The sequence below is a fragment of the Phaseolus vulgaris genome, chromosome 3, assembly GCF_000499845.2.
Source record: "Phaseolus vulgaris cultivar G19833 chromosome 3, P. vulgaris v2.0, whole genome shotgun sequence".
NCBI lineage: Eukaryota > Viridiplantae > Streptophyta > Magnoliopsida > Fabales > Fabaceae > Phaseolus > Phaseolus vulgaris.
In genome coordinates, this window is record NC_023757.2 from 5319207 (window position 1) to 5391295 (window position 72089).

The following is a 72089-nucleotide window of genomic DNA, read 5'->3' on the forward strand; positions in this document are numbered from 1 at the left end:
CCAATGTGAATTGAGATATTAAAATATTTCATATTGACTCATAACTGACATTGATATTATAATACTATAATATAATTCACACACAAAATGAAAATTTATTTGTTATGTCAAAAGAAGAACTAGTAAATACTCATTCTAATAAAATGAAAATTTATTTGTTATGTCAAAAGAAGAACTAGTAAATACTCATTCTAATAGTTTACTTACTACAAGTACTAAAGATATCTAAAGTTTAAACAATAATCAAAAACTAATTTCACTACACGGATGAAAAACATATTTAACACGATATAAATAGATTAACAAAAACAATTTTAAACAATTATGCTAAAAATCCAAATTTTTAAATAGTTGTACAAATTTAAAATAAAACACAATTTTAATGAATTATAATAAATTTCTTTTATTAATGATATTAAAAAAGAATTATAAAAATACATACATATACATTAGTTTTTATATATTTAAATAGTTTTTTTAACTCAAATCTAACTCTCTTTTTTATTAAATAGATCCAACCAAATATCAATAATGTATACTACTGTTTAACTTGGTTAGTTTCACGTTTCATTCATAATTTATTGCAAGTTCTAGATACCTAAGCTTACTAGTGTCCCTATTCATATATCACGCCCATGAAAAGAACAAATCTCCCTCTGCAACTCAAAGAAACAAAGAACTTCTTGTATTTTGGCCTTCTATAGTTGTAAATGGCATTGGGAAGGAGTGGATTCTTTGATCTTGAAAACCATTTTGCCTTCTATGGAGCATACCACACAAACCCAGTTAACACAGCAATCCATGTCTTGTTTGTTTGGCCAATTTTCTTCTCAGCCCTTCTCATTCTCCACTTCTCCCCTTCCATCTTCAGCCTTCCAAGCTTGGAGTTTTCGCTTTGGTCTAACCATGTCATCTTAGTTTGGAATGTTGGTTTCCTTGTTGCTTTGCTCTACTCACTGTTCTATGTTGCTTTGGATCTCAAAGCTGGTTCCCTAGCTGCACTGCTTTGTGCCCTTTGTTGGGTGGGAAGTAGCTTTGTTGCAACTCAACTTCGGTTGTCTCTAGCTTGGAAGGTAAACCAGGTTAATCGGTTATACTGATATGAAAATGGTAGCAGTTTCTCCTGTCTCTTTGGATTTTCTTATGTGTATGGAGCATGTTTGTTTTTTCATTTATCAGTGGTTAATTATTAGAAGAAATATTATAATTAGATATTAATAATATTTTTATTTTTTTTATAAAAAAAATTCATGTTAGGCATCACTGTGTTACTTGACATCCAGCTAGGATGACCTCAAGTAATAACAATCATTTATAATCTTATGAAAAAAAATATATTAAAAATATTAAATATAATCAATTATTTTTCTTTCTTTTACTCTTTAGTTTGTTGGAATGTTTGTTATTATATATTATTTTCTTTTATCTATAAAGGATATATTTAATTTAATTATTTTTTTTCTTGATATATATGATATTAATAGGGATTTTTTGCATTCATCTCCTTAATGTGCTGGTTTTTTTTCTTATGGATGACATGGATAAAATTCTAATGTCTTACAAGTGGATTATTTCTAGTAGTATAATTACATATACTCTAGAGGTTAATTTTTTTTCAATGATTTAGTTTTTTTTTTATATCAATTCTTTTGTTTAAAGTAGTTGGATCATTAGGTGTCATTAATTACTTATTAGTTAATTCCTTATTTTGTTTTCAATTTTATAGATATTTTACTAATATAAAACGTTTTTGTTATTCAATCAATTTGTTTTTTATTGGTGTAGTATAAACTTTTTCTTATATTGTTGTTTCATAATATTTTTTTATGTACCTTAAATCAATTTTAATTTGTTGCTTGTTAGTCTTTCATTGACTTATATTAATTTGTTATCACCTTTTTTTTTAAATATTTTCTTTTATCTAATAGATGTTTCACTTTGGAAGATTGTTTGTGTAATCTTATTGAAGGATTGTATTTGTTCTATCTTTAACTTGTTCACCAAATAACTATAATTTTGTCTCCTTTACTACTAGCACAAATCCTATCTGGCATTCTAGATTTAGATATATCTCTATCAAAATTCTTCGACTTTTGAGTAATGAAATTATTTGTGATATTTCATATATTTATTCTACTTTCAATTGCTAAATTTGTTCTTTTGCGAAGTTTAGAAAGTTATCCTTCACTTCACTCAACAAAGTGTGTCAATCATTAGTTGATATATTACATTGTGATATTTAGAGTCCTATAGTAAGCCTACTTATGATGACAAACATTTTCTTTTTAACCTTAGTTGATGATTATAGTCATTTTGTGTAGATATTTTTTTCTCACACAAATATGAAATTGCTAATGTTATAAAACATTCTTTCAAATGGTTAAAACATAGTCTAAGACCAACATTAAGTGTTTCAGATTTGACAATGCAAAAAACTTGCTCTTACGGATTTTCTAGTAACATAAGACACTCTACATCAATTTTTACGTGTGTAGAGACCTCAACAAAACTCAATAGTTCATCTATTGAATATAACTCGAACTTTATTATTTTAATACATGTTGCCCGTCCAATTTTAGGCTAGTGTGTTTCTTGGTACCTTTTTAATCAGTGAGATTCTCCCTCTAGTACTATAACAAACATCATTTTTTCAAGTTTTATATGGATCCAAACCTAATTATCAATCATTAAAAGTAGTTGGACTTTTGGCTTTGGCAACAACTTTGTCCTTCTCCACAAACAAAATTATGCTTTTTCATCATTCTATCAAATTTTGTTGGTTAATCTAGAGGTTACAAATGATACAAATTGTAAAATCTAGAGACAAAAGAAAAATATTTCAAGGGATGTTCTTTTTCATGAAACATTTTTTCCTTTCAAGGAAGTGACTTCTTTTAGAGATTTTTCCTCCTTTATTGATGATATGGTAATCCTTTGCTTATCACTCATCATTTTCCCTTAGATACTTCTATTGCTCATCAATATATGAGCCCCACGATTTTACATCTAAAACATCAATGTTTAGTACTGATAGACTTGAAGCCTCTATTCAGAGATAATCTAGAGTGTCTAGAAACTCTTTTATTTATTTGACTATGTGTGCTTTAGCACATCGTAGGTTGTTTACAATTGGTCTTTAATTTTGTTACCTGAAAGCAAACATTATTTGTTTGTTTACATGGATGGCATCATCCTAGCATACCTTAATTATTTATGTGTTAAACAACCTACGTATTGACACTAAATTTCTCATTCAAACTAATGATCATTGCTTCTCGTACTTCTTAGGCTTGAAAATTTCCATGTCCAACTCCTTGAGTAAGATCAAATATATCTTATATTTTCTTGATGCATTACTTTCTTAGGTAGCACAATAGTTACACTATCTATGGATCCCATTTTAAAACTTAGCTCCAATGATGGTTATCCTATTGAGGATGCCTTTGTATATAGAAGATTAATTGGAAGAATTATGTACTTGACCATTTCCATCTAGTTAGTTTGTATGGAATTTTTAGCACTAGATCGTCTAGTCCATTTGTTTATACTAGATCATCTAGTTTGTTTGTTTATACTAGACCATCTAGTTCATTTGTTTATAATAGACCGTCTACTCTGCTAACAAACTGTATAGTATGCTAACAAACCGTCTAGACAATCTTGTTTAACACTAGACTATCTAGTCCATTTATTTACACTAGACAGTTTAATCTACTGAAAAATGTTTACACTAGATAGTCTAATCTACTAATAGATCATCTTGTTTGTTATTTTTTTTTTCTTTTGTTTTGTTGTATATACATTTTCTTTTCTTGACTTTGGCATTCCGCAATTAATAGGTTTCTTTGCTTTGTTTTCTCTAATTTTTTTCTCTCTCATTCTTCTTTGTGTTGTTCTTTTGATGTCATAGAGAATTCCATGAGTTCAACAAACCAATTCTTGAGAGGATGTACTCCATATCATATTGTTAATTATCATATGATTTGTACTAATGTGAAAATTAACTTATTTATTTTCTTTAATGTTTTCATTTTATATCTAAGGTCTCCTCTATAACACACCTTGGTTGCTTCTCTTCTTCTTTTTCGTAGGTTTTGTTTTTGTACTCTTGTAAGTTCTTTGGTATTAACATATCATCTGGCTCCCTATCATAATATGACACACTTATGCGATATACCCAAATAACCCTCTCCTCGGAAAATAAATTGTCTCATTAGCCATTTATGCTATACTCTTGTATTCCATATACTCCAGTTCCACAATCCCGACAGGGATATTTAAAAGTTAGAACCTTGTATCTTTCGGTTGTTGTTGTCTAACTTAGATATTTGGTTTTCTTGAAGATAGGGATTTACTTTTTGTCTCTTTGTTGAAATTATTTGATGATTGTGTACTTAATTTTCTATATCTACATATGTATTTCAATTATATAATTGTGATGTCTGTGTGGAATAAAAGTCTCTTATCTAATTTGTTTCCTAGTCTTTAAATTTTATTAGATTGTTGTCATGTTTTTAGATGTTTGTTAAATTTTTTAATAATGCCATGGTTATAGCTTTTTCCATTACTGTATTGCTCATTTAAAGGCTTATTTATCATGAATAAAATGTAGATTTTTCCTTTCCATTCTCTGTTGTTTTATACGTTAATAATGGTTTTTTTTTTATCAGCACTTTAAAGAAAAAGAAAATATGGAAAGAGGAAAATAAGTGTGAGCAGTAGCTCTTAAGTGATGGCCAGCGAAATTTTTTGTACAACCTTCAATTCTTCGCTTTGATGATCATTGAATAATGTTAATGGGAAAAAAAATTAAGTCCAAAGAATATTTGCATGTTATTTCCAATGGCTACTAGAGAAAATAATTGGCATAATAATGACAAATGTTGAAAGGGAAAAAATTGAAGCAATGAAGCTGAAGGATCTCAAAGTAAAGAACTATCTTTTTCAGGTGTCATCTTAAAAATGATACTCTGCAAGGATACTGCAAAAAAATGTATGTAGCAAAGGACGAAGAACATGAAGAAAAGTTATCTCTGTTGATGGTTTGTCATGCAAAGGAGGAAACCAACAAGAACTTGTGGTATCTAGATATTGACTGCATCAATCATATGAGTGGGAACAAGCCAGTGTTTCCCACTCTCGATGGATCTTTCAAAGATATTGTGAAGCTTGTTCACAATTCTAAAATTTCAGTTATGGAAAAATAACAAGTAAAAATAGAAACCATTGGAGATTCTACTCAAATAATCTCTAATGTTCTCTTTTGTTCCTTATTTCAAGAGCAATCTAAAGAGCATTGGTCAGCTGTAAGAAAAAGGTTATGAGATAACCATTAAAGATAGAATTTGTAGAATTCAATATGCTAATCCAAGATTGATTGCTTCTGTGAAGATGATAGAAAACATAATATGTTAGAATACAAGTGTGAATTTCACATTCAGTAATTCGGTAAAAATGAGAAATTGAACAAAACCTACAAAGTTATTGTCTTAAAATGATTGTGAAGAGACTTTTATACATGCTGAAGTTTTGGGTATAAAGTTATGAACAATTGGGTTGGGCTGACTAGACACCATGTTTAGTGAATGAGCTTAATCATTAAGTTCCTTTATAATTTTTATTTAAAGATATTATTGTACTTGTAATTGGGGCGCAAAAGGACAGAAAACCAAACAGTTGTCCGTGTGGATGTAGGTTGCAGTTGGCGACCAAACCATGTTAAATCTTGTGTGGTTTATTTTCTGCAGTTGATTCATAATTATGTGTCCGCGTGCATTTTTTCCATTAGAAAGTCCAATCTCTAGGCCACAACCAAATCAAAGAACAATAGGTGTGAAGTGATATAAAAAACAAAGTTTTGCATGACATGATACAATCAGATTAGTTATTAGCTGCTCAAAATTTATGGGTCATCTTTTAGTTGGATGTAAAGTCAACTTTTCTTCATGGAGACTTGGAAGAACATGTATATATCAATCAACCTTCTGGCTATACTAAAATTAGGCATTAGCGTAAAGTGTATAGATTAAAGAGTGCATTATATGAGCTAAAACTAACTTTAAGAGTTTGGTATAGTCACATAGATTCTTAGTTTCAAAGGTGGGTTTTCAAAAATGTCCTTATGAACACTCTCTTTACTGAAGTTAGTCATGGAGGAGGAATCCTCATTGTTTCTATGTATGTGGATAACTTGATTTTTGTCGAAAATGATGTTTCATAATGATTATGTTCGATATGACTAACTTTGGATTGATGCACTATTTTCTCGGGATTGAAGTGAAGTAATTAGATGGTGGAATCTTTGTTTATGTGTAAGAGCTATTAGACAGGTTTCAAATGAAAAATTGTAATCTTTACACTACACCAGTAGAGAGAAGAACTCTCAGTTTATGAAAGGTATAGAAGGAGATAATGTTGATGGCACATTCTTCAAGCAAATAGTGGGAAGCTTGATGTATTTTACCGCAACTTGGCCTGATATAATGCATGTTGCAACTTGCAAGCCATGTCAGCAGGTACATGGCGAGTCATAAAGAGAAACATCTCTTGGCTGGAAAACGCGTTATTAGATAGCTGCAAGGTGTAAAAATTAATTAGTTTCACAGACAATGACTATGTTGGGGATCATACTGATAGAAAGAGCATATTTGGTTATGTTTTTATGTTGGGAGCTTGAGCAATTTCGTGAAGCGACGCATTGTAACTCTATCACAGAAGCTGAATTTGTGGCAGCAACTAGTTGTGTCTGTCATGTTGTATGGTTGCGCAGAAATCTTGATTTTGTTGGTTTTAAGCAAGAAGGAGTTACTTTGATTTTCTGTGGCAATACTTCAATAATAAAATTGTCTAAGAACCCTGTCATTCTCAGAAGAAGAAGAAGAAAGCATATTAATGTCAAATATTTGTATCTTAAGCGATCTTGCAGCAGCAAGAGTTATTGAGCTTGCAGAAGCGAGGAGCAGGTTACTGATATCTTCCTGAAAGGTCTGAAATTGGATTCATTTAATAAACTCAAAATGTTATTAGTATTGGAGATCTTACATTGTCAGAGATAAGGATGATATAAGTGGATGTCAACCTTATCTTATAAACCGATTTTATAAGGTTGAGTTTGACATAAAGTATACTTCTTAACATGGTATCAAAGTCATTTAGAGTTTATCTTAACGAGAGTTTGTTGGTCTTATCAGGTCACCATAAATATAAAGCTATCTGTTACCTAGTATTTTAAGTATTTAAGTCTTATCATGTTTTTAGGAGTCTATTATGTTTGAATAATGCCATGATTATAGTGTTTTTTTATTGTATTGCTCATTTAAAGGCTCATTTATCATTAATAAAATGTAGATTTTTCCTTTCTATTTTCTTCTGTTTTATAAGTTATGAGTCTGTTTGGTCCTCGATCATGTTTTCTGCTCCTTTTATTCTTCCTTTCTTTTTAGGGTGCTTAATTGTTCTTGCATTCCTCGTTCTAGGAAGATTCTAGCAGTGGTTCTGGTTGCAATTTCATTGTTTTCCCCTTTTTCTTCTGTTTAGGCTGAAGATAGCGGAATATCTTCATTCTTCCGCAGTCCTCACAAGTAATCAGATATTATATAGCTTTGGTAGATTGTGTTATGCTTATGTTTCTTTTGTGACAAACAATATCATGCATGTTTAGTAGTGTTTTTTTTGTTGCAATTGTTCCTACCTTTCTCAATCCTACTCCAAAAAGTGTAGCTATGCTTCTTATTTTTGTTGGCTAGATATTACCATGTTGTCCCATGCAAATAGTAAAAACATTCTCTTCCTGCATACATAAACATTATCAACATAACATGCCTCACTTTTTGCTCTTTGATCATGTCTAGGTTGTTCTGGTGGTTCAACTAGTATGTTGGACACATCTGTTTATTGGTCACGGAGTATTTGAGGTTAGCTTTTGGTATAATAACTCAATCTCTGACTTAAACATTTCTTATATTAACATGCCTAAGATATTTTATTTACAGAAAAGAGCACCTGCTCTATTGGATAACCTCATTCAGGCCTTTGTAACGGGTCCTTTCTTTGTATTGCTAGAGGTATTGTACTTACAATTTCATATTCTAAATTCCTAATACTAGTTCCCTCTTGCATGGTTCTCTACCTTTCCTTAGCATTAGTTTATTGCTTGAATATATTCATTTATATATGTATGGCTCTAAGGCTACTTGTTTTATGCAGGTTCTCCATACTTTATTTGGTTATGAGCCATACCCTGGATTTCATTCAAAAGTGCAAGCAAAAGTTGAAGCTAACATCAATGAATGGCAAGAAAGTAAGCAGAAACTATCTTAGGTTGGTGTATCTGTAAAAGTTAAATAATCTCCCACAAACAGTGGCAGAATAGAAGCTTAAAATGAATAAATGTTCATACATGAATGCATTGTAATGATACAGTTCATCATGTTAACTTTATCATTATGTCACAAGTGCTAATGGATTTACAAGTCCAAATAAATGCTTCATCTCATCAATTTGGTGTCCCAGACCAAACATCCTAAGAAGGCTCACAAATTCACAACCAACCAAATTAAATATATATGAAGATGAAGTTAGAGACATGTAACACGCATACACGACTCATTCAAATGATTGGTTTTGTTTAACTTGTACTACTTTATATTAACTAACAACTTCCTGACGAAACAAACACAAGAATTTGTAGTTTTATAAAAGGTGTGACCCTGAGCCACATGTTATTCTTATATTATATATATAGCGCATGCACATGCCAACCTTCTCAACACGTCATATCCAATTCTATCAACAACGCCGTTATCAATTTGGATAAGCAACACAGGGTGCCACCAATCACGAATTCAATTAACAACTCATTTGAAAACTCCTTTCTGTTTCAATTATTGACTCACAGTACATAGTTTTCCAATGCCCAATTGTATCTATCCTTTGTCATGAGAATAAATAATCATTGTGATGATTTATTCGAGCGGTGGAAGCGGGTGGCTCAACTGTATTTGCCTTCAAATGCTACCTAAGCATGATCTAAGCATCAGCTTTGATCTGAATCAGAGTATTGAATGTAATTCCATTAACATCAAGTTAAAAGTTTTCAATAATGGGGTTATTTTATCATTGTAAGTCCCAAAAAATAACCTTGATCACACTTAATTAGTGGGGGATTAGTATGTAATGTCACTTAATAATATAAAAAGTGTTGAAAGAAGTGTTAATGGTATTTCATACAAAGAGTATATATATACAATTTCTGTGGGAACTATGATCTGATTGGATATCACTGAAAATTCATTGGGTGATATAATATATATGGATTTCTACAAAGAATCTTCAGGATTATTTAACTGGTATGTTCCAAATAATCCAATTTCATTTTTTTTTTCTTTCATTTTTGGTATTATCCTCTTTGATCATAGACATGGTTCACAAATATGGTGGGGTTGATGGTGCTGTTCTGTTTCACTTGGTACTTCCCTGAGTCTGCTGCATAAAGGTTATTAGGAATTTCAAGTGGCTGTGGTTTTATGAACGGGTCTATCCACCATTGACAGTGTTAAGTTGAAAATCAAAGGTTGAAGTGTATGATGCATCAGATAGTATGTGTGATATTGGACCCAAGTAATCCATATCCAAAAGATGAGTAAGGGAACTTGTCCTTGGAAATTTCACCACTTCTTGTTCAGTGCCATTGTTTGGTGGTGTAAGATTGATTTGTGCTATTGGGTAGTCCTCTTTTGCCTCCAATGATTTTCCCACGTTCTTCTTCTTGTAGATCCTACACAAGACCCAGTCATCTAGCTGATGACATATCCAAGTACAAAGGTAAGGTCAAAAAAAATAAAATAGCAGTCTATAGAGTAATTTCAAGTAAAATATTCAATATTTGTATACCTATAATTTCATACAAAAAACTTATGGTAATGAATAAGGCAAAGTCTTACCCTCATGGATCCCATTTGTCTATTGGTTTGTCTTCTTGATCCTATTAATCTGTACTCATGCATGATCCAATCTGTCTTGAGACCCTTTGGTGGCTTACCCTTGTAAAAAACCAAAGCTTTCTTCACCCCAATATGCTTAGAGCCACTATAGATTGCTTTGTCAGTACCAGTGGCCTTCCAATACCCAGACACAGTTGCTCTATTAGGCCTCACCCCATTTGGGTACTTCCTCTCTCTTGGGCTAAAGAAGTACCATTCATTTTCTCCAAAGTCTGTTTTCTCTGTATTTCATGAGAATTTGACATGTTAGAACAAGAGAAACATGCACATGCACAATCACAATATGGTCAAAACATAGGCAATTAGATATTTTTGAAGGGATATTTTAGTATATGTCAACACAAGTACCAGGTAATTCCCATGGATCAAACTTGTAGATATCCACTTCTGGAATGATTGATGCAGGGCATGGTTTTGATGTGGCTTGGTTACAAAGGTAGTAGACGATTAGTTCCTCATCAGTGGGGTGAAACCTGAAGCCAGGTGGGAGCACAGAGCTTGTTCTGCCCTCCATTGAGTAGAGTGAAAAGCAAGATTGAATGGGAAACTATGGAAAATAGTTCTTTGCTAATTACGGGACAAAAGAGAAGGGAAAGAAGAAAACTGAAAGCAAGGGTTAAAGAGAAATCAAGGTGTTTGAAATGTTTGCAATGAAGTGGATGCCCCTTTTATCCTTGCTTTCTTGTCGTTTCTGTGGTGGCGCTGCATGGCTTTGATTGGTTCTTATGGCGACTTTTCTACACCTTAGTGCATGCGTCACCTTACCCACCAGATTCCTTATTTATTTAATTATATATCATAAAGTTTGTCAAATTTCTACGGTCACATTCTTTATTATTAAAAGTACTCACACTATACTATTTTGGAAATCTCATATTACTAATATTAGAAATAAAGATATTTTATAATATATTAATATTAGAAATAAAGATATTTTATAATATATTAATTACATTTATAAATTTTGATTTTATAAAACTAAATTATGATTAAAATTTATTTTTTAATATAATATTAAAATCAGTTAAAACTTATTTTAACGAGAGTTTGTTTAATTTAACAAGTAATCCACCATCTTATGAGTTAGCTTATGTCACCTTCTTATGAGTTAGCTTATGTGAAAAGTTTATATTAACATGATATATTTCTTTCAATTTTATGAAATCAAAATTTACATGTTTCATTAGAATTAAAATATTTTTTTTTTAGAATAATTTATGTATTGTCGGGCATTGAGTACCGGAAATGCATCAACACGTGAGTCCAACAACTTCTCTAGTACTTTTCAGATATCTGATCTGAATAGAATTCTATTTGGTTTTTCGATAAGGCAAACAAATTCGTTAATCGGGGATCAAAATGTTATAACTAATCGACCTCTCGACATAGTAAGTTAATCTCGAGAAATTAATTAAAGATAAAACATTATTAAGACCTAATAGTACAATTAGACACATATTAGACCTGAATGGACATGAGACAATCTTTATCCAAAGAAAGAGGCTCATGGCCAAGCTATAAATAGGAAAAGCACATAAGGAGAAATGTAATAAAAGTTTTAACCCTTAACTTTGAGTATAGTTACGTCTCACTTGATGGTCGGAGTGTCTTTACAGGTACATTTATCCCTACTTATAAGGAGAAAAAACAAGATACTAAATAAAAAAATGAGTTCAAGAACCTACTAAAACTAAAGAAACTGATAGAAATATTCAACCATATAAAAACAATTTTGATACAGTATACCAACACAATTTGACACCATACACCATTGAGAAACCAGAACTCCTTTACCTTTGTGTTCACTAACTTTTTAATTTTCTTTTAGATATAGCACTCCTTTATCTACATTGGTTGCATTTCATTCTCTGAACGGATATGATTGGAATATATGGCATAAAACACAATAGTGATGTCAGGATGCAGAGTTCTGAATTCATGGATTATTAACATGTCACTATTTGATATGGAATGAATGATGTTCATTCAAACAAGCAAATAAGAGTGCGAAAATGACGAAACTTTATTTTTCTTTTTAAATGCTCTCTTTTGCTTCTTATTTGCTTTTGGGTCGAACTACGATGAACGTAAAACTTTATTTTTTTTCCTTTTAAAAGATTTGTTCTCGTTTCTTTATAGAGAGATATTTCCTTGTTGCATGGAAAAATGGTTTGCATGTAACTGCATTTTGTACAAGTTTTATTTACAACGCAACAATGATAAAGAAATGCTATTTATCTAGCACGTTTCTTGAAGAAATTTTGCTATTTTTTTTTCTTTTAGCATACTTCAAGTTTCTGTGTGTGTGACACTCAAACTAGAATACCCTATTTTCTCGGAAACTATGGTTCTATCATACAAATTTTGTTACTCAAATTCATGGACGAAAACTGTAAGTAAAAGCTGAACTTAAATTTGATCAAAACTTTTTTTATATGTATCTTCTATTTTATTTTTGTCCATTATAATAAAAACACATGATTTCGTGCATTATTCGTACTGAAAATCATCGTACTAATTAGGCAGTACTCTTCATACTAGTTACAAAATCTAAAACACACCTAGTTGGGACTTTTTGTCTATAGTATAGTTGTATATTTTGAGAAATTTTTCCATGAGTTTGAATTCTTCTAAAAAAAATTGGTTTGGCATTTGTCATTTTGTTGTAGTTTCTTCAAAATATATTTATTCTGGCTTAATAATCACTTTCAATAATTACACATCTTATTAAGAATAAGTTTAAGAACAATTTTTTTCTTTAATTTATGTGTTTTAAGCACAAAATCATGAAACTCCATAGACAAACCCTAAACCCTATTTAATCACATTCTTTTTTTTAGTTTTATAAAATTAAGAAATTAGAGTTAACAATTAATGGATAATTTCATTACTAACATATTTAATTATGTAGAATATGAATAGCATAATTTAATTGCAAAACTTTCCACTTTTAATATTGTTTTGTCAGTCATCGAATGAAAAATTCATCTTATAAGTCAGTTTTGTAAGATTATGTTAAGTTTAAAATCAACTTTTTAACATGGTATCAGTGTCATTTAGATTCTAGCTTAACGAGAATTTAGACTTATTAGATCATCCGTCGAATCCATTATCGAACTACCTATAAATACGTAATCTCACACACAAGTTATTAGTATCGGCGTGAGGTAAATGTATTGGAGATCTCACGTCAACTAAAAATTAAGACATTTTGTAGTATATAAGTGGATATAAACCTCGTTTTAAACTGGTTTTATAAAATTGAGTTAATTTAAAGTTCACTTTTTAATAATTATCAAAAGTTTAACTCAAAAAACTAAATGTGTAATTGAACTTTTGTAAAGAATAAAACTTTGTATTCATGAAATTACAAGATTTAAAAAACATATGATAGCAACTTGCATTGCAAATGAAATTGGGAAAATGAACAATTACAAAAAATTGTTTTGAAAAGATGGATATGGTATAAGATTGAGATTGAGATATGTGCTTCATACGTGTTCACTATCCAAAGAAAACAACAAATAATTCAGAAAGAAAAAGAAAGAGAAAGACCAATAACTTGGTTCACTCAATGCTATAATTTTCTTTACGTTGGTTTGGCACATAATAAAGTACATGGAGTATTCCAATGGAGCTTTTCCAAAACCATAATCACAAAATTATACACAAAGCAAAAAAAATCATTCTTTTCTTTCTCTTTTTTAAGATAAACTTAGTAGAACTTATATTCGTTGCGTTGCGTGTTCCAATGGAATTTTTTATTATTCCTCTGGGTTTGAAATTTTCGTTTTAGAAGTTAGACCATGCTATCTTTGAATGCAATAAATAATTATTCAAGAACAAAGTCAAATTTTTATACTTTCATTTCTTTACATTATTAATCGCACCATTTCTTTTAACATGCCATTCTAAATTTCACCTAAAATATATCACTTGTTATTGACGGTATAATTTTAATCATCAAAATATATATATATATATATATATATATATATATATATTTTGACTGATTTTTTAGAACTGCCATAAAAAAGTAGATTTTTTATGACAGTTAAACAATAGTTATAGAAAATTTTGATTTTCTATATCTTTTGTATGTTGGTTCTAAAATTAATATAGAAAATTTATTTTAATCAGCTATATATAAAAATTATGTTTTCTATTAATGTTATTTCAATACCTTAAAAATATGTAATGCAACAAAATTCTAATAGAAATATGTTTTCTTTCTTTGATGATATAGGGTGGAGGCAAAATTTGCTTTGGGATGCATAGATTTTTTCTTTCTATTTCATTCATCTTTTAATTCTATACACGAGTATAGGCTGTATAAGGAATTTTTTTTATTATTATAAAATAATGTTAGCATTATAGAGTAAAATTATTTTAAAAAATCATTTTTTTTTCATTTGTGACATGTACAATCTTTAAAATAAATAAAAATAATAATCTGCTCACTAATTGATAAATCAATTAATTTCACTGATATTAATTGAATTTTTTTTAAGATGGAAACTTGACGTCAATTATTAAAATAATGGTTGAAAATAAAATAATATTATATTTATTACTAGATTAAAAGTTTTTATCTAGCTGATCAACTTAAAATTTAGTATTAAGGTCATAAGTTGCTTCAATTATTCCGTAAAAAATATGAGATAGACTAAATAATAATGATTAATACACTAAGGAAATTATATTTTAATATAAATTATAACTTTTAACCTACAAAGTTGTGTTTTGATATAAATTTGACCTAAAACTAAGTGTTTGATGTGAACATTATTGAAAGAAAGATGGTTACATTTCCAATAATATTTTGTATAAAAAAATTATTTATCTTTAATTAATGTTTTGGAAATGGTTTTTTTTTTATTGGGGATTAGATTTAAAATAGGAATATATTATTTGTGTGGCAAGAGTTCAAAACTTTTGGTGAAGTAGTCAACAAAGGTAACTATCAATGTTACTTGCCAAAGTGACGCGTGTCCTTCCAAAAAGGGTAGGTTTGAACTTGGAAAAACGAGAAGATAAGCACTAACTTATAAAATACACAATAATCTTCATCCTCCTGTTGTGGTTATTACAAGGACAAGTCATCACCTACACCCAACAACACAATATCCTATTATCACCATACCTACCTAGCTTCAATATTTTATTCTACAAAATCTAATTTTAATTATTTAATATATAAAATGCATCATTTCATTATAAGTTTCACTAAAAAAAAATCAATAAATAAAATTTATTTTTAAAGATAAAAAATAATTAATTATCAGTCTCTCTATATTTTATTTTTTAATAATATCATTTTCATTTTGATAATTGTGAATTTATATATCAATTATGTCTAACATAACAGTTTTTTATAAAAAAAAATACATATCATTTTATGAACTAAAAAATTATTAATATTTAAAATAATTTTTATTATTTTAATATAAAATTATAAATTAGTTTATAAATTGATATTTAACATTAATTACCGAACTTTAATTAGTAACTACTTAACTACTTTAAATTAATCTATTTTAAATTTAAACTAATTTAAAATAGTCCGTCTACTAATTTAAACTATTTAGACTCTAATTACTCTAAATTAGTCTACAATTATAGAATCCGATGTAATTAATACTTAAAATTTTGGTGATTAATATTAGATTAAAAAATAATTTTTAAATTGCTATTAATAATAAAAATTATTTTAAATATTAATATTTTTTTAATTTATAAAATAATATTTAATTTAATTAATATAGAAATATTTTTCCTCTGAAATTATTTTTTCTTTTATAATTTTCTTATAGTGTTTATAAAACAATGTTATGGCATCTTCATATTTTTCATCTTAATTTTATAATGTATACATAAAGGATTGCATAAATAACATTTTAGTTGTATGAATTACATGCAGACATGAATTTATTTGGATTTTATGGATAAAGATAAGATGCATTTGGATAAGAATTTTAAGAGTTGTTAATGAGTTCTTAGAATTTAGATTTGATGAAGAAAGAAAATAGAATTTAATAAGATAGTTGGCAGTTGGATAACGGCATTGGTCTTGAGAATATCCTGTGAATCTTCAGTTTGATTGGATGTTTCAATGTTCAGCTGTTTTTCTTTGGCTTCAACCTTAGCTATCAAATCTGCATATTTCGGCACACTTTAACTAACCTTATATTTAAATTAAAGAATCAAAAAATTTAATTAAATATTATATTTATAATTAGAAGAATTTTTCTTTTTTATTTAAATGTATAAATTCTAGATAAAAACCCTAAACCCACTATAAGTTCAAATATGGATGGATAAAACCGTAGCTGAGTCAAATATTTTTTTTTTATAAAAGTAAAAAAAAATTAAAAAAAAAGTCAAATATTTTATTTAACAATTTCAAAAATCAACAAATAGTGCTTTTACATTTCTTGAAAAATACATCAACTTTAATAATATAATGTATATATTAACATTTTTAATTAAAAATCATAATAAATCTAATATTTTGAATTGTCAAGTGAATATTTATTGTTTTTTTAATGATATCAAACTATAATCACTCTTTAAAAGTTTCATTCTTCAAACTTCATCCAACCTAAAAATATAATTTGGTATATAGATTCGACTTATTTTCACGACTTTAATTAAGTTTGAAGTTAAATAAATTTTATTATGATAAAAGTAAAGTCTATAAACCACTTATGAAACAAAAAAAAAATATTTTAATTAAAAATAGTTTTTGTATGAATAAAAAATAAAGAATGAAAAAAAAAATTTATTCTTAAATTAATATTTGTATGAACTAATTTAAATTTATTTAGATAAAAATTTCATTTTTATAAATATTTATGAAAAAAATTGTCTAAATGCATAATTTATGTTAACTTTTTTCCATTTTTTATATTATGAAAATTTAACAGAATGTGTATCTTTTCCTTTTTAGAATGAAAATGAAACCTACCAAACTTTGGTCTTTTCTATATATAAACTAGAGCGAAGTGATTTATATTTTGGATAAATATTCTATCTAAATATTGTCGCTTAAATATATTTCTAATCTCAGTAAATTCGATGACTTTTGATTTTGATTAACAAAATTATTTATTTTATGTCTGAAAATTATCACTTTTTATTCCTATGACGTTAACTAATTATTATCATTTATATTTTGAGCAAAAGATCAAATAACTATTTTAAATAACCAAGATTAATATGGTAAAATAATGTTATTCCTTTATCTTAGAGACTAAAATCCATGATAATTTTTTTAAAAGGGATGAAAATAAATAAAAAAATATTTTACGAGGATTATAACCAAAATGCACACATTTCTTAAGAAAAAATAATTTCAAATTAATAGAAAATGAAAAAAATTATAGGAATTAAAATATCTTAATTTGTAAGGACTTCAAACTATTTAAGTTTAATTTAAATATATTTAATTTTTTGTCATATTTTATATTCAGTTGTTTACAATTCAAACCTTTTTTTTCTATTTTATTGTATGAATAATTGTAAATTTAATGGAAACATAATAATTATAAAATATTGTTTCCATGCACTATTTAAATTGTTTCAATGTTTTAATTAAAATTTGTTAAAACACTAGACAATTTATCACCCATTAGACGGTCTTGTAATATGATAGTTTATATGTTTTGATGATAACAAAATATTTTAAGGTGTGTTAAAATATCTACCAAAGCTACTAAGTGTGTAGATTTAGTTGAAGACTCATTAGATGATCAAGCATTGTTATAAATGTTAAACGTTTCTATTGGATATGAACACATTAGGCGGTCTATCAAGACATTCCTAAATAGTCAACACATTACACACTGGATCTATTGGATGGATTCAATATTGTGAACAAGATGTTTCAATAGTAGAAGGTAAAGTCAGAAGATCTCATCAGACGATCCTTTTTGGAGTATTACATGTTAGACGCTTCTAAGCATGGTTCAATGAAGAAGATGAGCAAGACTCATTAAACGAGTCAACAGTGGGAAGTCTCAATAGACGATCTTAATAAAGAAAATGAGCAAAACTCATTAGACGATCTTATAGTGAAAAGATTTGTTAATTAGTCTAGTAAAGATGCATAAGACGATTCAGTCTTCATCTTAGCATTGGACAAATATCCAAGTGATTATATATATTATAAAGAGAACATTCAAAAAATGTTGTCTAAGAAGATAGTTCAAATATGAAGAGACGTGTCACACAGTCTCACAACATTAAAATATATCAAATATTCTCGTTAGAAGGTCTCGTCAGACGACACTATTGCTCATGGACACATTAGAATATCTTGTCAAGCGGTTCCAAAATGCACAACAGGTTAGACGAACACAAAGCACGTGAAAGTTCAATTATACAGTGCTAATAAACACATCAAGCGGTCACTGAAACTTGCATTTGACAGACAATCTTCTCATCTTCTACTCATTGGACGGTTTACTATACCATGGAGTGTTTATACTTAACTCTTACATTCTTGGAATGCTTTATGACACTACTCATATGTTTTCGAATCTTATTTGACATTCTTAAATCATATAAAACACATGTTTAGAATAAGATTAATGATTAAATACTTTTGGAAAGTTTTCATACACAAAGAATACTGAAAATCTCAAATATTATGTTCTTTAATGTTTTGTGAATGAAAAACACTTTCTATATTGATTATAAACATTTTTCAATACTATTGTGCATTTTCAATTAAGTTTAAAAATGTATTGTGAAGTTTTTAAATGGAGTGTTTTTACTTTAAAGTTTTCAAAAACTAGAGCATGCGTATTTTCCATATCAAAGAGTTTTTTCAAAATATATTTTTTAAAGTTAAAATATAATTACACTTCAACATTCAAAATTTATATTAACTTAGAAATTATTTGAATACGGATTTACATTGGAATATTTGAGGATAAAAAAGTCTTGATAATTTGAAGATATTAAAAAGTATTGTTTTAGTAATACCATGCTTTATTATGATAATTATTTTGCTCACTAATACTGATATTGTTTCCTGATATTATCATAGAAACATAAAGGCACGTATAAAGTTGAAAGTCAAAATTTTCTTATTGAGCGTGTGATAGGAAAGAGATGAAGTTAAGAAGTGAGATTCATGCAAATGAAAATTGAAGTGATATCAAACCACTCTGAACAAATATATGCAAAGAGAAAGAATATTCGAAGCGCAAACAAGTAATGCAACACATTGAAGGCTCATATCAAAATATTCCATATTGAGGGTCTTATACCAAGAAGATGATGAACAATGCAGAAAGGAAAGATTCAAGTACAAAGTTGATTTGAAGTTTCAATGTTCAAATATCTCTAAATGTGGAAGGAGTTTAAAGTCCAAAATCGTATGACATTAATTGGTCAAAACACACAATATATTGTCAAATTTTAAGTTACCTTATAGAGTGTCTAATGATAAAATGGAGATGCCAGAGTACGAGTTTCACAGAGTCAACATTCAAGGATGATTCAAGCTTTAATTATTAAAGATTTACAACCAAGTAAAGATTTCAAGACTCAAAAAACATTTAGGACATGAAAAATCTTTCAAAACAAAATGTTTCTATTTCAAGCATTTATCATGAAAGCAACGAAAAAGAAACTTGAGAATTGAGCAAAGTTAGATATAGAAGTATCAAGCCTCAACGTTAAGACTTTATACAGATAAAGAAAGAATTTGAAAGTGCAAATATATGTTGAAGACACGCAGATTGCATCAGAGCAAATGTTTCCTTTTTTAACGTCTACGCATTGATGAAGGAACAACGTGGTAGATTTCATCAACAAATTAATTTAAGAAGATTAAAGCTACAACTATCATAGTTGAGAAATAAATAGAAACAATTTGTATGATCAAGATGTGAAAGAATAAATCATAGCAAGAGTTACCATTTTGAACGTATAATAGATACTTGAAGAAAATTAATATATGAAGCTTTAAGAGTCATGTTTTGAAGACTATAAAAGACCTCGAAGGCAAAGAAAAAATATAAAGAAGAAATATACAAAATTATATACAAGTTTGTATGAAAGGTTTGCTTTATACATATTATATCTGCTTCGTAAAACATCTAGTGAGTTGGGTTGCGTGCTTAACCTTGTAAATCCTTCACTCTATGAAGTATATCATGTGAGCTTACATTGTTCTCTCTGTCGAAATCAATGTTTTTCTCATTTTTTAAGAGAGATTTTGATCTCAAGGGGGGAGATTAGGACTAGTTGCCTAGAGAGGTGTAAAATACTCATTCATGGAGAGGTTTTAAAACTTGTGTACCTAGAAAGGTGTAGAATACTCATTCTTAAAGAAATGTTAAAACTTGTGTACCAAGATAGGTGTAGAATACTCATTCCTGAAGAGGTGTTAAAACTCGTGTACCTGGAAAGGTGTAAGAATGCTTATCTTAGAGAGGTGTTAAGACTCGTTTAGTGAAAGACTCTTAAACGGGTTGCTTAAAGGGACTGGACGTAGCCCTAATTGTTGGGTCAACCAATATAAATTTGTGTTTACTTCTCTACTATATACTCCTTTAGACATGGTATTTGTTTGTTTGTTATTTTGCCAATTAAGTTCAGGCTTCATTCAATCCCCTGCTTCTTGAGCTAAAAATTAATTTTTAACTTACTTTTTTTTATACATTTTTAGCGTATAATGTAAAAAAAAAAACTATATACATACAACAACTTATTTACATGCTTATACTACAAAAATAAGAAATAATGTCGAATTATTAGGACATATGTAGTTCACTTATCTTAAAAATGGTGTTATGATATTTTTATAATAAACACAAAACTTATTATGTGAGTTGAAACTATAATTGATATAATAAGTACTTAATATCTCGGTTTAGTTTAGAACCATCACAGTAAGTTACTTACTATGTTAGTTTTAATTTCAACTAACATAGTGAGTCCTTTAATTTGTTGCACTCATTTTTTCAAAATTCAAACTCTCTTCTCCAACAACAAACTTCCCTCTTTGAAATCTAATCTTGCTCACATTTTGTGGTTGTCATTTCGTGTTATGTGGTGGTGCTCGATGTTTTGAACCCTAATCTTGATTATTCACTTGATTCTTTGTGTTTGTGGTTACTCCTCTGCGGTTGTGGTTCATGCTTCCTTTCTTCTGCTTCTTCATTTCACTCTTTTTTAGTGTTTTCTTCACTCAACATCACCAAAACCAAGTTCGTTCATTTTGTTATGTGACTTCCACTCTTAAAGATTCACCTATTGTAGATTTGAATAGTTTTCATAAAGATTTGAAATAACTCTTATAGTTTTCATGTGTTCCTAGAAGAAAATTTAATAAAGTAAGAAATTAAATGTAGTAGTAAGTAAAGTAGTATGTATCAGGTTTCATTGATGAAATTGACATCAAAGGTCACTTTCTAACTATGAAACTTTTGTTGGACATTCAAGTTGCCCTTAATAAAGCTTATTGTAATTTTATTTAGGGGAAGGGAGGGATTATATCCACTAGACATGTTAGGACTCAATAATAGAAAATTGATATCTTATATAGAGTAGGGTTGATTATAACAACTTGAGCATGATTACATTTGCGAACCAAGTTTAGGAGTTGGGGTTGGGAGTTAAATGTATAACACGTAACTAAATATGTATTTATGCTTTATATTATATTGCACTATATTATACTGCTAGCCTAATTCATTGAATTCAAATACAAAGACATGTTGCACCCAATTGAGTCAATTTCCCATACATCTTTTTGTTTAATAGGCATAATTGAACTTCATCGATAAAATTATCATGTCCAAGGACTATGTAAACACAATTGCAACTATCTCTCAAAATTAAATGCTTATTTTTCAAATAGATATTTTTAGAAACCAATAAAAAATAAGTTGAACATATATGTACTAATTCTACGAATCAATGAGAATTTGTTTTTTTATATGTTTTTTTTCCTCTATGTTGAACATGTCCTATATAGGTCATTGTCTTCCTTACCCTTTTATCATCTCTAACAAGTTCCACCACCATTTTTCATCCTACAATAAATTTCATAAAGTGGTACAACATCATCATTATTAGATTAACAATTTGAAGTAGGGAAAGTCCAATAACACCATGACTATACCTAAAATGTGGAGTTTCAACCTGCTCCTTTTAAGTTTCTTAGGACATGACAAATTAAGAGTGTATAGAATTCCAACTTGCAATGTTTTTATAAGTTATATAAAACACGAAAAATAGTTCTAGAACCTAAGGTTCATGCGTAGAACTTTCAGTTAAAACTAGAAATCAACCATATGTTGGAATCTGACCAACAAGTGTCAAGTTGGAAAAAACATCATGTTGGATTTATAATTAACAAATTTCAATATAAGCATGTATGCATACCTATTCACACAACATAAACTTCTCGTGCTCATCTAGAAAATTCTTTGTAGACATGCAATGTTATATGTTAATGTATAAATTACAATAACAAAAAAAGTTATATACATATGTAATACATACACACACTTAGATCACATTTTATAAGGATTTACAAAGTTAAAGTATTTAAGAAATTTCAACATTAGCATGTATACATGTCTATTTACACAATACACATTTTCTATATTCATCCATAAACCCTTTCTTCGACCTACAATGTCACATGCTCATGTAGTATAATCACAATAGAAAATAACGTAGAAAACACAAGAAAAATATGTCTTGTTAAAAAACTTGTAGTAAACGTGTCTCACTACAAACTACCATTTTACTCATTCTCATTTTAAATAATTTTAGTCCAAACACAAATCTTAGCTCAATAAGTCCAGAAATATTCATTGAATAATTAACTATACAACCAAATATAGGTGTGGTGCAAGAACCATCTCTCAACTTCCTCAATAATTAATGTCTTAAACCTTCAGTGAAACAAAAAAATCCTTTTCATTAATTTTTTTTACCTAATACTACAAACTACTAATAAGTTCTACCTATCATCCCACATAATTAACCTCAAATCATCCAATATAACATAATGTAAATGTTCTTACATATAATTACTCAAATTAATCAAGTGCAATTTCAATAATCTCAAATTCAACATAAGCATACATTAACTTACTCTAAATCCATTCAAAAAATTTAGAAAATTAAAAAAAAAGTAAGAATATTTAGAACTACCTATCTTATCCGAATTATACCCACAAGGCCAAGCATCCCTTCTTGCTTCTCAATAATTCTATCACGCTAATGCTATACTTCAATTTATTTCTTTATCATCATTGGACTTCATTGCCTCCTTTTTTCTCTACGGTCCCAACCCATTTATTTTGGTCCATCTACATCTCATAGTGATTTTTATATTTAAAATTAGATTATTGATAACTAATGCTGCTAAAATTATGATATGATTAAATAAAAATATATATTTGTAATGTTTATAATCAACAATATTTAATAAATTGGAACAACTTGATATCTTACATATTTTTGCTACACTTAATTAATATATATATATATATATATATATCTTAGTCGTGACGAGGATTTAAATCCTTATTATAGTTACAATGAGGTGTACAAAATCTTGCGTGCATGTCCCAATAGTGATGAGGACTAAATCCTGATGAAAGTCGTAATGAGGTTTACAAACGTCACATGCATGTCCCAATCATAACAAGGATTAAAATCTCAATCAGATCACTTAAAGATTACAAATCATCGTTGATTTAATTTCTCTACACTGATTTCATTGCAGCTCATGCACCGAACATCAGTTCCAATTTAATGGCTTGAATAATCCAAGTGTTTTTAGTTTAGACTTTTAGAATTCAAAATGTAATGTACTTCCACCACTTGGACAATTGATTTATTTGTGCATCAAAACATTAATGTGAATGTAGAAAAATGGAGTGGAATGAGTTTTTTGGTTGAATGCTAGGGTGAGAATTGTTTGGTTGAATGATTTGTTGTGACATCAAAAGCTTGCAACAAAGGTGTCCACTAAAGCTACACTTTTAAAGTTGAAATTGTAAACATAGACACACATGCCACGTGTGGAGACCACAATTTGGTTTTGGAACCAAACTAAACCTTGGTTTTCTTGCTTGCAATGACAACACTACGAGGGCGAGGAAGAGGAATAGTCTCAACCAGATACACTCTTTCCTTTGATGAATTTGAAGGCGAATTAGAGAGGCTTAAGCAATATAAGGTAAAAAAGAAATGTATCGCTCTACAAACAACGCCAAAATGCTCTAGCCAAAATACCTCAGTATTATTTGTAGGACTTCTAACTAGAGCATTCAAAGTTCTTCCTTTGTTCATAGTAAGAGGGGTATTTTAAAAACCCTAGTTAGATGTTCTATTATCCTTTTAATCTTAAGTAATCATTATGTTTGAATTTTTTTCAATCATTTTCAAGTACCATAAGCAAATATTCCCTTATTTTTGTTTAAGATTTTGGGTAGTTTTATTGAATCTTTCTGTTAATGATTAATATAGCCTATAACTGACTATTTAGATAAGTTACCTTCCTTTTTAGCTAAACCATCTTCTATCACTCTTCATGCATGTTTCAATTGCACATTTTGCACATATTTTATTTTCTTCTTTAAATGTTCCTTAGGGGAAGTATTTACCTTCAGAGAACATTTTAATCATACTTTTGGATATTCATGCCTCCATTTTCCTTATAGCATCTATTTTTACTAAAAGTAGTGATTCAAGTAAAATATAGGGATAACAATACGGGTTGACCCGATCCATTTTGACTGTCTTGCATTTTACTCGTAAAAAGTGACTCAGGATGGACCGACCTGCATAAGAATTGTGGGTTAGTTTTGTTGGTTTGCCTCAAATCATGATTGGCCTATGAGCTTGTAAGTCAACCTGCATAAGACAAATCTTAAAAAAACAACATGGAGAAGTTGTAACAATAATTTTATTTTAATGTTTCACATCTTTATTGTATACTAAGAGTATATCATAGACATTAAATTTCAAGTAAGCTAAAATAAACATAAGATTAACATCTATATGAAATAAATATGTCAAAGTTAAATCTTTCATGAATAAGGAAACATAAAAAGAAATTATTATTTAATATACTAAAAAACTATAATAATTAACCATCATCTCGCCTTGACTTCAAAAACATCATTGTTGTTTTGTTTCAATAACATTGAATTATAGTAGATTTTTTTTGTTGCGGGTTATGCGGACTAACCTGCCTCACCCCTTCTTTGGCTCACATAGACGGTGGATTATGTGGAGTGGGCCTAAGCGAATTAGTGAGTTAAAATACTTTCCTCCCCACGTTTTTTCTAGCGGGCTGGAGGGTCAGCTTGTATTGCCCAACCCACATTGCCATCCATAATAAAATATAATTAAATGTTATAACTACTATTTTAATATAGTATCAAAACCATAAAAACTTATCCTAGTCGATATTATCGTGTCACAAACATCTATTCCCTTTTTTCCTATACTTAATGTCCTTGGTGTAAACACATTCTTGATGTGAGGAAGTGTGTCGAAAATCATACATCAAATAAAGATAAGACTAAATTATACATATAAGTGACTTTACGGTATTGTGAGATTGAGTTAAATTTAAATTTCACTACCTTAAGATAAGTTAGGTACTTAGAAAACTAAAAAAAAAAAAAAGTTGGAAAAGAAAATAGGTGCGTATGAAAAGAAATTATAACTTTGTAAGTACTTGTGTCAAGTTTTGGTCCATAACTTCATGGGCCCAGAAAGCCCATTAACCTCTGGAAAAAGAAAAACATAAAAGCAAAAAACCCTCCGTTTGAAAACTTGGGTTATTTTCATGTCTTGAGAATCCAGATAACACAGCATTTCACTCCATTCTCCACTCTATCTAGGGTTTCCTACCATTTTCCTCAATTCGAAAGCTTCGATTTTTTCTTCTCCTCCAATTTCTCGTCTACCCAATCGCCACGCGAATTTGTCAGTCCCGATTTCCTTCTCTGCAAGCCGTCAGTCCCGATTTCCTTCCCTGAAAGCGGTGCGTTAAAAGTGGACCAACGAAAATAAGTTCAATTTGTTTTGTTATTGTTGTTCTGGTGAATGAATTGTCGATTGTTATTGGTTTCAGAATTGGTCGCATGTGAAGGAGGAACATGTATTCTTCACGAGGGAGTGGCGGTTACGGCCAATCATACACGGGTCAATCCGCATATGCCCAGAACGTGAGTGGGTTCATTTCTTCTGTTTTTATCAAGTTCAACGTCTTTCTGATTGATTTGCAGTTTCTTTTCCTTCAAGATTTGTACTCCCTTAAGAATAAACGCTTATCTTTCCCTTGTATTTTTAATTTTCAACCACAGGATTGAGAATATGCAATTTCTGGTGGTATTCGAATTTATCATCTTTCAATATTTGAATCCCTTATCTTAAATAGTTTGTGATTTTTAGCATTGTAATTTTCTAGTTTGGTAGAATATTTAGTTGATTTGAATTTTGTGTTTGCAGCTGGGAGCTAATTACTCTGGGAGTTCCGTTGGAGGACATGATGTGGGTCAGCATTCCGTGGCTTCTAGGCATTCAACAATATTAGGTGGTTCTCAGGAAGTTGATGTTAGTGGGTACAGGGCTCATACATCCACTGGTGCACAGTATGGGGGACAGTATAGTTCTGTTTATGGCTCGGTTGCTTTGAGCAGTGCGCAGCAGGTCAGTGTGTTATTTGTTATTTATTGATGAACAGGAAGTTTGTTAATATTTTGATGTGAACGTTGTTATGATCAAGTACCTGGGTTCTTGGATTAGCCTTGAGATAATTGTTTATCTTGTTAATGAACTATCCCAGCAACAGGGAAACTTGGGACCTTGTTAATGAATCTGATGCCCATGTGTTAAATTTTTTATTCAAGGGCTTTAATGTAGGGAGAGAGAACTACACGGGTCTTTTAAGGTGCTGTGTCTGCATTGCTTCATTTCACACTAACTCTTTGTTCTTTAACCTGTCTTCTTGATCTTGATGCCCCATATTTTCTTCTCTCTGTAACGAAATGTGCGGGAAACTGATTTTTAATAACTTTTATACAGGTCCCATCATTGAGTACCAAGGGTTCTGCATCATCAGCCTTAGATAGTCGTGGAGGTTATGCTTTGGGTGTCTCTGATTCACCAAAGTTTGCTTCCGGAGATTATGTTTCCTCCTCAAGCCATGGATATGGTCACAAAACTGAACAATTGTATGGTGAAAAAGGTTTGGAGTATTCTGGAATAGATAGGAGGCAATATGGTGAACGACAGAGTGGTTATATTGGTAGGGACTTGACAAGTGATCCAGCTGGAAGATATGCTGCTGATCCTGTTGGATTTAGTCATCAACGTCAGGTGGATACTTGCTCAAAAAATATTGTGTTAGCTTTCTTGGTTTGAGTATCTATTTGCAAAATAAAATGAAGAAAACTACCTCTCTTGCATTGTTTATTTTTTATTTTTTATTATAACGTAATCATGTTGCCTTTTTTATGCTCAGCAGTCAGAAATATATGACCGAATTGATCAGGCAGCTTTGCTTCGACAAGAGCAGTTGCTGAAAGCTCAGTCTCTGCAAGCTGCATCACTAGATGGGGGTGCTAGGTATTTTATATTGTTTCTGAATGAATGTGCAGTAGATGTTTGTGTAATATTTTTTTTTTCAATCCTAACAAACTTCTTAAACTAATGGAGTACATCTGTCCACTGTGGTTATAAAATGTAAGACTTTGAGTTGCCTTTTGAATTTCTGATGAAACTCGATAGCAGTTAATCAACAGTGCCTAACTATATTAAATGGTAATAATATTTCTCCCTACACTAAGTAGCAACACGTTTCTGGCAGACAAGCTGATTATCTTGCAGCTAGGGCTGCTGCTAGTCGTCACCCCACTCAAGATCTTGTGTCCTATGGAGGAAGGATGGATTCTGATCCTCGTGGTTCATCCATGCTAAGTGCTACTTCTTATGGTGGACAACATGCACCATCAATATTAGGGGCAGCTCCAAGGAGAAATGTGGATGATCTTTTGTATTCTCAAAATGCTTCAAATCCTGGTTATGGAGTGAGCCTACCTCCTGGTAGGGACTATGCTAGTGGGAAAGGTCTTCATGGGAATGCCATGGAGTTAGACTACCCAGGAAATGTGCTGCCACATGGTGGGCATACTGATCGCAAAGATGACCGAGCCAGCTATCTACGAGAATTTGAGCTAAGGGAAGAAGAGCGGCGCCGGGAGCGCTTGCGTGAGAGAGAGAGGGACAGAGAAAAGGAGAAAGAACGATTGCGAGAACGGGAACGAGAAAGGGAACGTGAAAGGGATCGCATTATGGAGCGGCGTGAGAAGGAGAGGGAGCGTGAGCGCAAACGTGCAGCTGAAACTAAGCATGATCGAACTCCAGCGAGATCCTCCAAGGATCCCCGTGTTACTTCAAAAGATCTCCGTGGGTCATCTTTGACAAAGGAAGGGAGATCTTCTCGACGGGACTCCCCACATCATGGTGCTTTACATAGGTGGATCTTAATGATTTTTCTATTACTGTGTCCTGCTCTGGTTCTGAATATCTAGCTGCTTGTATATCTTGCAGCCTTTTGTAACTAACTAAATGTTCTGTTATGCTGAAGGCACCATTCACCTGTTAAAGAAAAACGGAGAGAATATGTCTGCAAGGTAAAAAGGAAATAAGAACTTAGTATTAGTTGCTCCATCATTATAAGAATGTTCCTCATCAAGGAGCTAGTTGTGCTGCTGTTTTTCCTCTGGAGATCTGGGTTAGGGTTTGATTGATTAGACTTGGTATTTCCTGTAATGTTTTACACTTTATCCTTGTGTTGGTTTTGTTTTATCTTAAACCACTTCTGTTCTCAATCTGTTCACATGGTTCAATTCAATGATGATGGGCACATTTCAGTTGCCTTCGTTCCTGTTATCTTTTCAGTCAATCCATTTTGGGTTTGAATCCTCAGGGTACTTGTTTTCTTTTGGGCCATAATTTATTCTACCCTGTTACTTTTTGTCCCATCTTTATGGTTTCTTCTCAGTTATTCCACCTGGTAGTTCGTGACTTCCTTTTGTTCCTTCTATTGTTACCCACTTATCCCTGTGCCATATCCCTCTGCCATATTTTGGGATGCTTTTGTAATAGCGGACCTGGAGATCAATCAAATAGAGGGGGAACAATAGTTTTTTAGAATATCTTATCGATGCTGCATTTCAATTATGCTCCACGTCTTCTGCAAAGAATATTTTTTACGCCTTCTTCAATGAAAATGAATTGATTTCTTGCAGTTGAGACTTAATTCATGGTTTCATATTGTTTATTGTTGCATGATTGGAAAACAGATTAAATTTTCATTTTCTGAACTGCATGAACAGGTATACCCAGCCCGTTTGGTAGATGTTGAGAGGGACTATCTTTTGATAGATAAGCGATACCCCCGACTCTTTGTCTCTCCTGAATTCTCCAAGGTATATTGATAATATTGCCATATTTGTTAATAGTTATATATTTTGGGGGAAATAATTGCTTTGCTTTTTGTTTATGAAAAGCTCTCCCAGAAGCATGAGTAAAAGCTTTTTCAGTAGTTAGCTACCCGAAATTGCTTTTTACTTCTTTGATGACAGGGCCTTGATATTGATTTGAAGTTATTTGTAATTTTTTTCAGGCTATTGTGAACTGGCCAAAGGAAAACCTTAAATTGTCTATTCATACTCCTGTCAGGTGCCCCTATCCTCATCTGTGTCACACAGTTGTATTATTACAAAATATTATATTATGCTTCTAAGGTGTATTATATCTTGAGAATTTGCATTTTCTTTGCTGGTCTACCTTTTCTTTGAGTAGCCTGTGTATCCTGAATACTCATTGTGAACTAGCCGGCCGTGACCATTTTGATTTTTGAGAGGAAATCTTTTTGAGTGGGACACTATTGTGGTCTACCTTTACATTATTATTGGTTTTAGAAAAAAATTGAATGTATTCCTGACAATTGCAAAATATTTGCATTTTTAAAACTATTTTCTCCTATTTTGATTCATGTTTATAATCATTTCTGCATTTTCTGGCATGTGTTTGGTAACTCATTGCATTTGAAAAATTAAAAGGAAAACCAACAATGTTTTTGAGCAGTTTTGAGCACGAGTATGTTGAAGAAGAAAGTGCTACTGAGCCTAGAGACTCCACCAGCAAGCTTTTGCTGGGACAATCTCCAAATTCAGAACCAGGAAATACAGTGTGGAATGCTAAAGTATGTTGTTCACCACTGAATTGTAGTCTATGTTTTTCTCTATTTTATATCTTGTGTTACACTAAATTGAGTTAAATGATAGTTATTATGGTTGTGTTATTGTATGGATAATCTAATTGTGTTTTCTTATTCTGTACTTCACTTTAGAACATTTGTTTAATATCAGTGGTAGGTTTTTGCATCCTGAATTTTATCAAGATATGCTGGCTTGTAAACTGGGTTTTTGCTGTTGCTTAGCCTCGGTCTATATTTTTGTTTTGATCATATTAATCCATGTTCAGTTGGGCAATGGGTGATATAGTGTTTTGAGAAAAGTTGAACATAATGATATGAAGGCCATATGTTGTTAAGTTTAAACATGAGTATGTTGTGATAGCACTTGTTGGGTGTTAAGAATCATGCCCTAATACTGTGATACTAAAGCTCTAAATATTTTTGTTAGATCTGGAATGCAGTATGTGGTTGATATTTATTTCCTTAAATTAAAGGAAGTCAATTATTGTACATTGCAAACTAAATTGGCACACAGAGAGATATGCAGATGATTGGATAAAATTCAGTTTATTAATTTATTTTGTTAAAACTCTATCGTGATTTTATGAACTTCATATGATTTTCTCTTTTATGGGATTAATTAATACGAGCTGTTTTTGCGAACATGCTTATACACAACCTGCCTTTTTACCCCTCAGCCCTATTATTTGTTATTCATTACTTTAGGTTTTGAAACATCTGGATCTGTGGTAATGGTATCTGTAATTGGGTAATGTATTTTTTGAAGATGTCTGCAAATATCAGAAACAGGTTGTCTGTGGGCCTTGTTATCCATGATAGCATCAATATCTTCACTAATGAAAATATAGAATTCTACTGTTTTAAATTTTAGCAAATTCTTCTAAAGTAGAAGTAGTTCTGATATATATTTTTTTCAGAACAGAGTTGCATGAGGCTCCTTTTTTAAAATTTCACTGTGCTAGGTATTTTTACAAGAAAGTTTGCCTGAAAGTGTCTACCACCACCATAATTGGGATTGGCTACATGCATCACCATTTGTATTAGTTAAAGACTAAATCTTCAAAAATATTATTAACCGCTGGATCCCTCTAAACCATGGTAGTAGAATCGAGATACAAGTAGTGTATCGGAGAGCTGATATTATGAATCGTAAATCGTTTCGTATCGTAAATCGTAAGATTCATAAACATTAAAAAATTTAATATATACTTAAATATATAAGATATGTATACATGCAAGATACAATAAATTATATATATGTATATATATACCACACAATTTCACCAAAACAACCTCTATGGTGCATACATGTTATTAAACAAATTATGTCTATCTTTTTTTATTTACTCATTTTTTAAAATTCACACTGATTCACACAATACTGAATCGTTTCGTTTCGGGATTCAGCGATTCTTTGTGCGAATCGCATGATACAACTAAGATTCAGGAACGAAAAAGATTCTTCACGTATCGTGGGAGGGTGAAACCGTATCGTTTCGTAAGATACGTATCGTGAATCGTAAGATACTAACTACTATGCTCTAAACACCATGGATTCTATTTTCCTCACTGATGCCTCCAGTGACCTTTGTATCCGTTTATTGGTGTTGTGTATTTGGCTTACCTTATGATGAATGGACCGGGCTTTATATACAAAGTATTTATCGGGTTTGATAAATTATCTTGTGTTGTCACTCTTTCAGATAATCTTGATGAATGGCCTTAGTAGGTCTGTACTGGAAGAGCTATCATCTGACAGAATTGTTGATGATCGCATCCCTCACATGTGCAATTTCCTTAGATTTGCGGTTCTTAAGAAGGATCATTCATTCATGGCAGTTGGTGGTCCTTGGAGACCTGTGGATGGGGTTGATCCATCTATTGACAATAACTCCTTAATCAAAACTGCTCTAAGGTTCATGCCCTATGATATGATTATTGGTGTTAAATTTGTGTTCTCTACTGCTGGACTAATGAAAAATTAGTCATATTTTTCAGATATGCAAAGGAAGTTCTTCAACTTGACTTGCAGAATTGTCAACGGTGGAATCCTTTTATTGAGGTACAAGTTTTCTTGTTGATACTATTCATTGGTTTTTCAGTTTGCTTATTCTTTTTCTTTATCTTTGTTCTTAAACCATCTACGAGTACCTTTTTAATACGGTCATCTTATGTATTCATTTATAGTGTATGCCTGCCTGATTGAAACTTCATCAAAGCATGTCACATTTTTAAGTTTGTGTTTGTTATATTTTTTGGCTTTTAAGAGGAACAAGATTTTTACATTTTTTTTGTTTAATCTGCTTTTTTATATGTAGTTGTTGTGACCGTTTCTTTATTGTAATATTTTTATTATAAGATTATGGTTGTCTCTTGTTTATTTTTAAAATGCTTACTTTTCACTGTGAAAGTTTAGTTACTGAAAGCTTTAAAATTCCCAGATACATTATGATAGAATTGGCAAAGATGGTTTCTTTAGCCACAAGGAAATCACTGTTCTTTATGTTCCTGATTTGTCGGACTGCCTCCCTTCGTTGGATGAATGGCGTGACAAATGGCTTGCCCACAAGAAAGCTGTGGCTGAAAGAGAACATCAACTTTCTTTGAAAAAAGAGGTCTGTATTTGTTGCTAGAGGTCATTATGTTCATGATTTATTAGTTGACATAATTGTAGTGCTGAATGTTTTCCATGTTATCTCTTATATTTTATTTTCTCGGTTATTTTTTAGAAACTAAGAGATAGCAAGGAAGTACCTAAAGGTGAGCGGCTAGTCCCTTCACTTTCCTTTGCATGACATGGGAACTTCTTCATGTCACCCTGATTTTTTACATATTAACTGTGATTGGTTTTCCTTTTTTAATTATAATAATTAGATAAATCAGATAAAAGGAAGGATTCTGCTCCATCAGGACAGTCGGATGTAAAGAAAAAAGAGAAAGGTGGTAATACTGTTAAGGAAGAAATTGAAAAACCTGGAGTGGATAACAATAAAACCACCAAAAATGAAGGTTCTGACAATGGTGATGAAGGCAAGAGTGCTGAGAAAAAGATGGGGGAGACTGCTTCTGGCCAAACGACAAGTGGTGTGAAGTCTGTGAAAAAGAAGATTATAAAGAGGATTGTGAAACAGAAAGTTGCTACTAAGGGAAATGCCTCCAAACAAATAAACAAATCAGGTGAAAAAGATGTTGCTGACAAAGTGACAACATCCAGTGTTACTGATCAGGATGACAAATCCTTGGTTGATCCCACTGGGGTAAAAAACTTAGTTGCTGAGGATGTGTCTGTCCAGAAAACTGATGGTGAGGAGAGGAAAGATAAGCAAATGAATAGTATTGAAGCTAAACCTCAAAACAATTCAGATACATCTGTAAACGTAGTTGCTAGTGATCCTGCTGTGAAAACAACAAAGAAGAAGAAAATTATTAAGCGGGTACCTAAAAAGAAGGTGGTGGGCGATGCCTCTAAATCTCTAGTTTCTGAGCCTAAAAAGGATGAGGGGAATCAAGGAGAAGATGGTACCCAGAGCTCTGGCAAGCAGATTGCAGAACCAACTACAGTAGGGACTGAGGTGAAGAAAACAGTGAAGGTAGTTCCTAAGAAAAAGATAAAAACACCTGCCTGTAAGAAGCAAGATGAAACTGCTGATTCAAATAAAACGGAAAATATATCTGACATAAATGAAGAGGGGAATGTGGTCCCTGTTCAAGCACAGAATGACACACAGAGCACTGGTAAACAGACTGCCAATGCTGATGCCACATTGGTGACAGAGGTGAAGAAAACTGGGAAGCTTGTCCCTAAAATCCAATCAAAGTCCCCTGTATCTGAAAAGTTAGACAATGCAGCTGATTCCAGTAAAACCGAAACGAAGTCTGATAATGATGACAAGAAGGAAGAAAGAGGAGCTGGTGAAAAAAGTGGCACAAAGACAGACAAGCAGAAAGCCTCTGATAAAGATGTTAACAATGTAAAGGGTAAAGTGAAACAGGGGGACAAGTCAAATGAGAGGGATGGAAAAGACGAAGCTAAAAGCAAACCTAGTAAGGAAGTGAAGGAAAAGAGGAAGTCTGATGAACCTCCTAGACACGCTGGATTTATTCTTCAAACGAAAACGACTAAAGATTCTAAAGTATGGTACTTCAACTTGAGTATAAAATGTGTGCCACTGGTACATTAATGCATTATGTACTCGGTCTAATTTGTAAATTTTGGTACAGATGCGATCACTGTCACTGTCACTGGATTCATTGCTTGATTATACAGACAAAGATGTTGAAGAATCAACTCTTGAGGTATGCCTATATGATTCTGTTTGCTATCCATTGTAATAGTATTTTCCTTCATTGAATTATGTCTTAATGGAACTGTTTCTGATTCCAAATTTATATTGCTTGTTTCTGGATTATTGGTTTTGCAGCTTTCATTGTTTGCTGAATCATTTTATGAAATGCTTCAGTTTCAAATGGGCAGTAGAATTTTGACATTCCTTCAGGTTATTTACTCCCCTTTTATCATAGTTTTTAACTGACTTGATTCTTCAAAGACAGCCTTATCTACAATTTTGTTTACCATTTTTCTTCAGAAACTGCGTATGAAATTTGTTATCAAAAGAAATCAGAGAAAGAGGCAGCGGGAAGACGAGAATGAGAAGGATGACGTGAACAAATCCTCCCCGGTCAAGCGTCAAAAGGGAGATGATCCTTCTGTGAAGAGTGAGCCCACGGATATGGACACTAATCCAACCCATTTAGATGATGAGAAAGCTGTTTCTGAGAATGATAATTCTAATAATGATAAGGAGGATGTTGTGAAGATGGAAGATGAATCAGATGAGGAAGAAGATCCAGAGGAGGATCCTGAAGAATATGAGGAAATGGAAAATGGTAGTCCCAAGCACGATGCATCCGCGGACAGAAATGATGAGCAAGAAGTGAATGCAGATATTAAACCTGAAAATATCACTAATGATAAAGCAACTGATGAAACTTCTAAAGGGGAGATAAAGGTTAAAGACGAGGTGCAAGAATCCAAGGCCGATGCTCAGTTGAAAGAAGAAAAGGATGACACTAAAAAAGAAACACCTGCTGTTAAGGAGGTTGTTGTGGACAGAGAACTGTTGCAGGTATTTTCTTGTACACTGTTAACACTTTGGACACTTTGGTATATTTATTCTTTTTGTTCGTTTATATCTAATCCGTCTACATTTGGATTTTGGATGAAATAATTATTCGATATGATTTATGACAGGCTTTCCGGTTTTTTGATCGTAACCGTGTTGGGTACATCAGGGTAAGCACTGCGTTCTTTATTAGGTTGGTTTTCAGCCTTCCTAAAAAATGATGAGAAATGTTGTTTCTTTACAGGTTGAAGATATGAGAATAGTCATCCATAATATGGGGATGTTCCTTTCGCACAGGGATGTCAAGGTGAGAAAATCTCTGAAGGTTCTTCGTTTGTTCAGCAAATTTGTCTTATGCCTCTCATGGTCGTTTATTCTGTCATTCTATAAAAGCAGGAACTTGTACAAAGTGCATTGTTGGAGAGCAACACTGGGAGGGACGACCGAATTCTTTATAATAAGTTGGTGCGGATGAGTGATATTTGATACCCCCTTTGGGTCTTTTATTGACTATGAGAAACACTGGATGCTGTTTTGGGATAAATTAAAGTTTATTTTGTAATTACAGTTGGAACTACTTTTGTATTTTTGTGATTGTTGAAGTAGCTGGTAATGTTTTCATTTTTGAGATTAAAACCTTCACTGGTGTTTACAAAATCCAAGTTACACAGGATTATACTTCCAAGTTCATGACAGTAAACTTTTCTGACTACTTTTAATCTCTTGTTACTTTTTTCTTTATTTTTTCATGGCATGCTACTTTTGTATTGATGGGTTGGATTTTTGAATAAACAAAATCTTCACTAGATCAAATCATTACCTGAAAAATGTTTTGGTTTTAAGGTTGAAATCATTTTTCTTTAGATTTTTTTTGGAGTATACCATATTACCGATATGAAACTATTTTGAGGTATGATGGGTTGATTCTCTTGTCGTTATCAATATTAGTTAATACTCATTGGATATTTTGGTGATCAAATTCTTACCTGCACAACAAAATGGTGCTGTAAATATAAGAATATGTCATTTTTAAATTTTTTTTTGTATGAGAAGTGTTATTTACGATTTTTTTTTGACAACGATCAAGACATTTCATACACGTTTACACAACTTACTGTGCTAATATACTGCACGCATGATGACACTCTTTTCTGTTTAGTTATTTGACCCTACACTCTTTTCATTTACTTCTCAATTAATAGCATACGATCCGAAACTTGTCAGCTTCATTTTATACTTGAAAACTTATATTTTTAAAAATCTGTATAGTGATTTAATGGTGTTTATTCTTCATTCCAAAGTGGTGTGAAATCATAATTTACTTTGAAAGTTCCTTAAATATTTCTAATGAAAGAACCAACAAATAACCCTTTGTACTTCAAGAAAACAAATCCAAGTTCAACGATAGTTGTTTTTTTTTATCAGAAAAAAAATTAATAAAATTAAAATAAGAGTGGTTCAACTCGTATACATCATACTAAGAAGAAATTTGATTCTTAATACCAACTAGCACAATAGCAAAAGTGCACTCATAAAAAAATATTCCTCCAAAAATAAAAAAAGTATACATCATACTAAGAAGAAATTTGATTCTTAATACCAACTAGCACAATAGCAAAAGTGCACTTATAAAAAAATATTCCTCCAAAAATAAAAAAAGAGAACAGCTTTTTGACATGATCTTCGTGGTAGACAAAAAAATCTAGATGTCTAAAACTGTTTCACTTTTTCTCTCTTCTATTAAAAATCCATTTTTTTTTTTCAGTCTATTCATTTTGTTTATATAGATTTAAAGTTGGATCATCTAGATTCTCAAATCCAACATGCAATCCTAATTTTTAAATGACTATTCAAATTACTCCTCTCTTTACAATGTTTTAGGGAAAGAAACCAAAACCATCCATTTTGATAATATAAATTAGGTTTGCTATGCTTTTTTAATGCAAATAATCTTTTTAATTCCAATAAATATATATTATACTAATAATATCTCCTCTTTTCTTTAAGAGTTAGAGAAAAGGGTTACGAATAATAGTAATTATTTTTTTAAACTATTACGTAAATAATATAGTTTTATTGTTATATTTAATATAAGAATAAAGTTTGTTGTATAATAGTTTTGAGATTTTTTTATCAGCAATGAATTAATTAAATTAAAAGAAGCATTTGAAGGTGTTTCAATCCTTACACAAAAGGAGTGAAACAAAAACATAACAAACAAAAATACCCAACACAACCTACACAAGCATAATGGAACAACATTGTAAGCACCTTCCAGGAAAGTTACACAATAACCTAGACCCAAATTCCCTTTGGATATATTTCACCATATTGCTTTTTTTAACCATTATTCTACTATCACTACCATGATTCACACAACTCCCTTATCATGTAAACATGTTTTCTCCTTCTTATGCAACACTTCATGGTTCCCCCAAAAAACCTCTAGTTAAAGCATCCTTTATAACTCTTTTCCTTACATAATCTGTCTTCATGTGGCCATCACACCGGGCCTCCATACAACACAGATAAAGCGACACCTTGATTCCATCCATGAGTATTAGATCAAAATATTGAGCATTGTCATGTCCTTCAACCGCTTCTTTACCATTTTCCACAACAATATGATCTTTTACCCCAATTGTGTTTGTCTTTGTTTTTGCGTTCATCTTTCATAACTTGCGCATCCTTTCATCCATGCACCTTAAATTTTTAAGGTACTTTGCTAATCCTTTGTCTTTGTTGTAACATTATTATCTAAAGATAAGTCTCCTATTTCCTCCCCCTTCCTACTATTTATTGGAAAACTACATATTGCCACTGTCATGAACATACCAGACCATGCAAAAAAGAAACCTAAATACCTTTCTCAACAGAGTGCAAATTTCTATAAGCTTATCTAAAAGAGTTCAATAATAGAAAGTTTCATTTCTTCATATCTGATTTGGTAATTCATATCTTTGATATTTTATGCCTACCAAAACTCTTCCAAAAAAACAACACCTATTAAAATCATTTCTTTTTCCAGTATCCCACTTAATATTATCCTCAAACTCATTCCTCCATTCTTCCAACATCCATATCCTCTTCAAATCCCACCACAAAGATTCCTTTTTTTTTGTTTGATCTTTTAAATTCCTCCACCCCCAATATTTAGACTCTAATCTTTTCATTGGCCATCTTTTATAGATTTTAATTCCTATATCCATTTCTCTATAAGTGAAAAATTAAATTTTTTTTATATATTTTATGTTAGAATTAATGAACTTAACAAGAGGGAGGGGGTGGTGAATTGTTTAAGGAAGGTTTTTCGCAAATATGGGCTAAGAATGAAGATTAATGAGGATTTACAGATCAAAGAATAAGATAAGCCAAGAAAAAAAATTGATTAAAAACTTTTATCAGAAAAACAATCGGTTGAAAATACAATTTAATCGATTGTTTATGGCAACAGAGGTAAAATCACAAGTCAAACAGTTTTAAATGAGTGAGAAATAGAGAAAAGATCACACAAACAATTATACTGGTTCACTCCTTATCAGAGCTACATCCAGTCCCCAGAAAACCACTGGGTATTTCACTAGGTAATCAACAACATATTATAACACACCACAACCTCAAAGAGGTGATCTTGACCACTTAAGAACACACTTCCTCTTTGACTTCATACACACAGTCATAACAACTCTCTGACTTCACAGATACACAGATTACAAGTATTCCAACTGATAAACAATTACAAGAGAATATGGAACAGATTAATAATATTTAATAATAATTATAATAATAATTATAATAATTATAATAATATTTAATAATATTAATAATAATAATGATATGAAATATACAAATAATATTTATTAATTTTTATTTTATTAATTATATTAATATTGATAATCATACTAATTAATAAATATAATAATAATCATAACAAAACAACAAAACTTGACTGATGTAAGTTAAAGCTTCTTTGGACATTTATTAAGGAATTTGGCTTCGAGTCCCACCTAAATTGCAGTTTAGTTCTAACTTTAATTATAATTTTCATAGAATATATAATAATTATCAATAGTAATCATAAAAATTGGTAAAAAATAATATTTGTAATAATAATTGAAAATAAAAAAAGATTCAAATAATAATTAAAATTTTAAAAATAAAGTATATTGAATTACCTATGGACACATTACTTACGAATTGGAGTTGGTGGATAACTATTGTTTTCGTTACCCACGGACACAATGTCCATAAGTAAGTTACCTACGGATTTTGGTTCGTGGATAATTCGTAGGTAATACTCATTTACCTATAGATTTTGGCTTTATCTACGAAATTCTTCCGTAGATAAATTAGATTTTTCTTATAGCAGATAAATCTGAAATTGATATTATTATCTCATTTATTCCTTGGATATATAGGTTTCATAAAAGATTCCTAAAACATTTCAGCAATATAATGGTAACATCTTCTTTCTTTATATGTAATACAAGAAAATTATTAAATAGAAATTAAGTTTAGAGACAACAAATAATGAGTTGTTATATTGACTAAATTAGATACCATTTTAAAAACAAAAAAACTAATTTAATAATAATTTTTTATCTCTAAAATTAATTTTTATTTAATAATCTTCTAGTAGTATAACACGAATATATATATATATATATATATATATATTATATATATATATATTTTGCTTTTTACATTAAATATAAATCAGTTGTGGATATTATAGATCAATTCTAGTGCTTTCTAACTTTGACCAATAGAAAATGAATGCTATATATATTTTACAAAAGTGTTGTCTTATAAAAATGAACGTATAGTTATATTGAAAGGTTATAAAACATATCTAAAATGTGGAACACAATATTAGAGAGATTACATTTTTCTTGTGTCGTATCATAAAAAACAATAAAAATAGATAAACTACTACAACAACAATGCAAAATCACGTCTTCCATGTACTATTGAATGTATAGCATGAGATTGAAAAACTAAAGTAATATTGACTAAATGCGAAGACTGTGTTAACTCTCTTAATTATAGAAAATGATATTTTAACAACTATACAAATACTTGATAATTTAGTTTTAAGGGTAATATGGTCAATAAAAAGATAAACTTTTATAATTATGAAAAAAGAAGAAGGATAAAATAATCACTAGTACAAAATGTAAAAAGAACTACTATTTATTTAATGCGTTTTATCATTAGACGCAATATTTCAAAGCGCAGTGACATTTTTGAAATTAATTTCATTCACGAATGCGGCTATTTGTAGTAGCCACATTTTTAAATCAAAGCGCTTGATTTATGAATGCGACTTTACCTATAGCTGCATTCTTAAATCAAAATATACGAGTCGCATTCTTAAATAATTTTTTACCCTAATTCTGAAGTGCGCCACTTATACTTTTCATACTTTCTTCCTCTTCTTTCGCTTCGCGTTTGCTCTGTTCCTGCTCACTTGTTCCTCTTCTTTTGCTTTGTGTTCGCTTTTGCTTATTGTCTTGTTGTCGTGCCACTGTAAGTTCTCGAGCTCTGTTTCTTCTGCATTGTTCGTTTCTCTCACTATTTGTTTTGCATTGGTTGAAGTAGTGTTTCATTGCCTTCACACTTCTTGGGTGTGTTTTTCTTTGCTTCGTCGCTGCCGCCGCCGCCGTTGCTGCTAGTCCTGTGCCACTCTTCACCAACATTGCCTTCACGCACAAGGTTGGTGGTGTTTTATATTTTTTTGAATATTTTTAATGTTATGAATTTGTTTATTATTTATTTATTATAATTTGTATTTTTAAAAGTTTATATTATTTAGTATTTATTATAATTTGTATTTATTATTAATTTATATTATATTAGTTGCTAGTTTAGAATAAAATTATCGTGTTGGTTTTGAGTCCGAGGATTTTCGACCCTCGTTAATTGATACGTGCTGGTATTGAGTTCGGGGGTGTTCGACCCTCGGCAAACGCGTGAGATAGAACACTTATTAGAAACACTTGAATGACTATTACAAAATATAATGGATCGAAATTGGATTAATTTTGTTCATATAAGTGATGGGTATGAAAAAGGAGTAAACAAATTTATACAATTTGCGCAACATAACGTGAATAATAGTGGTCATGATGGAGCAAATATCAGGTGTCCCTGTGTTAACTGTTTGAATGGAAGGATACTAGATGTTAAGATAATTAGGGAGTACCTTCTATGTGATGGGTTTCTTCGATCTTATACAACTTGGACATGGCATGGTAAATTATTAAATTTACCACGTGTTTCCATAATTGAAGAATATGTGGGGTCCAACATGGATGATGCAATACATGATGATGTAAATGATGATCAATTGGAGGACATGATTCATGATGTGGGAGCTGAGTCTTTTGCAGAAGCGCATGGATATGGAAGTATGTCAATCGATGCAGAGACTCCATTTTATCCTGGATCAACTAACTTCACACGGTTATCGACAATATTAAGATTGATGAATTTGAAGGCAATAAATGGATGGGTTGATAAAAGCTTCATAGAATTGCTTCAGTTGTTGAAGGATATGCTTCCAGAGGAAAATAATCTACCTAATCGTAATTATGAGGCCAAAAAGATTCTTTGTCCATGGAGTATAAAAAGATACATGCAAGTCCTAATGATTGTATATTATACAGGAAATTTTGAATTGTTGAAAAGTTATCCGAGGTGTGGGTTATCACATTATAAGTTGAAACAAAAAGATGATGATACTATTGAAGAGATATAAAAGCATGGATCTCTAATGAAGGTTATGTGGTATCTTCCCATCATTCCAAGGATGAAGCGTTTGTTTGCAAACCTAAATGATGCTAAGAATCTTAGATGACATGCAAATGAGAGGAAATGTGATGTCATGTACCGACATCCAGCTAATTCTATTCAATTGAAGAAATTTGATGATGAGTTTCCAGAGTTTGGTAAAGAATCAAGAAATATTTGACTTGGTTTAGCTACACAGGGAATGAATCCGTTTGGTAATATGAGTACAAATCACAGTTCATGGCATGTTTTACTAGTTATTTACAACTTACCTCATGGATTGTGTGAAACGAAAATACATGATGTTGTCTACGATGATATCCAGTCTGAAACAACCAGGGAATGACATAAATGTTTATCTAATAATTGAAGATTAGAAGTTAATGTGGGATCAGGGTGTTAAAGTATTTGACGAATTTGCTAATGAAACTTTCAAGTTGCATGCCATGTTATTTTGCACCATCAATGAATTTCCGACATATGGTAGTGTTAAGGGTCATAAAGCATGTCCAATATGTGAAGAAGACACCTCTTTTCAATAATTGAAACATGGAAGGAAGACAATATATCTTCGACATTAGAGGTTTCTTCAAAGTAACCATCCTTATCGGAGGTTGAAAAAAAACCTTTAATGGACATCAAAAGACTAGTGGTCCACCAACTCCATTAACTGGTGTTGAGGTTTACAAAAAGGTAAATAACATAGAGCACACCTTCGGTAAGTAAAAAAAAAGTCATATGTGACAAACATTTGGAAGAAAAAATCAATCTTCTTTGATCTTCCATACTAGTTAAGGTTAGAAGTCAAATATTGTATAGATGTAATGCATGTTGAGAAGAATGTGTGTGATAGCTTAATTGGTACACTTCTTAACACTAACGAGAAGATGAAGGATGGTCTAAATGTTCGTTTAGATTTGATTGAGTTGAACATCTGAGGCTAGTTGGCACCGATAGAAATGGGTAAGCGTACATATTTGCCCCCAACCTATTACACCATGTCAAAAGATGAAAAAGTAAGTTTTTGTCAATGTCTAAAGAGTGTGAAAGTGCCACAAGGACATTCCTCAAATGTGAAAAGCCTAGTGTCAATGCAAGATTTGAAGTTAATTGGGTTGAAGTCTCATGATTGCCACATCTTGATGCAACAGTTGCTGCCGGTAGCTATTCGTGGGATCTTACCAAAAATGTTAGACATACCATAACCCATTTGTGCTCATTCTTCTCTTCCATCTGTAGTAAAGTCATTGATCCATTAAAACTAGATGAACTTGAAGATGAAATTGTTGTTTTCTTGTGTGAATTGAGGATGTTTTTCCCTCCATCTTTTTTTGACATCATGGTTCATCTAGTTGTGCATCTTGTAATAGAGGTTAGATTATGTGGACCAACGTACTTAAGATGGATGTATCCTATTGAGCTGTATATGAAAATTTTGAAAGGTTATCTGAAAATGACGATGTAGTTGATGTTGTACATGCAACCCATAAAGATCACAATGAAGGAATTTACATATGAACATTCAACCCACTATGGTAATAAATTTAGAAATATTTTTGATAATACGCATTTAAAATTTTATGTATTTGTTTTATATGATGTTCTTTCGATGCAAATAAACTAACTAATCTTTGTTACCTAATTTTTTTAACAGAGATATGGATGACAATTAAACTCCAATCAGACTCCGATCCGGACGAGGCAACAGAGGACCTACTAGATTGAAGCATCTCTCATTGAGACGTGCTGCTATTGAGAAGATACGTGTTGACATTGACGTCAACACTGGAATGACTTCTGGTCCGAATGCTTTGACGTCAACCATAGCCACATTTGTAAATGCCATTTATAATGCGACTATGGTAATAGCCGCATTCGTAAATGCGTTACTCCTCCCTCTATAAAATCATTCACATGCATATACGAATTCAACTATTTACCATATCCGCACTTATAAATGGCATTTACGAATGCGACTATTTAACCGCCTTCTTATATCTTCGATTTAAGACTACGAGTACAACAAATGCGGCTATATAGTCACCGTTTTAAATATAAATTAACCACCTTTGTTTTGCCTTTATGCACTAGTGAATAAGTGTTAAATAGTTGTATAAATTTATTAGAATGTTAGATGCCATTGTACTTTAAATTTATAGACCCTTTCTAAAGTTTACTTTTAATCTATCCCAAGAAAAAGAAAGATTAACAAAAATTTGTGAAGTGCATAACTTTTTCTAAAAATGCACTGGAAAGTGGTAGATTAAAAATAAGGAAGATGATTATTTTTTTTTATCAGCAAAGAAAAAGTAGATTAAAAAGGGACACTTTAGGGGTGTCCCAACCCTTATACAAAACCACCAAACATCTAGCTTAAAGAGCATGAAAACAAAAAAAAATCAGCATGGGAAGCCCCTACAAACAACTAACATAGCCTAAGAGACTAGACATAGCAAAGATAAAACAACTGCAATACCATACTCCTAAACAGGAATCAAAGCACACTTTCTCATCACAACAGCTTAAAAACACCCCCTACAAACAGCCTGAATAAGTGTTTTACCTATTATGTTTGTATTCACTGTTATGAGCACGAACCTAACATCCCACTTACCCTTGCTTGGATCAGCCGAACGTGCTCACCAAATGCTCACCAGAATTACCCTTAGCCAAAACCAGAAAAATGTCAAACCAGCAACTGTTTATATTTCTTTAGAGACAACATCAAAACTATGCGTCTTGGCTTTTCTAACACCAGCAGAACTTCGTTATCCTCCATCCAACCCACCAAACTTACTGGGATTTTGCGATAAAGAGCTCCACTATCCTACGAGATAGCACATGTGGTCCACCACAATTATTGTACAGAACAGCTTTAGAACAAAGCTCCTGCATACCACAACATCTCCACCTCTGCTTCACCTATGCTACTTCATAGCTACATACATTCCTACTACACTTGCTCTATCCTACTTCTATTCAGGCCTTTGAAAGGAGGCAGTTTCACCCTGCCCAACTCTCTCCTGCACCGAACCATCAACCCAGATGCTATTCCAACTCCATAGGACCACCCATAAGCCTTTGTTAATTATACCCAACATTATGATTCATAAACACCAACTTTTGTTAACTATACCTAACATTATAATGATATGATATTTTTATTATTTTAAAATATAAAATAATTTAAGATAATTAACTATGAAAATAAAAATATTATTATTTTATTATTTATCTTAAAGATGGAGGAAGGTTAAAAAATTATCACTACAAAAAAATCGTGTAAAAAATGATTGTTTTAATATGGCGGTTATTAATAATCGCCACAAATTTCAGTATAATACGACATTTGACTAACCGCTACAATTATCTTTCAAAATATGTCATTTTCAACCGTCACAATTATCCTTTAGAATAAAAATAAGTTTTTATATTCTCATTATTTCCAATTATTTTTGAAAATATTTTTGGTAACCAAAAATTAGTTTATTCCTAATTATTTTTGAAAACTTTTTCTAAAACTTTTTTTTATCACCCAAAACTTTTATAAAGATTCCAAAACTTTTTCTTATTACTAATTTCCACACCCTAACTTCCAAAACAATGCATACATACATCTCTTTTTCATTGCATGGTTTTCCATGGAAGTGGCTAAATACTATTGTTGTGTTTGGATTTGGGAGAGAATTTAAGAGAGTGAATTTGAAGTGATTTGAGAGGAAAGTGTAAAGAAAATGGGGTTGTTTGGATTAAAATATGTTAGAGTGGATTTGTGAAGAAAATTTATTGAAGTTTGTGAGTAATATGATGGTCGTAAGAAGATTTTTTTTTTAAATGTGTAAGTTTACAAATTTATCCTTATCTTTAAAAATATTTGAATAATAAAATATGAGATATTTTTTTTTTGTAGATTTGAGTTAATTAAAATATTTGATGTAAAAAATATTTATTTTTATTTAATAATTTTATTTTTATTATTAATACATATAAAAAATATTTTCATAAAATCAAATCAAAATTAAAATTAATTTGATATTATTATTTTATAAATTCATTTTAATTATTATTAAATATGTAATTTATATTTATATTTATTTTTATTATTATTGTTTATAATTTATTATTATTGTAATATATATAACATGTTATTTTATATATATATAAAAACACAATTAAGGGTAATTTTGAGTTTTTAATAATATTATATAATTTTTTTTAGTTTTCTTTGCTTCACACATAGGGTTGTTTTTATTCTTCTTTCGCAAATGATTGCTTTTCACTATTCGCAAATGAATGGATGCAAACGAAAATTTTGTTCTTTTTAAATTCGAGTGAATATTATTCACTCGGATGTAATGGAGTTTGCTTGGATTGTTTTGGGGAGTGGGCCTCCGACTCTTGGAATTGGGTTCTTAAGGGGAGAAGAGACTTGTTCGATTAGGAAACGACTTAGGAATTTCAGCTTTTGCAGGAACTTCAAGGCTCGCATCTTGTCTTGGGTAAGGATGTTAGCTGGGTGTGGAAGGTTGATGTGAATTCGGGGTAATCAGTCAGTTCGGTCTACAATATTTTAAGGAAGTCTTGCATAAGCGAAAATTCGCCCTTGTTCAAAGATTTTTTAAAGATTAAAGCGTTACTTTATGCTCTCTTTATTGTTTGGAGGGTGCTGGGTAATTCAATTGCTTCTAAGGCTAATCTGGTTAGACGTGGGGTTACAGTTGATTGTTCATCCTGTTGTTTGGGTTGCAATCATTGGCGTGATTTGGAGGCATAGGAATAATCACATTATTAAGGGTGGAACGATTGATCACTTTGAAATCTTTTCTTTGGCTCAATTAAAGACTTGGTCTTAGATCACTTCTTATTTTGCTTCTACTTGTTTTTCCTTTTCTTATTGGGGTCTTGATCTGTTGACGTGTTTGCTGTCGATTTAAAGTCTCTGTTAGTTTTTGGTTGTGTGTAATGCTATGTTTAGGTGCTTTCGTTGGGTGGTTTTGACAAGGTTATTGAGTCTTTCTTTTGAGTAGAACAATTAATATGTATATAGGTTGGATCACCCTTTAAGTGGTTCATATTTATTTATTTATTTTTTTGCTGATAAAAAAAATCACTCGAATGCAAACAAAACATATATACAAAGATGATAGTAACATGTAACACCTTGAATAGAACTATTAAATAAAAATTAATTTTAAAAACAAAAAATAATTGGTTGATATATTAACTAAATTAATTACTATTTTATTGACTAAAAAGATTTATTGATATCTAAAGTATATAATTTAGAAACTAATTTATAAATTTTATTAATAATAGAAACTACCGTAAATACCATAATTTTTTAATCAATAAACTAATATCTAATTTAGTCAATATAATAATTAATTATTTTTTGTTTATAAAATTAGTTTTTATTTAATAATTTTCTTGTAATACTATAATAAAAGTATAATTATTTTTTTCTTGATAACAAAACCATATCGCCACCTATTTTAAAGAACACACGCTACAAGAAAATAAGTAAATAAAAATTAAATTATAAATTAGATATATAATGATAAGCAGGTGAGGGAAACACAAACTTAAACAACGAAGTTATAAATCACACATTTGTAATATGAAACTGAAAATCCCTACAATAAGAAGTTTGTAACATGAAACTGAAAATCCCTACAATAAGAAGTCACACATTTTGTTTGAACCACACATATTTTTAAAGAAATGGATATATTAGACCTTCTACATGGAAGTAAATTCATTGAACAACTCTTGCTGTTCTAAAGGCTTCCACAGCCACCATAATGTCATCATTCTGATGAGTCTTTTCTTGATGTTGGTTTTCCAGTGGTTCTTGATCATAAACACATACTTATTATTATTGTGTAATAAGAGTAAATAGTGTACCCTATATGAAAACCATAACCTTAAATAGTTATCTGTCATCTTTAAGAATATGGGAACACGATCAAAGTGGTAGGTCCCTATACTCAATACTCCCATACCCGTTTCCCTTTTCAGTTCTTTTCTTATTCTTCAAAATGTTCTTTCATGCAGATTCATATAGCACCTGAGGACCAACACAATACTGCCTTAACTTGTCCTTCCGATATCATTACTTTGGCATATTCACAATATTTCATATTTTCATATTTAATTAAGAGTTGCTTGCAAGTATTCATGGATAATTCTACTGTTCATCTTTCTTCATTTCCTACGTGTTTGCATTATTTGCTATTACTTGTTACTAAAGTTGTTGTATTTGAATTATATATATATATAAGTTAAAAGTAAGTTAAAAATATGTATAAGTTGGAAATAGGTAGTAGATGGTCAACAATAACAATATCAGACTTTAAACGGTCAATAGGGCTTGAAAAGATAAAGTTGTAGAAGTTAGACTCATTACAGAATAAGAATTAAGTATCAAAATTTCATAAACCTTCTAATCCAAAGAGTAATAGTGTTATGGGACAACATTCTTTGTATCAAATAATTAAGAGCAAACTTTCAGCAAACTGTGAATACAAAGAACTAGAAGTAGCGAAGGCACGGCAGAGTTAATAATTGGAAGGAAACAGCCAAGGTGTATCAGAGGCAATGTGAATGAGTGTACAAGTAATTAATAAGCTTGGCAGCAAAGCTCCTAAGGGTGTAGGAAACAAACTCTGCAACTTTTTTTTTTGCCGGTTTTTACCGGTTGTGCTGTCAGTAATAATAAATAAATAAGAATGCAGTATGAGGTGGTTGATATTTATTACCCTAAATTAAACGAAGTCAATTATTGTACATTGCAAACTAAATTGGCATACAGAGAGATATGAAGATGATTAGATAAAATTCAGTTTATTAATTTATTTTGTTAAAACTCTATCGTGATTTTATAAACTTCATATGATTTTCTGTTTTATGGGATTAATTAATACGAGCTGTTTTTGGGAACATGCTTATACAACCCCTCAACCCTAATATTTGTTACTGATTACTTTAGGATTTGAAACATCTGGAAGATGTCTGCAAATATCAGAACAGATTGTCTGTGGGCCTTGTTGCTTGTACGGTTAGATAAATTATCTTGTGTTTTCACTCTTTTAGATAATCTTGATGAATGGCCTTAGTAGGTCTGCACTGGAAGAGCTATCATCTGATAGAATTGTTGTTGATGAATGGCCTTAGATTTGAGGTTCTTAAGAAGGATCATACATTATTCATGGCAGTTGGTGGTCCTTGTTGATACTATTCATTGGTTTTTCACTTTGCTTATTCTTTTTCTTTATATTTTTTTTCTTAAACCATCTACTAGTACCTTTTTAAAATGGTCATCTTATGTATTCATTTATAGTGTATGCCTGCCTGATCGAAACTTCATCAAAGCATGTCACATTTTTAAGTTTGTGTTTGTTATATTTTTTTTGGCTTTTAAGAGGAACAACCTGGAGTGGATAACAATAAAACCACCAAAAATGAAGGTTCTGACATTGGCGATGAAGGCAAGAGTGCTGAGAAAAAAACGGGGGAGACTGCTTCTGGTGAAACGACATGTTTTGTATGCAAAGTTCTATTTACGAAATTTTTTGACAACGATCGAGACATTTCACACATGTTTCCACATCGTACTGTGCTAATATAGACCTTTCACACATGTTTCCACATCGTACTATATGCTAATATATTGCATGCATGACTCTCTTGATGACACTCTTTTCTGTTTATTGTTACTTCTCAATTACTTCATTTATTTCTCAATTAATAGCATACCATCCCAAACTTGTCAGCTTCATTTTGGTCCACTCTAAAGATAAAGATAATCTTATCACCTTATTGTAAGCCAAGCTACTATACGAGTGAAAAAAATGAGAGTTTGTCACCTCCTTCTCCCCACTCACAACAGAAACATTCATTTCCAAAAAATCCGTCACCTAGTCAAATTTTCTCTTACACTCTTTGTGCTATTATTTGTAGAAATGGTAAAGCCTTAATTTTCCAGAAAAAAATTATATACATCCGTATGCTCTATGCTCAAAGATTTCCTAAAAATTTTATAAGCATATTTAACTGTATATTTCATGGACTCCCCTTCTTTCCATAATCCATTAGTCGAGATAGAAGGTTTAATTCCCACTCAAAACAACCTCTTCCTCCATTCTAAACTCAATTTCCATTCATTATTGGACCATCTACCCAATTAGTTTAGTTTGACATATTTGGCATTAGTTAAAAAGAATAATTTCGGGAACTTTATACTAAGTGTCATATCAACTAATCATTTATCTTAATATTATCCTCAAACTTATTCCCCCATTCTTTCAACACCCATATCCTCTTCAAATCCCTCCACCAAAAAAATTTCTTTTTGTTTGATATTTTAGATCCCTTCACCCCCAATATTTAGACTATAATCTTTCCATTGGCCATCTTTTACAAAATTTAATCTCTATATCCTTTTCTCTATAAGTGAAAAATTGAAAAATATTACATCTGTTATCTATAAACCACCTTCTTCCTTAAAAGAGCAAACTTTATCCCATGACACCCACACAATTGTTTTGCCCTCCATTTCCCAACCCTATAGAAATTTTCTTTGAATCTATTTTATTGTTTCTATCACAACAACAAACATATTGAATAAAGATAAGTAAAATAAAGGTAGAGAAGTTAATACCGATTTAAGAAAACAAATTCTTCATGCCATTGTCAAATTTTTACCTTTCCGCACTTGTAACCTTTTCTTTATTTTTTCTATCAGCCCTTCCTAGAACTTATATCTTCTATAATTCCCTCCAACTACCATTTCCAAATATGTAAAAGGGATTTTCATTGTAAAACACTTTTAAGTATTGAGGCATATGAAATACAAAAATCTTTCTTGCATGCCTACTCCTCCAAAGCTCTACTTTTAGAATAATTCATCTTTTAAGCCTAAAGCTAATTTAAAACAATTCAGAATCGATTTAATAAGAAGAACATTCTGAGTCTGACTTACAAAATAACAACGTATCATATGAATATTGAAGCATATTCACTTTTACCTCTTACTACCCCATGCAACTAAAAATAGAAAAGAGGACAAAGGATAATCCTGTGTTAGACCCTTTTGTGGACTAAATTCTTTAGTTTGACTCTCATTAACTAAAACCAAAACAGAGGAAGATTCTAAGCATCCTTTCATCCAATATATCAATTTCTCACAAAAATCTAGTCTCCATCATATAATAAAAAATCCGACGTCACAAGTTATATGTCTTCTCATAGTCCACCTTTATAAAAAAAAATTCTTTTTTATTTCTCTTTATTTCTTATAAATTTTCATTTGCAACCGAAATATTGTGCATTAAGCCCCCTTTCCTCTAGAAAAACTGAGTGTCTTTGATCAATGACTTTTTCCAAATAAGATTTATTGACAGAATCATAGCCACAATTTTATATATGCATCCCACTAATGAGATAAGTCTATACTCATTCAACACCTGTGAATCACTAACCTTTTGGCAGTAGCGTTATGCATGAAGCGTTTGAACCTCATTGGTGTTTACAAAATCCAGGATTATACTTCCAAGTTCATGACAGTAAACTTTTCTGACTACTTTTAATCTCTTGTTACTTTTTTCTTTATTTTTTCATGGCATGCTACTTTTGTATTGGTGGGTTGGAATTTTGAATAAACAAAATCATCACTAGATCAAATCATTACCTGAAAATTGTTTTGGTTTTAAGTTGAAATCATTTTTCTTTAGATATTTCTTTGGAGTATAACATATTACCGATATAAAACTGGCTCTAAATTATTTTGAGGTATGATGGGTTGATTCTCTTGTCGTTATCAATATTAGTTAATACTGACGTATGAATAAATGGGTAAAATGTGGTGGATAGGTTTGGTTAATGCACAAATACGAAGTCTATAATTCCATGCTGTTGCAAAACAGTCCACTAGATAAGGTCTTTCGATGAAAGTAAAGCCATAAAAATGAGGGATGATCTTGCTAATCTCCTAAGGCACTAATATTGTTAACAAGGACTCTTAGAAAATGTGTTAATAATGTAAGTAGAAATTGAATTAAGAATTTTAATTTAAGATTTTAAAGCCTTTGATTTTTTTTTATCAAGACCGTTGCTTGCTTAGTAATTATTGTTTAGGTAACTTCTCTTACTTTCTACTTTTCTGAATCATTGAAAAAGTGAGCCAAGAGAGGTCATAAGGGTCTTAATTAGGTAAGGGTGGCTTCTTTTGCACCCCATTATGTTCTTGGGCACTCCATAAGTTAAGTTTTATAGTTCCACAAATATCTTTTTGAGGGCTGCAAGTGCTGTTGGTTTTGGTTTTTGAGGGCTGCAACACTCTCTACTCCACTCCCAGCTGGTGTTGGAAGGAAGATTTTGGATCACAAGGAGTGCAAAATCTGTTGTGAGTGCAATGGCTTTTTGTCTTTTAGAGGCAACTGTTCTTTAGTGCTTCCTGTCTTTTTTGATCCCCTGGACTTGGCTCATAGTAGAATCTAGATGGGTTTGTTCTTTTCTTTGTGGTTTAAGGGAGTTGTAATGTAAAAGTTATTTTTTGGAGGGGTCTTAGGATAGCTTTATGTTGCCCTAAGTCAAAAGTGTTCCTTTAATTCATTTTTATTCTTGATCAAAATAAAAATCTTTGTGTAAAAAGTTATTAGAAGTTTTGGTTTTGGAGGTGTGTTGGTGTTGGAAGAGAGTGTTGATGGCGATGTTCGTTGCTATAGTGTTGTTGAGTTGCATTGGTGGTAGTTGGAGGTGACTTTTCTATGGTGAGTTTTTTGTTTCTCCGTTATTTATTATGTATTTCTGTGTATTTTGGATTTTGTAATCCGGTATATCTTTGGATTACAGAATTTTTAACCAATTTGAGTGTTTTTGTACTTTTTAAATTGGCTAAATTGGAACAGTGTTATGAATAAACATTTCATATTACATAATTCGTAAAGAATGTTATTTTTGGATTATTAATCTATAATATGTATCCAAATTCAGGAGAGAGTATCGGATTGGCCAATCTGAAAAATACAAAAAATACTCAAATTGGTTATGAATTATGTAGTCAGTAGTTGGTCCCAAATTCGGTAAGTAAAGTCTAGTGATTGAGTTAGTTCTCAGATTGGCCAATCCAAAAGTTGTTTTGTAGAAAAGAAATTATATTTCGATTGAAGCTTGTACCATATGGTTTATGGATTGACTAAGCTGGAATGTATTTCTAGATTGTAAAATACCTTCCAGAATAGTTATGTTGCAAGAACATTACTGTCTCGTAAGAAAGACAAGTGGAGATACCAGAAAACACAAAATTAGGAAACAATATCAGGGAGAAAGTAGGACTAGCATCTGTGAGGAAAAATATGATAATTTTATTTCTTAAAATTGCTTGACGATGTGAGAAATAAACTTATAGAAGCTCCCGTGAAGGCTCCTTCTTCTTGAACCTGACACCCATACTTAATATAAAAATACATTTTTATCCTTTAATGAAAAAATTCACCTTCCTTCCTCACTTCTTTCTCCTCACGGCAAATCCAAGAACCCTAGGCACCCCAACACCCCATCTATGCTTGTTCAAGGTTTTTTTGTGGTTCTTTAGGTTGTTGGTGATACAATTATACCCATCTATTTTGATTCATGTTTATAATCATTTCTGCATTTTCTGGCATGTATTCGGTAACTCATTGCATTTGAAAAATTAAAAGGAAAACCAACAATGTGTTTAGCAGTTTTGAGCACGAGTATGTTGAAGAAGAAAGTGGTACTGAGCCTAGAGACCCCACCAGCAAGCTTTTGCTGGGACAATCTCCAAATTCAGAACCAGGAAATACAATTTGGAATGCTAAAGTATGTTGTTCACCACTGAATTGTAGTCTATGTTTTTCTCTATTTTATATCTTGTAACTAATAAAGAATCATGCCCTAATACTGTGATACTAAAGCTCTAAATATAAGAATGCAGTATGGGGTGGTTGATATTTATTACACTAAATTAAACGAAGTCAATTATTGTAAATTGCAAACTAAATTGGCATACAAAGAGATATGCAGATGATTAGATAAAATTCAGTTTATTAATTTATTTTGTTAAAACTCTATCGTGATTTTATAAACTTCATATGATTTTATGTTTTATGGGATTAATTAATACGAGCTGTTTTTGGGAACATGCTTATACAACCCCTCAACCCTAATATTTGTTACTGATTACTTTAGGATTTGAAACATCTGGAAGATGTCTGCAAATATCAGAACAGATTGTCTGTGGGCCTTGTTGCTTGTACGGTTAGATAAATTATCTTGTGTTTTCACTCTTTTAGATAATCTTGATGAATGGCCTTAGTAGGTCTGCACTGGAAGAGCTATCATCTGATAGAATTGTTGATGATCGCATCCCTCACGTGTTCAATTTCCTAAGATTTGCGGTTCTTAAGAAGGATCATTCATTCACGGCAGTTGGTGGTCCTTGTTGATACTATTCATTGGTTTTTCACTTTGCTTATTCTTTTTCTTTATCTTTTGTCTTAAACCATCTACGAGTACCTTTTTAAAATGGTCATCTTATGTTGCAAGAATCCAAGGCCGATGCTCAGTTGAAAGAAGAAAAGGACGACACTATAAAAGAAACTCCTGCTGTTAATGAGGTTGTCGTGGACAGAGAATTGTTGCAGTTATTGTTGATGGGTTGGATTTTTGAATAAACAAAATCATCACTAGATCAAATCATTACCTGAAAAATGTTTTGGTTTTAAGGTTGAAATCATTTTTCTTTAGATATTTTTTGGAGTATACCATATTACCGATATGAAACTGGCTCTAAATTATTTTGAGGTATGATGGGTTGATTCTCTTGTCGATCCTTATCAATCTTAGTTAATACTGACGTATGAATAAAGGGGTAAAATGTGGTGGATAGGTTTGGTTAGTGCACAAATACGAAGTCCATAATTTCATGCTGTTGCAAAACAGTTCATTAGATAAGGTCTTTCGATGAAAAAAAAGCCATAGAAATGAGGGATGATCTTGCTCATCTAGTAACCACTAATATTATTAACAAGGACTCTTGGAAAATGTGTTAATAATGTAAGTAGAAATTGAATTAAGAATTTTAATTTAAGCTTTTAAAGCTTTGATATATTTTTTTATCAAGAAGACCGTTGTTTGTTTTTTAGCAATGAATAACAAAATATCCAACCTGTATATAAAAGCCTACAGTACCACTTATTGTTGTGGTTAAAAGCAAAGAATCAAACTAACAAGCCCTTTACGGCCCCAACAAACTCAAAGTTAACGCATAAAGAAACCATTACCAGAGATTTTTTTTTTATCAGCAAAGAATTAAATTAAATTAAGGGGATACAAAAGGAGTATCCCAACCCTTTACAAAACCCAAACCCTGTTTTTTAGGACCTCCACGAGGTATCCCAAAACAGGGAATAAAAAGATATATCATAAAAACAGCTCCATTCTACTACTATTGTAATGCTGGACTGTTTCAAAACACTAAACAACAATTTCACACCACCATAAAACCATTAGGTCCTCCCACCAGGTTGAATGGTACTTGGAGAGTGACTTTCCGCTACCTCCACACCCAATGGCTAGTGCTGCCTCTCTCAACCTCCTATGACAGTAAACATAAAATACCCCCTGCCTAGGTCTTCAGTTTTATACGTAAACCTCCAATAGCTTCAATTAAGCTTTCTGGAAACCCGGCGATGTGCCTACCACGGCGATTTCCGGCTATCTGATCTTCTGTTCTTCAAGTACGGCGATGATACATAACTTCAGCGACCACCGCCTACGCACGCACGGAGATCGCCGCTTCACTTCGGCGACCACCGACTACGCGCGCATGGAGAACGCCTCTTTATCGTCCGGCGATCATGTTGGCCTTCTTCAAAAACGGCGATGATGCATACCTTCGGCGACCACCGACTACGCACGCATGGAGAGCGCCGCTTTATCGACCGGCGATCATATTAGCCTTCCACGTGTCCTCATCCACATTGCCCCTCACTTCCAATATCTGAACTTCTGTTCTTCTAAGACAGCGATGATGCACAACTTCGGCGACCACCGACTACGCACACACGGAGATCGCCGCCACATCGACCGACGATCATGTTGACCTTCTTCAACACGGTGATGATGCATACCTTCGGCGACCACCGACTACGCACGAATGGAGAGCGCCGCTTTATCGACTGGCGATCATATTGGCCTTCCACGTGTCCTCATCCACATCGCCCCTCACTTCCAATGAACTTCTGTTCTTCAAAGACGGCGATGATGCACCACTTCGGCGACCACCGACTACGCACGCACGGAGATCGCCGCTTCATTCGGCGACCACCGACTACGCACGCACGGAGAACGCCTCTTTATCGTCCGACGATCATGTTGGCCTTCTTAAAAAACGACGATGATGCATACCTTCGGCGACCACCGACTACCCTAAACCAGCCACAAACCAGCCCCACAACAGTGTATAAATACTAGCATACACCAACCCTCCCCTATTTAACAAACACTCAATAGACATTGAAGTGGGTTAAGGATCCAATCAGAGAAAGAGTATGAGAACGAGCTTTCCTTATGTTTTAGCCATAGCCAAACTATAAGTTGAGCTGCTTGTAGAGTTTCTTCGGGATCGGGAACTCCTTGTCTAAAGATAACATGATTCCTATGCTCCCATATGCTTCGTGTGATGGCCACCCACACTCCCCTCCAGACCTGATTCTGTTTTTCAGACATATTAGTTAAGTGAAAGTTCAGAAAGTGATTACAAATGTCCCTATTTTGTGTTCCCACTACACCTATCCATTGGTAGCACATCATCCATACACAGTAAGCAAAAGCACAATCCAAAAACAAATGTTGTGTGGATTCAACGTGCAAGTTACAGAATACACACAGAGGTGAATTCACCACTATTCCCCGCACCACAAGATTCTGATAAGTCGGAATTTTGTCCAGCAAGATTTTCCAGGCCGTGGTTAACACTTTTGGGACAGCTTTGGTCCTCCATAACAGACTAAAAACAACATTACTCGGTTCAGAAACCTGATTGGTTAAGAGACCATATGCTGATTTTACCGAGAATAACCCCTTGGAATCCCCACTCCAAGTAATAAAATCTTTAGCATCCTTAACCAAAACTTCCCTGGCTAGAATTGTTAATAATTCTTCCTCCACATCCGACTCCCAGCAAAATCTCTCCCTTCTCCAGTTCAAATGCCAGGTCCACCCATGATCATCCCAATAACCAGTTTCACCCACCGCCATCCCTTGATTCAGCGAAATAGAGTATAACCTAGGAAATAAATCCTTGAGTTTATTGTCATTAATCCAAGGATCCTCCCATAAACGAACTAAGTCCCCAGATCTGACATTCCATTTAACAGCTTGTTGAAACCAGCCTACACCATTACCCTCCCTACATATTTTTTCTAAGTCTCTCCACCACCAAGAGTGATTACAAGGCCGGACTTGGTAATTATCTGATGTGACCATATATTTGGACTCCAAAATATCTTTCCATTTCCCCTTCTCATCATTCATTAGCCTCCATTTCCATTTCGCCATCAACGCATAGTTGAATTTCCTGATCCTTGATACCCAAACCACCTTCCTCAAAAGGTTTACAGATTTTCCCCCAACTTACCCAAGGTATAGATTTATTATCTCTACCCAGGCCCACAGAAAACTCCTTTGGATGCTCGTGATTGTATTACGGATCGAGATCGGAGCTTTAAAGAAAGATAAGTAGAAAAGGGGAATAGATGTGAACACAAATTTGATCAGGCAAATCCTACCCGCCATAGATAAACACCTCCCTTTCCAAGTGCTAAGCCTAGCTCTGACCTTATTGACAACCGGTTCCCAGAACTGTACCTTCCTCGGGTTCCCTCCTACTTCTAACCCCAAGTACTTGAAAGGCATGCGCATTGTAAAACAATTGAGAGACTTGGCATAAGTTTCCAGAGTGAACCTATCCACATTTATCCCTGCCAATTTGGACTTATGAAAATTAATTTTCAAACCTGAGACTAGTTCAAAACATCTTAGGATCGTCTTTATCGTGAACACATTTGAAAAATTATCCTCACACATGAGCAAAGTGTCGTCCGCGAATTGAAGCATGCTGCACTCTATTTCCTTCCTTCCCACCTTCACGCCTGTTAACATTTTTAGCTTAGTCGCTTGTCTCACAAGCCCAGCCAAACCTTCAGCAACCACGAGAAACAAAAAAGGAGCCATAGGATCACCCTGTCTCAGCCCTCTTGACGGGATAAATTCCTCTGTTGGGCTTCCATTGACAAGCACCGAAATGGAAGCCGATTCCAAGCACCCTCTAACCCACCTCACCCAATTGCTATGGAAGCCTAGCCTTTGTAACATGTCGTATAAGAAGTTCCACCTTACAGAATCATATGCCTTCTCATAGTCCACTTTAAAGCAGAGTGCACTTCTTCGGTTCCTCCTAACCTCCTTCACCACCTCTTTTGCCATGAGTACACTAGCAGACCTCTATTCTTCAAAAAAGCTGATTGGTTTTCATCAATAACCAAAGGAAGAACACCCTTCATACGTCCCGCTAGGACCTTAGAGACAATCTTATAAAAAGTGCCTACCAGGGAAATGGGCCTAAACTGGTCTAAAGATAAGGGATCAGACACTTTAGGTACCAGGGCTATAAAAGAGGCATTACAACCCTTTGGTATAACTCCATTTTCATGGAACAAGTGCAAAGCTTCCATAATGTCACTTTTAAGGCAATCCCAGCAATTCCTGATAAACGTGAAATTGAATCCATTCGGGCCTGGACTCTTTGTTCCTTCACATTGCCACACTGCTTCTTTTACTTCTTCCTCTGTGAAACTTGCAACCATACTTATGCTGATTTCTTGGGGAAGGCATTTAAACTCCACAGATCCCAGATTAACTCCAGAATCTTGTGTAGCTGTGAACCTTTTTTCAAACAAAGACTTTGCTTCCCTTCTAACCACTTCCGGTTCTTCACACCATTGCCCCCCAACTTCCACTCCTTTAACTTCGTTCTTCAGTCTTCTCCATCTGATAGCTGTATGATAAAATCTGGAGTTCATGTCCCCAAACTTACACCAATTTGCTCTTGCTTTCTGCCTCGAAAGAGAATCCATCTTACTATCAACCAATCGCAGCTGACTCAGTAACTCCAATCGTTTTAGTCGATCATGCTCCTCTAGACCATTACCAGAGATAAGTGAACCTAGTAAGACAACAAAGAAAAACCAGAAAAAAACCAAACCAAAGCCTCAAACAGCATAAAAAAACAGCACCAACAACTAATGAATTTAGCAAGGATGCCTTTCCTTAGCAGCACCAAATCAGGAGCAAACAAAGGAGGGTCAACAATACAAAAACAACATCTCCAGCTGCACATCACAGTAACTGTTCCAGCTTCACAAATATAACAACAGACCCATATGTAATGTCATTAGCTGATCTTCATAACTTGCAGTGCTCAAATGGGGACGTTTTTTATATGTTCTCATGGCTGCATCTCCCTTAGAGCACATCCAGCATCTCCACCCCATCCCCATAAACCAAACTCCCTGTAACAAACCATCACAAATTCACCTCATATTTAGAATAACCAGGACTATTCTGGACTACTCATTAGTAGCTATTGCACCCACAATTTATTGTTTTGATTTAATTCTTTTAACTTAACAGAGGCCTATTGCAAGTTTCAAGCTGACTTCATAAAATAGAGATTATGAAGACCGTTGCGTGCTTAATAATTATTTTTTAAGTAACTTCTCTTACCTGAATCATTGAAAAAGTGAGCCAAGAGAGGTCATAAGGGTCTTAATTAGGTAAGGGCGACTTCTTTGTGCGCCCATTATGTTATTGGGGCACTCCATAAGTTAAGTTTTATATAGTTCCACAAATCTCTTTTATGTAAAAAGTTATTTGAAGTTTTAGTTTTGGAGGTGTGTTGATGTATGGAGTGTTGAAGGCGATGTTCGTTGTTGTGGTGTTTTTTTTTTATCAATAAAAAATAAAATGAATAAAAGAGGGATACTTGAGGGGTATCCCAATCCGTTTACAAAATCAAAGATTACACCCTTCAGAGGCTAGACTCATCCATTCTAACTAAACCTTTATACATGTTGTGTTGTTGAGTTGCCATGGTGTTGTTGAGTTGCATTGGTGGTAGTTGGAGGTGATTGTTTTGTGGTGGGTTTTTTTGTTTCTTTGTTGTTTATGATGTGTTTCTGTATGTATTTTGGATTGTGTAATTCGGTATATCTTTGGATCATTGAATCTGTAACCAATTTGAGTGTTTTTATACTTTCTAAATTGCTTAAATTGGAACACTGTTATGAATAAACATTTAAGATTACATAATCCGTAAAGAATGTTATTTTTGGATTACTAATCTATAATTTGTATCCAAATTTGGGAGAGTACCGGATTGGCCAATCCAAAAGGTAAAAAAAAAAAAAAAAATACTCAAATTGGTTATGAATTATGTAATCAAAAGTTGGTTCCAAATTTGGTAAGTAGAGTCTAGTGATTGGGTTAATTCTCAGATTGGGAAATCCAAAAGTTGTTTTGTAGATAAAAAATTGTATTTTGATCGAAACTTGTACCATATGGTTTTCGGATTGACTAAGCTCGAATGTATTTCTAGATTGTGAAATACCTTCCATAATAGTTATGTTGCAAGAACATTACTGTCTTGTAAAGAGAGACAAGTGGAGATATGAGAAAACACAAAATTAGAGAGAAAGTAGGAGTAGCATTTGTGAGGAAAAATATGAAAATTTTATTTTTTAAAATTGCTTGATCATGTGAGAAATAAACTTATAGAAGCTCACGTGAAGGCGGCTTCTTCTTGAACTTGGAACCCATATTTAATGGGAAAATACATTTTTATCCTTTAGTGAAAAAATTACAAAAATTTCTTAAATTCCACATATTTCACCTTCTTCCTTCCTCACTAAAAATCCAAGAACCCTAGGCACCCCAACACCCCATTTATGCTTGTTTAATGTTTTTTTTTTGGTTCTTTAGGTTGTTTGTGATACAATTATACTACGTTTGAAAAAGTTGAGTTTAGTTGTATTTCACTGCTTCTTTTTTTTCAATTTGGTTTGTCACTGATTGGAACGTGGTCTTCTTTTTACTTTTTTTTAACACATTTTGAATTACATAATCTGAAAGCTATTTTCAGATTCAGAAAAGACTTTCAGATTATGTACTTTAGATTAAAGTTAAAAAAAAAATACATTTTAGATTATATAATCAGAACTGTTCATAGATTCAAAAATGATTTCGAGATTATATAATCTATAATGTATTTTTTACAAAAGTATGTTTCACATTCAGGAAAAGCTTTTGAATTATGAAATTCAGAATCAGTTTTTTTTTCTTTCAAAATATTACTTCTAGATCTACTAATCTGGAAACGCTCCTAGATCATAAATTGGTTTATGGTTTAGGTTTAGATGGATTAAGCATATTCACAAGAGTAATTATTTTTTATTTAGGAACCCATACTTGTTTTAGTCCTTTAATGTTAATGCTTTTTCAGTGGTTTCCTTTGTTCTTTGTTGACACTGATAACACTTGATTAGTTCACGTTTTTATAGATTTATTGTATTTTCTAAACATTTTTATCTTGGTTGTTAACATAGACTAATATTTTTTTAGTAAAAAATTATAGTTGTAATAAATATTATATAAAAACTTTTATTTAGAAATTTTTTGACATCGATCAAGACATATCATACATGTTTCCACATCGTACTGTGCTAATATACTGCATGCATGCATGACTCTATTGATGACACTCTTTTCTGTTTTTGTTTTTTTGGCCGTGCACTGTTTTCATTTACTTCTCAATTAATAGCATACCATCCGAAACTTGTCAGCTTCATTTTATACTGAAAACTTATATTTATAAAACTCTTTTATACAAAGAAAAAAATCCTGTGTTAGCAATTTTCCTTATCCCGTATTATCATTTTCAGTCACACGTAACGATGGGTTAGAGTAGTTTTAAAATTTTCAGCTTTGATATCAATTTAGTGATTTAATAGTTAATTAATATGCACTATCATGCAAAAATTTAAATTTTATTGTTAAGTATTTTGGTACACCCAATAGCTCCACATTGCTAAGTTGAGGTCAAATACATTTTGTTTCATTAACCATTACCTTTTAAATTTAAAACCGTGACGAAACTCCAAATTTCAAATTAGACAATATTTGAGATGCGAGGTAATTGATTCTAGTAAGACTTGAGATTGGAACATGCAATCCTAATGTCTTAGTGGGAAAAAACCAAAACCATCCATTTTGATAATTTTTTTTTATCAGCAAATAGCAATGAAATTAAATAAGACCACTTCAGGGGTGGTCCAACCCTTATACAAAAAAACAGATTTTCTCAAAGAGCCTTTCCATCTACATATCAACCAAAAGACCTCCTACTCTCTTTCCCATCTCAATCAATAATAAAAGAAACCCAAGAAACAACCTTTTACATAAAAACTAAACAGAATACATACATACCAAGAGTTCAAGACACCAATCAGAGAATGAGAAATTAGCTGACGGTATCTTTGATGAGATCCATGACCAAACCTTAATCTGTGTTAGAGAGAAAATTTCTGTGTGATCAACCACTCCACCTTTAAATAAACAATTATTCTTGTGCCTCCATATCTCACTAACCAACGCAATCCACAGGTTTCCCATAATAAGATTAACTGAAATAGGTGCATCCAGAATCTTAAAATGTTCAAAATGAGACCCAGGATCCATACAATCCATTGATCTTATTCCTAACCAGTTATAACAGAGATTCCAAATTAGCCAAGCAACTCTGCATTCGCAAAACAAATGATTTGTTGTCTCCTCTGACCTCCTACACAAGCAACACAAATTACTCTCGATCTCGATTCCTCTTCTCTCTAGATTAACCCTACAAGCAACCTTGTTTTCAATCACTCTCCAAGCTGTGACTTGAGCTGAGGGGAGCGCCTTAATTTTCCAGAAAAATTTATACCTTCTTAAGTCTTCCTCACTACCTTCTCCCCTTAAAAATCCATAAGGATAATATAAATTAGGGTTTACTGTGTTTTTTAATGCAAGTAATCTTTTGATTCCAATAAATATATATTATACTAATAATATCTCATTTTTTTCTCTACGAGTTAGAGAAAAAAAGTTATGAATAGTAATGCATTTAAAAAAAAATTAAACTATTACGCAAATAATATATTTTTTATTAACAATGAATTAATTAAATTAAAGGAAGCATTTGAGGGTGTTCTAATCCTTAGACAAAAGGGAATCAAACAGAAACATAATAAACAAAAATAACCAACACAACCTACACAAGCAGAATATAACAACATTATAAGACCCAGATTCCCTTTGGATATGATCTCCCATTATTTGCTTTTTTTTAACCATTATTCTAGTGTCACTATCATGATTCACACAACTCCCTTCTCACGTAAACATGCTTTCTCCTACTTCTGCAACACTTCATGGTTCCCCCAAAAAACCTCTAGTTAAAGCATTCTTTATAACTATTTTCCTTTATCGATTTAAAGTCTCTGTTAGTTTTTGGTTGTGTGTAATGTTATGTTTAAGTGCTTTCATTGGGTGGTTTTAACAAGGTTACTGAGTCTTTCTTTTGAGTAGGACAGTTAATATGTATATAAGTTGGATCACCCTTTAAGTGGTTCATATTTATTTATTTATTCTTTTTTACTGATAAAAAAAATCACTCAAATGCAAACAAAACATGTATATAAAGATGATAGTAACATGTAACACCCTGAATAGAACTATGAAATAAAAATTAATTTTAAAAACAAAAAATAATTAGTTGATATATTAACTAAATTAATTACTATTTTATAGACTAAAAAGATTTATTGATATCTAAAGTATATAATTTAGAAATTAATTTATAAATTTTATTAATAATAAAAACTACCGTATTTACCATAACTTTTTAATCTATAAATTAATATTTAATTTAATTAATATAATAAATAATTATTTTTTATTTATAAAATTAGTTTTTATTTAATGATATTCTTGTAGTACTATAATAAAAGTATAATTATTTGTTTCTGGATAACAAAACCATCTTGTCACCTATCTTTAAAGAACCCACGCAACAAGAAAATCAGTAAATAAAAATTAAATTACTAATTAGATATATAATGATAAGCAGGTGAGTGAAACACAAACTTAAACAAAGAAGTTACAAATCACACATTTGTAATATGAAACTGAAAATCCCTACAATAAAAAGTCACGCATTTTGTTTGAACCACACATATTCTTAAAGAAATGGATATATTAGACCTTCTACATGGAAGTAAACTCATTGAACAGCTCTTCAATACTCTCAGACCTTGCTGTTCTAAATGCTTCCACAGCCAGCATAATGTCATCATCTTGTAAGTTTGAAACACAGCCTTCCATGACATTATTGTCAGCCTTATATGTAAGTAAACTTTCTGTGTTGGTGATTTGTGGAATATTAGAAACTGCAGGAAGCTTGGGAATGCTCAAAGTGGATACAGATGACCTAAAATCATGATTTGTGGTAAGCACGAGGGCATACATGTTATGCACTCTCTTGTGTTCGGTGGACACTGAATGTGATGAAAGACAAGGTTGAGTTGGAATCTTGCTTAAGATTAGCCCAGAGAGATTTGAGGATCCAGATCCAACTTGCAACATAGATCCTCTGGCTTCAGTTTCAAATCGGGCCCTCTCCCACTGAGCCACGTGCGTGATATTGATGGTGTCCTTGGACTGGTCTTGGCCATCACCACAGCCTTCAAATGTGTTCTGTTTTATTGTTTTGTGGGTAATGGTAATGGGATCTAAGCTCATTCTGATGAGTCTTTTCTTGATGTTGGTTTTCCAGTAGTTCTTGATCTCATTGTCTGTTCTTTGGGGCAGGTGGGCTGCTATGATGGACCATCTGTGCATGCAATAGAGAAACATCATTAGCTTCTCAGAAATTCATTTGACTTACCAACAGGAAAGTATCAAAACCAAAAGAAACTAAAAGGTCATCACTTGTTTCCAAGAAGAGCATGAAGTTGAATAATGGTGTGTTCTTCCTCCGTGCTGAAGTTTCCTCGTTTTATATCAGGTTTGAGATAGTTAATCCACCTCAATCTGCAACTCTTTCCACATCTTTCAAGACCTAGATGTGAATCATACATGTATACATGTAACAAATAAAATCTGGATATGTACTTCGATTCTTCAATATCAAGAACATGCACACTCATCGATTGATATAGAAAAAAAAAAAAAAAATAGGTACAGAGAAGTTGTATACATTACCCGCTTTGGCAGGCACAAAATGCCAGTTTCGATGGCCATGCTTCCCAACGTAGTCGAGGAGCTTCTTGTCTTCTTCTGGTGTCCATCGTCCTTTCTTCAGCCCTAGCTTCTCACAATATGCCTTCCTTCCCATTTTTAATGCCAAGCTGTTGTAACATGTAACATATAGAAGGATATATAGTACTAGGTTATTATTATTATTCTGTAATAAGTGTAAATAGTGTACCCTATATGAAAACCATAACCTTAAATAGTTATCTGTCATCTTTAAGAATATGGGAACACGATCAAAGTGGTAGGTCCCTATACTCAATGCTCCCATACCTGTTTCCCTTTTCGGTCCTTTTCTTATTCTTCAAAATTTTCTTAAACAGTATCTACATGTTTATAATGTTTTAATTGACATCTATTCTATAATTTTTATTTATATATTTCTTTATTTTTATAGAACTTTATTCCTACAAATTACAAAACAGTTAAAACTATAAGTTTTAAGTAAATCTGTTGCTGTGACAGATCCAATAATGCAGTACATAAATGGTGGTCTTACGACGAAATACAATACAAGATAAGTTGGAATGAAGGAGTAAAGTTTCACTTACTTTGTTTCCTTAAGGAGAAGTACATATAAACAGTGTACTAAACGTAATCAAGGAAAGAAATTTTACTGTTCATCCTTCATTTCCTACGTGTTTGAAAGATAAAATTACGAAAACTGCAAATTGACCAAGGAAAACATTAATCACTAGATCAAACAAGTTCTTTATCATATTATTATTTTTATTATATTTATACATATTAATATAATTTATACATATTAATATAATTATTAATAATAATAAAAATAAAATAAATTATATTTATATTATTAATATTATTAATATTATTAATATTTATTAATATTATTCATATTATTATTAATATTTATTAATATTATTATTAATATTACTAGTATTAATATTCATATTATTAATATTATATTCATATTATCAATATTATATTCATATTATTAATATTAATTTTGATATAAATATACATTTAGATATTTATTGTGTGTGTATAGTAGTTTTATTTAACTTGAGTAATATTACTTTTATCCGGATATAGATAGATAGAGAGAAAAAGGAAGAAATTATATAATATTAATATAACTTTAATACTATAAATACATATATATTGATTAATATATTTCTTTATTTAATCATTAATTTTTTAAAACTCATGGTTAAATTTAAATTTACTTTCATATTATATATATATTAATATAAAATTATTTGATATCTTATTTTCAAATATAGGTTATTATAGGTAGTTGTGAAGTTTTTGTTAGATGGCTATATAGGTGCTTGTATCTTATACTTCTTTTCTGATTTGAGATTCTTGTATAAGGATTGAAATATCCTTAAAATGTTTCCTTTAATGAACTTAATTAAGTCAATATGATCGTAAAATAATAATTAATATGATAGTTGATTTTAATGTAATAGGTAATATGATGACTATGAGTATGACATATATTAAATGTGATTCATACTAATAGATAATATAATAAATTATGTTTAGATTCAAGTTGATTATAGATAAATTAAATGTGATTCATATGTTAATATTGTTAGTATCATTAATATTGTTAGTATTATTATTATTGTTAGTATTATTAATATTGTTAGTATTGTTAGTATTATTAATATTGTTAGTATTATTAATATTGTTAGTATTATTAGTATTATTAATATTGTTAGTATTATTAGTATTATTAATATTGTTAGTATTATTAGTATTATTAATATTGTTAGTATTATTAGTATTATTAATATTGTTAGTATTATTAATATTATTAATATTGTTAGTATTATTAATAATAATAAGTATAATAAAAATCATAATAAAACTAAAGAATTTGCTTGGTGTAGTGGTTAAATTTTCTTTGGTTGCTGAAGGAACCTGGCTTTGAATCCCATTCACTGCTAATTTTATTTTACGGTGCCAATATTTACATACGGATTTTGATCCGTATGTAATAATCTGTATGTAATTCGCGTTTTTCTTGTAGTGTTGTAACTCTGGATGCAATGAAGATTTTTTCTAGGAACATCCTTTTTAAGCTCTCCTAACTAGGGATTGATCCAAGTGGAAGGTAGTACAATCTTTTTTTGTTGCATCGTGTAATGAGAAAGGAAACACATTCAACTTTATGTATTCTTCTGAGACTCTAGATGGTCTCGTGGTGGTGCATACTATATGGAATTTCTTCAAGTGTTTGTGTGGATATTCTCAAAGTTCTTTCAGCCATATAATCAAGAGAAAATGAAATAGATGATGAAGAACAATTAGATGCTCTAACGCTAAACTATGTATGAACAAAAATATTAAGCAGACTAAACTAAATTGTGCAGCCAGCCTATGGTATGTTTGTTTAATTTATGGATCAAACGAATGGAATTCACCTATACTTGTACCCTATATGAAAACCTTAACCTTAAATAGTTATCTGTCATCTTTAAGAATATGTGAACACGATCAAAGTGGTAGGTCCCTATACTCAATACTCCCATACCCGTTTCCCTTCTCGGTCCTTCTTTTCTTATTCTTCAAAAATGTTCATAAATAGTACATCAAAGTTCCAGTCTAATCGTAGCAGAGATGGAGACGTGGAGGAAATCTGGGATGCGAAAGAACCTATCTTATGCCAACTCCTTCACAACTTTCTTCTTCTCTAACTTTCCGGATAGCCACGGGGAGTTCGAGATGCTGAAGTTCTTTCAGAAATGGGCTAGAGTCAAGGAAGTGTTCATATCAAGGAGAAGGTATAGATGGGGCCGCAAATTCGGTTTTGTGAGATTTTTTGGTAAAGAAAATGCGGTCAGCTTGGAGAGAGAGCTAGATAGAAGTTATGTTGGAAAAATGAAACTTTATGTTAATCTTCCAAGATATAGAAGGGATGGGTGTGTACGCAAAGTAGGAGGTGTGCAGTCGAATGTAGTTAAGACAAGTGGATGAACTGGTCACCATCGTTTTCAGAGAAAGAGTAAGGAGGTTTGGAGGGAGAAAAGGGGGAAGGCAGGCGAAAGGAACGAAAATGGCACGCAATCCTATGCGGAAGCATTAAAAAGCCCCACACATGATCAATGGAGGGGTCCTAGTATAACGACGAAGACGCAGTCCCCCTCATGGCTGACGAAGAGTATGGTTAGTCGCATGTTCAATGAGTTCAACTTTAAAATGCTGCAAGAAGAATATCTTAAAGGAGGGATGTCCATGTTTAGCATGAAGTTTATGGGTGACAATTTGGTTTTATTATCTTCCATGGCAGAGGTGAGAATGGAAGAGCTGGTTAAACTGAATAAGGAGTGGTTCAATAGCGTCTTCGAAGATATTAAACCATGGTCTGCGTCTGAAGCAGTAAGCTATTGATGACTTTTTACGGCAAGTGCACCGCGTTTGTCAGAAGTAATAATTGTCCCTAAGGACGGATATCGATCCCACAAAGAACAGTGAATCATCGAGTACAATATTCGCTAAATATAACAACAGAACAATAAAAAAGAGTGTGAAGTGATTATGTTGGCACTGATCAATAAGAAAACAAACAAAGAATTAGTTGCTTCAATTGGAAAAATTGGGATTAAGTTTCATCTCTCTCACTCTCATGTATTTTGATTAGCATGTTAATATTAAGTTCTTTAATTGAAATTGATGCCCGTATAAAAATCATTTATATCGATTCCTCGCATATAAAATCCTTAAGAATGTTCCCTAACTATCGATCCCTCGCATACTTATAAGAACAACTTAGAACGAAGCTCAGACGTTTAATAACAATTAACATTTCAAGTCTATTCCTAGCACTCAAATATGTTAAGTATTGTTGTTTAGGTCCGAACCCTAAAAATACCTCCCGGTCAGATTTAAGATTCTCAATTTGTCACGGAGAATTAAAAGTAAAACAACAATACCAATAATCAATCAAGAACTGAATATTAATATATAAAATATCACCTCAATACATAAGAGTTTGAGCAGATTACTCCCAATCCCAAAGGGTAGAATTAGCCACGCATACTTCTATCACCTTCCATTCTCCCAATTGGGTTACAATTCACTCTATGGTGTTTTCCTCTCAATCTGGCCCCCTAAGGTTGAGCCTCTAACCCTCTATTTATCCTAGTTTTCTAGGGTTAGGTTGTTTATTGTGTCGCGCTAATGGGCTAAATGATAAAACATAAAAAGGCCCAATCTTTCTTTCTTTTTTTTCTTTCATTCTGGGACCTTCTATCTTTATCTTTTTGGCTCAAATCATTCATCTTTAATCCAAATCTCCAATCTTCCTTAGAAATCTGCAATTAACACCAAATTTGGGAATAAAATACTCTTATTCAAATAAAGATCATAAAAAATGTAAAAAGGTATAAATTCATAAATTAGGAATTATTTTATATGTAAATTAGCAATAAATCCTCATAAGTGCCTATATTTTAATATGAAATATTACTGAAATTAGACACTTATCAGCTATAAGCGAGTGTGGGTTAGATGTTATGGAGTTCCGTTTCACTTATGGAGTAAGGAGTGCCTATCAAAAGTAGTGGGTGAAGTAGCTACGGTAGTGGAAGTAGATGAAGCAACTTTGTCCTGGGAATGCCTGGAGTATGCTCGATGTTATGTGAGGTTACTTAGGTCGTGTAAAGCTGAGCTCTCTAAGGTCTACCAGATAAATGGGAGTTTGTATAACATAACGATTGTCGAGGAGGTAGCGAATACTGGTGGAGTAGACCTATGGTGTAAGTGCAATGTAAATTATGAAGGTTCATCCGGTAGCGTGTCGTCATTCGATTCCTTTGTGGCAGACTCTTTGCTATCAGCAAAGCTTAGTAACGAAGAAGATGGAAAGGAGGGAGGCAATGACTGGTGGCCGGAGAAGGACAGTAGGGGAGAAGGAGGTTGGTCAATAAAGGAAGCAACAAAATCCTTGGAAAAGGAAGGTTTAGAACGTCATGAATTTTGTCAGCAAAAAAGAGGGCTTTCGCTTGATAAAAAAGATTTGAGTGCACAGGGTGTATCAGTGGAATCGACAACTATGTTGTTACACAAAAATGTGTCAGTGATGCGTGTGTGGCTTTACACAAGTCCCTGGTCAACTTAGTGGAGGTGGTGGAGACTGTTAGTAATTCTTGTTCCAAGCCCAATTATAACGAGGCCCAATACAAAGAAAGCTGCGCCCACACCCACGCGAACAGCAACGCCAATTGTAACACGCCATTTTCACAGGTGAATGACGGAGGCGGGAATTCGTCGACGGAGGGAAGTGATAAGGGGTCTCTGGCTTGGGGTGTGGGCAACAATAATGACGTTAATCCGTTGCCTTGTTCGGTTGGTTCCCAACCTGACGAAAATAGTCATCGGGAAGTGGATGACGAGGACGGTGAAGAAGGTGAAGGGGGAAACGAGAAGCCTATCGGTGTCAGCAGGAAGAAAGGAGAAGCTCTAGAGGAAACCCGTATAACACCAGAAAGAGTGCGACATCTGCGATTGCTCTGGGAGCAGGGAACCCGTACAGTTCAGCGAAGATGGCGCTCAAAGGGGGGATTGGGATCCCTGCACCAGGGAAACAAATACCAAACCAAGTTAAATTCTAAAACCTATGCTACGTCTGACTCTGAAATTGTTGAATGCAATAATCGTATTAGAAGGGAAGTTACTCAATCAGAAGCCACCAGAATATGGGAACTAGGAAAGCGGTTGGGGACGACATGTTCAGGGAATGTTAGTATGCTAATTAAAGAAATGGAGACTCTGGAGGATAGGGACAACGAAATATTGAGCAAGTTTAAGGGGGGAACTCGAGTAGTTATCCCATGATAATTGCCAATCTCAATATCAGAGGTTTGGGGGGGGGGGGGAGTGAAAGCCAACTACATTAAGAATATCATTGCCAATGAGGGCGTTGAATTTGTGTGTCTACTAGAAACAAAGACAGTGGTTTTCTATGATAGTAGATGCTTCTCCCTTTGGAGAGATAATAAGGTGGGGTGGGTGCATAATGAAGGAGTGAATGGGGCTGGAAGTACATTATCAATGTGGCACAGGGAAGCATTCACCTATGATTCTCATGTTGTTGGGAAAGGTTTTATTGTTGTTGTGAGCCATCATGTAAAATCAAATTGTTTATGTGTTATAGCTAATGTATACACAACATGTTCCCTAAGCGAAAAGATTGAGTTATGGGAAGCTTTGTTTGCCCTTAGAAGGCAACATCAAGATAAAGTGTGGTGTTGTTGTGGTGACTTTAATGCAGTTAGGTGTGCTGAAGAAAGGAGAGGAGTTAGAGAAAATGCTAGCAATAAAAATGAAATCAGAGGCTTCAATGACTTTATTGGAAGGAACTTGATGGATGATTTGCCTATTGTAGGCAAGAAGTATACATGGTATAAAGCAGATGGATCCGCAAAAAACAGGTTAGACAGAGTTCTGGTATCTGAAGAGTGGCTTCAAGTATGGCCTACGAGCAAGCAATAT

The 72089-nt window shown here is 32.2% G+C and overlaps 4 protein-coding genes across 6 annotated transcripts; 2 read left to right on the plus strand and 2 right to left on the minus strand.

Annotated features, from left to right (window-relative positions):
• Positions 1–621: 621 nt before the first annotated feature.
• Positions 622–8498, plus strand: LOC137806404 (2-hydroxy-palmitic acid dioxygenase MPO1-like). Its single transcript, XM_068606512.1, has 4 exons — positions 622–1073; positions 7851–7913; positions 7992–8063; positions 8206–8498. The coding sequence occupies exons 1-4, from the start codon at positions 711–713 to the stop codon at positions 8317–8319; spliced, it is 612 nt and encodes a 203-aa protein (XP_068462613.1). The 5' UTR covers positions 622–710; the 3' UTR covers positions 8320–8498.
• Positions 8499–9199: 701 nt separating this feature from the next.
• LOC137806403 (NAC transcription factor 29-like) lies at positions 9200–10853 on the minus strand. The gene is given in 4 exon segments (XM_068606511.1): positions 9200–9537; positions 9540–9798; positions 9942–10222; positions 10350–10853. Coding segments are annotated over 4 exon segments (846 nt in total). The 5' UTR covers positions 10516–10853; the 3' UTR covers positions 9200–9397.
• A 14958-nt stretch (positions 10854–25811) lies between these two features.
• Positions 25812–36114, plus strand: LOC137806405 (protein SHORT ROOT IN SALT MEDIUM 1). 3 transcript variants are annotated; one of them, XM_068606513.1, is made up of 21 exons: positions 25812–26034; positions 26125–26218; positions 26502–26702; positions 27078–27371; positions 27517–27620; positions 27862–28530; positions 28642–28687; positions 29393–29485; positions 29683–29738; positions 30147–30264; positions 31983–32194; positions 32278–32341; positions 32721–32894; positions 33009–33039; positions 33154–34412; positions 34501–34575; positions 34701–34775; positions 34866–35405; positions 35531–35572; positions 35647–35709; positions 35799–36114. In XM_068606513.1, exons 2-21 carry the CDS (start codon positions 26150–26152, stop codon positions 35886–35888), a joined length of 4275 nt encoding a protein of 1424 aa, XP_068462614.1. In that variant the 5' UTR covers positions 25812–26034; positions 26125–26149; the 3' UTR covers positions 35889–36114. The 3 variants fall into 3 exon arrangements, with proteins under 3 accessions (XP_068462614.1, XP_068462617.1, XP_068462616.1); XM_068606516.1 differs by having other exon boundaries at positions 25818–26034; positions 27520–27620; XM_068606515.1 differs by having other exon boundaries at positions 25865–26005.
• Positions 36115–64577: 28463 nt separating this feature from the next.
• LOC137839006 (transcription factor MYB106-like) lies at positions 64578–65706 on the minus strand. The gene is made up of 3 exons (XM_068648136.1): positions 65574–65706; positions 65301–65430; positions 64578–65202 (listed from the first exon to the last, which is right to left on the minus strand). The coding sequence occupies exons 1-3, from the start codon at positions 65704–65706 to the stop codon at positions 64578–64580; spliced, it is 888 nt and encodes a 295-aa protein (XP_068504237.1).
• Between the last annotated feature and the right edge of the window lie 6383 nt (positions 65707–72089).

What these genes read in the sequence shown, in the direction of transcription:
- LOC137806404 (XM_068606512.1), top strand. Translation starts at nt 711, where the DNA reads ATGGCATTGGGAAGGAGTGGATTCTTTGATCTTGAAAACCATTTTGCC. An exon ending in TTGGTCACGGAGTATTTGAG is followed by an intron (nt 7,914 to 7,991) that starts GTTAGCTTTTGG and finishes TTTTATTTACAG; the next exon opens with AAAAGAGCACCTGCTCTATT. An exon ending in CTTTCTTTGTATTGCTAGAG is followed by an intron (nt 8,064 to 8,205) that starts GTATTGTACTTA and finishes TGTTTTATGCAG; the next exon opens with GTTCTCCATACTTTATTTGG.
- LOC137806405 (XM_068606513.1), top strand. Translation starts at nt 26,150, where the DNA reads ATGTATTCTTCACGAGGGAGTGGCGGTTACGGCCAATCATACACGGGT. An exon ending in TTAATCAAAACTGCTCTAAG is followed by an intron (nt 32,195 to 32,277) that starts GTTCATGCCCTA and finishes CATATTTTTCAG; the next exon opens with ATATGCAAAGGAAGTTCTTC. An exon ending in AAACGACTAAAGATTCTAAA is followed by an intron (nt 34,413 to 34,500) that starts GTATGGTACTTC and finishes ATTTTGGTACAG; the next exon opens with ATGCGATCACTGTCACTGTC.
- LOC137839006 (XM_068648136.1), bottom strand. Translation starts at nt 65,706, where the DNA reads ATGGGAAGGAAGGCATATTGTGAGAAGCTAGGGCTGAAGAAAGGACGA. An exon ending in TTTTGTGCCTGCCAAAGCGG is followed by an intron (nt 65,431 to 65,573) that starts GTAATGTATACA and finishes ATTCACATCTAG; the next exon opens with GTCTTGAAAGATGTGGAAAG. An exon ending in CATGCTCTTCTTGGAAACAA is followed by an intron (nt 65,203 to 65,300) that starts GTGATGACCTTT and finishes TTGCATGCACAG; the next exon opens with ATGGTCCATCATAGCAGCCC.